Source organism: Brassica napus, chromosome C2 (assembly GCF_020379485.1).
Source record: "Brassica napus cultivar Da-Ae chromosome C2, Da-Ae, whole genome shotgun sequence".
Classification (NCBI taxonomy): domain Eukaryota; kingdom Viridiplantae; phylum Streptophyta; class Magnoliopsida; order Brassicales; family Brassicaceae; genus Brassica; species Brassica napus.
The window spans coordinates 21,499,726-21,571,814 of record NC_063445.1 but is presented as its reverse complement, the minus strand read 5'-3'; the positions used below and the strand labels follow the sequence as shown (position 1 = coordinate 21,571,814).

Genomic DNA, 72,089 nt, shown 5'->3' with positions numbered 1-72,089 from the left:
AATACTCAAGCTTGTAACACAATACACACCTATAATCAGACTATAAATTATAGAACGCACAGAGTCAGATGAAGGTGCATGGTAAATTGGACGACTTGTCTCAGGCATCTAACATCATCTCCAACAATGGAAAATAAAAAAAGACAGCATATTACCTTTTGTAACTGCATGATTCTATCTCTCCCAACCATAAGTGCACTCCTTTACACTTCGATCAAATGAACCAGAGTAGAGCTCCGCAGTTCCGTGTCTGAATCCTAGGGAAGAAATAGTGTTCCTGTGACCTGTAAAGGCCTGTAGACACATAATCATAAAAAGTTGAGACTTGACGGAAGAAACCACAAAACAAAAATTGGACTTTATATGAACATAGACATGTTCTCTGGTATGAACGTCCCATATATGAACATGGCGATCAACTCCTCTAGTCGGCAAGTAACGATCATCAGAGCTAACAGCTAAAGCACCTACAATAATAAACATCAATCATGAATACAAAATGAAAGGATTCATCAGAGACTCCGGACTTCAGAACCAATGAACAATAGTTGTTGCAAGATATATCACAACGCAACTGAACAATCAAAAGACTTGATAAGGTAAGAAAGAGAGAATCACTAGTAAAAATCTGTCGCATAGCCACTGTAGTGCCACGGCAAAACCGTGGCTAAATTAAAAAAGCCACGATTTAACCACGGTTAGCCACGCTTTAAAAAATAGCCACGATTACATAAAAACTGTTGTTAAATTTTGCCACGCTTTAGCCACAAAATCAAACGTGGCTATTATAGCTACGATTTAGCTATGAAAAATTAGTAGCCAAAAACTAGCCACGCTTTTGCCACATCTATTTTAGTGGCTAGAGTGTTAGCCCCGGTGTAGCCACTATTTTTCCATGGCTATGTCGAAAACCCTAATTATATACCCTAAACCCCAAACATATACCCTAAACTTATACCTACAAAACAATATATCTGATTAAAATTTACCTAATTTACCTGGATTTAATATCCAACACTTATTTAAACTTCCCAAATTTATAAATAATTTAACATAAACATCATCACTTTAAAACACCAAATTTTAAACTTATCACCCTATATTATAAACATTCACTCTTCAACTCAATAGTTTCAAACTTCATTCTCAAACTTATATGAAACCCAAATCTTAAATATAAACTAAAAAATTAATCTTTTCAAAAGTTAATGTCAAACCATATACTTAATTCCAAATCTTAACTATAAACGACATACTTCAAAATTAGTCTATATCACAAAACACTAAACTTAAATTTTAAATAACATATAATTCCTATAAGATAAATATATCTCAAACTATATACAACATTTCAAATTTTACAATTACAAAATAAAATAAAATTATGATATCAATTTATTTAAACAAATATAATTTATATAATAACTATAGATAAATCAAAGGGAAAAGACAATTGCATTGGGTTTTTTTTCAGCCATTGATTGATTTTAATCAAAGGCTCACAGTCAATCTTCTCTCTATCTGCGTCCTCCTTTCCTATTGGACAATCCATCAAAATTGGGATTATTATTTCTGGCCATTGATTAATTGTAATCCAGTGGCCAAGAATCAATCTTGTTCATTTCTCTTCCTTTGTACGCTTTCTCTCTCTCTTTCTTCTTTTCAAGCCGACACCATCTCCTTCTTCGATGTCTTCTCTGTTTCTCTATTATGGTTGTTTGAGCTCTAATTGCATCTGTTTGTGTTTATTGCAGAAGAGGACAGACAGAGGAGACAGAGAGAAATATATTAGACGAAGGCGATTGTGTTGAAGTGGAGAAATCAGATTCGGAGCTGAAGTCTCTGAACGGCGAGGATTGGTGTGGAAGAGGCGAAGATTGCGGTGAGATAATGAAGTAGAAGAGGAAGAGGCGAAGGTTGTGGTCGATCTGCACGAGCACCGAACACCTGAGGTGTACATCGGATCTGGAAAGATGACGACGACGGCGCGAGCAGGTCCAAGCTTGGTGAGGAAGAAGCTGGAAGAGAGAGAGAGAGAACTCTGATATTTCTGGAAGACGATGACGATGGAGGCGAGCAGGTCGGATCTCCGGTGAGGAAGCAACGATGACACAGGAAGGAGAAGTGGTGGAGTGGTCGTGCGGCGGTGAGGTGGTGCGACGGAAATATATATATATATATATATATATGTATCATATATTAATATGTATAATATATTAATGTAAATTTATATACAGATTTTGTATTTTATTAATAAAATTTGTTTTGTTTTCATTTCTGTTTTTTTTTTGTTTTTTGGTGTAAAAATAGCCACTGATATGTTTGATTAAACCGTGGCTATACTTAACCATGAAAAAAAACAGTAGCAAAACCGTAGCTAAATTAGCCACGAAAGTGCAGTGGCAAAACCGTGGCCAATAGCCACGAGGCTATAGCCACGGTTTTTTTTTCTATCCATAAGCGTGGCTATCTTTTGTATAGCCACGATTTTAAGTTGTATAGCCACGGTTTTGTAGTGGCTATGCGATAGATTTTTACTAGTGAATGTTAAGTGGAGAATATTACCGTTTAGAGACGCATCTCTCAAGGAAAGTAGATTGCTTTCGAGTGTTTGAAGTGTAGTTCATGTCTGGTAGCTCTTTACTATACAACTTGAGCACTTGCTGATTCGAAGAAAACAATGAGTGCTTATGAGCGAAAAAGATGGGTTTTGGTGAAATCATCTTCGCCCCGAGGATTGAGAAGAAGAAATGATTGTCTCCTTCTCTGCACAAGGAAATAGAGATAGAGACCGTTTGACTAGATGGATCAGTCAGAGCATCCGAAGATTCATTCTAATTGAAAGGTTCGAGCTTTCTCACCGATAGGGTGGAGAGACGACTGCGTCGGCGGCTGCACATAAAGATATAAACTTTAAGGATTTTGTTTTTTCAGATCTGTTGTTTAGGGAAAGTGAATCTGGAGAGAGAGAGAGAGAGAGAGAGAGAGAGAGAGAGAGAGAGAGAGAGAGAGAGAGAGAGAGAGAGAGAGAGAGAGAGAGAAACCTGAGGAGCAAACATGAGAGGAGATTGAACCATGAGCTCAGGTGGTTGGGTTCGGATTCGGCTCTGCAGAGGGGAGAGAGGCGTTCTCAGGAGAAGTACAGATTCTGGAAGAACAAAGTGACGATGAGTAAAGACAGGTGACGATGGCGACGAACTCAGACTCGTGACGATGGCGACCAACTCAGACCGGTGACGATGGCGACGAACTCAGGCCGGTCCCTTCTTCCTCCTCCAGAAATCTCTCATCTCTCTTCTCTCTGTCGTGTTTCAGAAGACAAAAGGAGAGGACAAAACACAATCTCCACCCTTGGATTAAAAACAATTAAGGGTAGAGATTGTAATCCTTGTGTGTTACTTTCAACCAATAGAAAAAAATTATTTTCTTTATATGTAAATATTTAAAGAATAAATGTAATGTTTATGATTTTAGTGTTGGAGATTTTTCGAGGAAAATTAAATAAAGTGAGAGGGAAAATGAAACGAGGGTTAAAAAAAATCAATCATTTTTCACCTCGGTAAAGATAGCGTTTTAACTTGCAATACTATTATATATGCGGTTTTTTATAGCAGTGAGTTAGCAGTGAGAATAGAAAACGCTATCTTAGATTATGAGTTATGTCAAAGATAGCATTCTCGACCAGAACGCTATCTTCCTATGCTATTTTTACCCCCTCTCCTTGTAGTGAGAAACCTGTATTCAGCATTTTGTTGCTATAGGAAAATCGGCGAAGTTACCTAGAACACTGAAGTGACCACTCCAGAAAGGCTGCATTTTGCACATTGATGCTCTAGGAAAAATGTTATGTTTGACCCTCAGTGTTTTTCGAAGTCCGTTAGAGCTATGGTTTTGGGGACACAAGATACCACTATATATATTTTGTGTCTCCTCTAAACCTAGGAAGCATCTATTAAAATAAGAGTACAAAAATGAAATAACCCTGATTTTTCCTATTTATTTACGATCTCATGCAATTGGATTAATATGCTGTCGTTTTACTAATACCTAAACCACCAGCTAAATTTTTTGTCGCCACTTAACATTTAATAACTCTTACCAAACAGAAATTGTAAATTGTCGTTATATTCCCCCAGCATCAACGGGTTATGTAGCTCTGCAAATCAAAACATAATGTATAAATACTTAACCACATATGGTACATATACTTTAATTCGATTCACAATATATAATGCTTTACAATTCTACATTCAAATAAACATTCTTCTCCATGCAGTAGACTTTTTCTCATCTATACCATTTATTTCGTGCATGTATTTTTCTGTTTGCTCTGATCTTTTTATGATCAATTGTAAAGTTTGTAACATCCTGTTTTTATTTTGGTTTTGAATCATGGATAAAATGTTATTTTTAAATAATAAACGTATTTGATTAAATAATAAAATCAGATTTTATAGTTATCTCATTAGATATATAATTTAATATTTTTCAAATTATAATATTCCTACAACGTTTCCTGCTTCCACGCAACAATCATAAATCAAACCATATCAAGCAATACAATTGGTCAACCGTTTCCAAAATCAAAACTTGCTATTGACGTAGGACTAATAAAGTCAATTATTCCTAAACTCAAAAACAGTCCAAATTTTTTCCTATTCTATCGCACTCATCATAACAAAAAAGAAATCATTAACTAACAAGATCAGAATATTCTGAAAGGCAAAACTTGAAAATCACGTTTAGATAATCTTTACAAACCAGATTTTCCTGTTTTAGCTCATTTTAAATCAACAAGGAATGTGTATTTAATAATTCTTTTTTTTTTTTTTTTTTTTGATCAACTGTATTTAATAATTCAAAACCGTATATTCCATTAGAAAAGATTTTCGAGTAACACCTAACAAAATCTTTTCTTAAATACTACAACTACCCTTACATAAGCCACTATATATATACGACTACTCTATTGCGTCAAAATATAAGCAGTGAATCATCCTCAACCTAAACATGTCTTTAAAACAATTTTCAGCTTCTCACAAAGGTCAGACCTTTCAAAAATAACCGGCGAGTTCAAGTTTAATTCGTGGAGGCAAAACACATCTTTTGAAGGAGATTCCTACGAAATGATTTTAGCCGACCAAATGGTATATTTTCTTTCTAAACGTTTGTATACTTCTGTTGCAAACTTCCTTATACTATTATCTAACAATAACCGTGTTCCTATGTAGGGTAACAAGATCCATGCATCTTGCAAAAAGACTCACATGTATCGAGTTCAAAGTGGCCTACCTATAGGCGGATGGGGAGGCAATTGACAAAATGAACATCTCTGGGGCTGGTGGTTCATATCGAACAACAAGGCATCCGTATAAGATGACTATCACAGATGAGTCAGTGATATCACGTTCAGATTTAACTGATGAAAGCCTGTTCCTGTCTCTTGCCAATTATGAAAAGATACAAAATTGTATAAAGACAGACTTCCTTATAGGTATTCAAGTCGATTCTAAATTTTCTATAAATATATTCTTCTTATGTTGGTTTATCTTACTTTTACGTACCCTTTATAATTCTGTGTTTCCTAATTTTTGTATGTCCTGGCAGATATAATAGGGGAAGAGTTCATGAACTAGGAGTTGTTCAAACCGTGCAAGTGTCAGGTCAAGACAGAAAAAGGATTGAATTCCGCTTAGTTGACACAAAGTTAGTTCTCATAACCTCTGTTCTATACAATATTAACATTTGGCCATCAACTTGATTAGTCCCTAACTTATCTATAATTTAATTTTTAGTGCAAATGGTCTTGCATGTTGTCTATGGGGAACTTGTGAGAACGTTTTACTGAGGAAGGAAATGATCAACCTATAGTTTGTTTGATCAGTTTTGCAAAAATTGGCTTCTTCAGAGGTATTTATTTAGCTTCTTCAAATCTTTCTGAATACCTTATACGATTGTTCCTAATGTAAATTATATAATTATTAGGTGAGGTACAAATTAAACAATAACGTACCATATTTTTGTCCACTGACTATAATTTTGAATTGATTATTCTCATATTTATGTCCTACCAAAACTTATGCTTTTGTATACATTACTGCGTCACCTGGTGAATACATCACTAAGTAGAATGGAGATTTTCAGCATCGAATTAAATTTAACTGACCTGCTTCCTCTATTCCACTTATACCACTGATGTATCTCTATTATAAGGTCCTGTAAAAATTAAGAGAATATGTAGGAATCAGATTTGGTTTGACATCAAAAATATGCGATGGGTGATATGGGCTTCTACGTTTTTTCTTTAAGGTTAATGGGAATAAGTTGAATCCTACACTATATGATCGTACAAACTACAAACAGATAGTATCGTAATCTAAAGAACAAACATATGTATACTTTTTTTGGATCATCTGTCCATCTTCCACAATGGTGGTTCTCAAACTCAGCCCATATAATTTGGGGCCTCAAGCCCAAAATTACTGATCGCATCTCTAAAAATATTTCTTGGAACCGATATTTCTAATTTATTACTGCTTTTAAAAAAAAAACATTACAGTGTCACCACTCACCAACTATAGCCGAGAAGAGAAGAATTGAGAGCGAAAGGAACGACGTGAATGTTGCGATTGTTGTATAATATCAAATATAAACCACTTTGTAACTTGACAGGATAATAGAAAAATATTGGGCAGGTGAATTATTAGTATGGGATCCTGATCACCATGGGGTCACAAAAGTTATCATTATAGTGTTTTACAAAAATCGTTCTATTTTTTAACGCTTGCTCTCACTCACTCCTCTACATATAGAGACCAAAGAACTCACAAGACAACTCACTCCTACAAAACTAAACGTTTTCTTTTCTCATAGCAAGCAAAAAATCATGGCAGAAGCGTCTACTTTGGTGGGGAAGCTTGAGACAGATGTGGAGATCAAAGCTTCTGCTGGAAAGTTCCATCACATGTTCGCAGGAAGACCACACCATGTGTCCAAAGCAACTCCGGGCAACATTCAGAACTGTGAGCTACATGAAGGCAACTGGGGCAAAGTCGGTTCAGTCGTCATCTGGAACTACGTTCATGGCAAGCCAACTTTATATATATTTTTTACTTTTATAATACATACAATAAATTTCGTACTAGGAAAAAAAAATTGTTTAGGAAAATCTTAACAAGTCCATGAGTTCTACTACAGAATTACGTTTTGTATACACATATGTTTATGATTTTGAAAATAACATTCATGTTGATTCGTAAAAGACCAAACCTATATAAATAAAGTTTAAATAATTGGTGCAGATGGAGAGGCAAAGGTGGCTAAGGAGAGGGTCGAGGCGGTGGAGCCAGAGAAGAACCTGATCACGTTCAGGGTTGTAGAAGGTGATCTGTTGAAAGAGTACAAAAGCTTTGTGATCACAATCCAGGTGACCCCTAAGCATGGAGGGCCTGGTAGTGTTGTGCACTGGCACCTTGAGTACGAGAAAATTAGCGATGAGGTTGCTCACCCTGAAACCCTCCTCCAGTTCTGTGTTGAAATCTCAAAAGAGATCGATGAACATCTCTTGAACGAAGAATAGAGGATTACTCCTCGTGTGTATGCGTGGCCTCTTTTAAGTATCTGAAACTGAATTAAATAATGTGCCGTGTCCTAGTTTGGGTAGAGATATATGTTGGCGTGTGTGTGCACAATAGTATGGTGGAGATATATTTGAAGTTCTTAATTTGAATCGGCGTATAATAGGGGTAAAGATACAAGACGACATGAAGTTTATGTAGTATATACTCTACATCGGTTAATAATATAATTTCTATGTTTCAAAAAAATTATCCCCTCCTTTGAAACCTAATTTAACGAGGGTTAAATAAGAAGGAATAGCATCGATCGAGAGACAAATGTTATTCTTTTTTAGTATTAACAGGTATCGACATATAATATTACTTGTACTTGACATCCAAGCAATCTTGCAAAGAACATATAACATTAGGCCTGGACGTTCGGTTTTCGGTTCGGTTCTGGTTCGGTTCTTTCGATTTTCAGTTTTTTGGTTTTAGAAATATAGGAACCGTTTGGTTATCTATAAAATTCGGTTCGTGTTCGGTTCGATTCCTTCAAATTTTGGATCAGTTCGGATAACAATTATAAGAACCGATAAAATTTTGGTTCCAATTCGGTAACGGTTTAGTTCCGGTTTTTCGGTTAATTTTGGATAAGTCGTGGTAAAAGACAGAATTTTCGGGATTTTTAGATTAAAAAATCGGGTAATTCGGATAAATTTTAATATTTTGGATAAAAATTATTCAAGTTATTCGGGTTTTAGAATAATTTGGATAATTTTAAATACTTTAGATAAAAAAAATATTTGGGTATTTCAAAAGGTTACGGGTAGTTTGGTGTATAAGTAATATGTTTAGAATATTTGGTATTTTTAATACTAAATATAATTATTATTTTTAGGTATATAAATTGTATTTCAGATATTCAGGTACTCATTCGGTTCTCGGTTTGATTTTGGTTCGGTTTTGGTTCGGTTTCGTTTTTTGGTTATAAAAATATAGGAATCGTTTGGTCATTTTTGAACTTCAGTTCGGATTCGGATTCGGGTTCGGTTTGGTTCCGATTTAGTTTTCGGTTTTTGGTTTTTATGCCCATGCCTATATAACATACTACTTTTTGTTCCAGACATGAGAAAAAGAAATGGAGAAATAGAGAAATAAATCGATGTAATAAAGAAATAATGATGTACTGTGATTCACCAATTCAGCTATATCCACAGGTAAAAAGAAATTTTATTATTAAATATGATATTAAACTGTAAAGTTACGATTACTTCAAACATAAGATATATGTAGTAGTATTTCATATCTTAAAACCTAACCCACAAATTAATAGAGGCTGAAACCAAGTTCTAGCCGGAGATATGATCTAGTGGTCGATAACAATGGAATCCAGCTTGTAAACCTGAAACAAATGCAAATGAGGTGAATATGAATGAAACAAACAATAAACAGAGAATAATGAAGGTGATAAGGTGAGAAGAAATGGTCAGATTGATGGATGCAATGGAGCTAAGCTTGCTGGTTGTATAACACTCACAAGCTTTGACCGGTGGATGAAATGGATCGATGGATAGTGATTGATTCGCTCAATCAATGGACGAACAGGTTGCCTTGAATCTCATAAGACTCTCTGGAACGTTACTTTTTTAGGAATTAGTGAATCACTCAAAGAGAACTAGAGAACTAATAACAAACTAGATTTTGACCCCCGCGCGCGGACATATTTTTCAGAATATGTTGCAATTTATTTTTCATTTCACTATTTAGGATTGGAAAAAAACTCAAATCTGAAGAACCTAACCGATCCTGATCCGAAAAAATAGTACCAAGTCCAACTTGGAATTAATAAAATATCTGAATTATTCAAAATTTTGCTATTTATATGACTGGAACCTAATCCGATTCAAACCAAAATATTTCGGGTATCCGAATGTATATGAAATAGATTTATATACTTATATATATTAATTATTTTTAGATTTAATGTATATAAAAACATCCAAAATATATATGATACTTTTAAATTGTTTTAAATACTTGAATATATATACAAATAGTCAAAAGTAAATATCTAAAATAGTTGAAGTAGATTCAAAACACCAAAAATATTTAAAAGAATTATTGATTATGTATCCAAATATTTAAACCAAACCAATTTACATGTTAAGTTCAGGTACTGTGACATATGTTATTCAAATTTAAATTAAATATATTATTTTGTTTATAGGTTTTGAGAAATTTAAACTATATAGTGAATTTTAGAATTTTAAAATAATTTAAATAGGTTATTAAAATCTAAACCGAACCCGCAAAGATCCGAACCACAAACCAAAATTTAGAAATATCCGAATGTTGAAATCTTTGATCCCGAAACCCAAAGAGACCCGAACTGAACCTGAATGGGTATCTGAACGCCCACCCCTAGTCACAATTATATATCATATATGTGTCATCATATAATTAGTCTTATTTTATATGTACCATCATATAAATAATAGTATTTTATATGTACCATCATATAAATAATTATATTATATTTTAAAATTTTAATGTGAAATATAAAACCAATAATTTAAGTTGGTGTTTGAAATTTGGCTTTGTGTTGTATTTTTCTTATATGTATTGAAAACATTTTTTTATAACTTTTATTGGAAAATATTTTAGTAAAATTCAAATTTTGAATATATGTATATTTTTGAATGAAATTTTGATATAAAACAATTTTAAATTATTATTTTGATTTGAAATATGTATATCAAGTAAAATAATCCCATTAATTTATAATATAATATATTAATGGACTTCCAATTTTTTTTAATAACATAAACCCATTACATTTTTTTCTTAATATACTGCTATACATGTTTCCAAAGAACATTATATTTCTTTTTTTTAATTTTTATTCTTGTTTCCAAACAATTCCTAAAGACACTTCTACTATAATAAGATAGATAATTCACAACTTTCTTATATGAAAAACTGTTTTCTATTACTTTTAAAATGATCAAGGGTAATTTACAATGAAGAAACAACTTGAGCATTGTAGGCTCGATTACTAGGACTCTCTAAAAGTCATAAAATGACATAAGGAAATAAATAAAATTGAAATAAAAAAACTTGGATGAGAAGGCTTTGATGGCTCCTTAAAAACTAGACGTTAACTCGATTTGAGCCTTCAAAAGGGGAAACTTGGATGACCTTGTATCTGGAAAACTTCTGAATGATTCCACGGTTTAGGGGTCTCCCTGATATGATCCTGAAGCGCCTTGATGGATAATATGGCCGTTGATCTTGAGAGATAACTTGAAAAAACTCCTTTAAGGCATTAAGAGTACATGCTGCCAAATATGGAAGGTTGGTGTAAATGAAGATCCGCCTGATCCCTTGGGTGCAGGTGCAGCTAAGGTTGTCTGGGATGTCTTCTGGATGGTTGATATAATCTCCTGGATTCCATCGATAACTCTGGGTCGAACCAAATTGAATTGGTTGGAGACTTTCCATAAACAATGTCGGTTTGGTCGGTTTTGTGAAATTGATTGCATCTTGGTATTTTATTGACCAATTCTTCTGATTTTGGTCTTCCTGTAAAGATAGTAAATCCATCTTGAAGCCATGATTGATTCTGAAGAAGGCTGCTTCATGGTTGGGCTGAAATCCACTTCTAAGGGCTGATACTCGCAACTAGACGGGCTGGAAAACCTCCAGTTTGTAAAATCCATAACTTTCTGTTCTGTGAAGATTTTCTTTAAATTTCAAGCCTCAATGACTCCTTGATGAGTTATCCCTTTTGCAAAATTGTTTTCATAGACAAAATCCTTCTGGTTGCCGAGATAGGCTCCGTGGACTGAACGTATGTTGCTGGTGTCTTCTAGGTGGCCGGTTTGGGAGGTTCGGTGAGACTCTGGTTGAACCACGGATTTCATGACTACATCATATATGAACTTATGGATCTAGGTTCATGATCAGATGTAACATCTATAACAATTTGATGCAACACATTTGACACAAACCGAGTTGGTATATTGTACTTGATGCAACATACATCGCCTAGATGCAATATCCAGATTCAAAGCACATTAATGAATCTCTATTGTAACTTCAATCTTCCCAAAATAGAGGTACAAGATGAATCAAATGCACCTTACAGTGTTAGATGTACCAGATACACTCCTCCTCAACACCAGATGTACTAGATACGCTCACTAGCGCCATATGTACTAGATTCACTCTCTTTGGTTCAGATGTCCTTTCGGACTAGATATTCCAACGGACCAGAAGTACTTTCGGACCAGATGTTCTTTCGGGATAAATTTTCTTTTAGATCAGATATATTTTCGGGTCAGATCCCCTTTAAAACCAGACTAACATGTTGAGATGTTTAACAAGTCTAAACAATACTTAAATTTATTGTGATAAACCGACTTATTGAACATGTCAACATGATTATCTGCAATTTCTACTTTTTTCATTTCAATTTACTTCTCATTTCTCAAAAAGTGATACCTCAATATGCTTGGCTCTCTCGTGATAATTATGATCATTGGCTAAATATATAGTGAACCATCGTAAAACGCAAGAGCCTGATCGTGTGTTGTGTTTTAATAAAGCACTACATGATAACCCACGTGCATGCGCAGAGTGAGTTTTTTGAACTAATATTTATTCATTAAGTGGTTTTAACATTTTGTAGCACTACAATCTTTATCGATTGTAAAATGACGAATACAAATATTGGTCAATTAAGTGTATCATCATTGTTGAAGAGTTAACATATTACAATTCATTTTAATTATTTTTAAGATTTCATATGCACAAAAGGAAATTAAGTTTTGCAACTGACAAAACCAGATAGGTAATATCGATTGTAAAATGACGAAAGCGGATTAGGTTTTCTGATCTCGATTTGTATACTATTGACTCTCTGTAAGTGATTTCATTTTCTACCTCTATAAAACAGTGTTTTCGTTCTTGTTTTTGTTTCATTGATATGAGTTTCATTTCTTTTTTTAATAACTTCTATGAATTCAGTGAATTACATAAGTGTCAATTCAAAAAGATGGACATCTGTAAAAATTAGTTCCACTCAAGATACATATTTAAGATTCAAATTTTTGAAGAAAATCACCGGCAAAATCTATTAACATGTTAGTATTCAAATCTAATATATCAAGTTGTTATAGAATATAAGTGCAGAATCAAAATATAAATGTATGTCTCATATATATTCACCAGTTCGGTCTAAAAATCATTTAATTCTAGAACAACAAAACAAATTACTTATTTTATTAACAAACGCTTTTGAGGTAGAGTTACTTAAGAATATACCGATAAAAAAAATAATATATATATATATATATATATATAGTGCTTACAATATTAAAAATCACTTCGATTTGAAGAAATGTATTTCTGGAATTGTCAAAATCAAATTGTATATTAGAAATCACCTATTTAAAAAATAATTTGTATACATAAAAGTATATACATTAGGGTAAGCACATAAATCAAAAGAAAAATTCTAAAAATACCACATTCATATACCGTTTTTCATGTATATCTTAACCACTTTTACCCTCATTTTAAAAAAGGGAAAAATACATTTATAACCCTAGTGTTAACTAATTTAGACTTAGGGTTTAGAGTGTAGCAGTAGGGCAAGGTTTTTGGAATGTGGAGTTTAGGGTTCTAATAAATATATAAATAAATAGAAAATTGTGTAAGAGATCAAAGAAGATATGCAATAGAAAATGAAATATTGGGGAAGAGAAAAAGAGACATGAGAAAAAGACATAGTTAGAGATAGTTCGGGGAAGGGTAGTAAGAGAGAGAGAGATAAGATAGTTTTGGTAGGGATAATGTTGGGATTTAGAAATGTCAATAGTGTTTAGGATACTTACCAAAATATGAGTTTTTCTAGGTATATGTGGCATAATTTCTCTATAATTAAATTTTAGTGATATTGACATAGATATATGTAGTATATTTTAATGTAAATATTTATTGTTGACACTTTTTACTCATATGATTTTATTAACATTTAAATATTTGTTGTATCAAAAATTTAAACTGTTCATCACAAAACTTTTAATGTGAAATTTTTCAATGCAAATTTCAAAATTAAAATATTAATATCTCAATAATTTTTCACCGCAAATTTTGAAATTAACATTTTTTATTTTTAATATAGTGTATAATTTAATTTAAATTATATTAATATTTTTATATATATATATATAATATGAATATCTATTAATGAGAATTCATATTCATACGATTTATGATCATTTGTATTTTGCTTAAACAAAAAAAGTTAAATCATTGATCACAAAATTTTCCAATGTGGGAGTTTTACCATTTTTAGTAATTTATAGTTGTTTTAAAAATTCAAAATTTAACATATAAGAAAAAAATGTAATTTTTTATTATATGTTTAATGTGATTGTTTAATTTCTTTTATTAATATAAAATTAAACAAAAAAAGATACAAAATTGTTTTCAAATATGTATTATTCATAGTCATTAATTGTCATATATATGTTAATCATATTAGGTAATTCCATAGTTTTTATTTAAAGAAAGAAATAATATTCTTTTGTACACTTCTAATCAATTTGATAGTTAGTTTAATAAAAATTATAATATATATTTATATAGACACACTTATTTTTATAAGGATTCTAAAAATTATTCTAGTGTTAACAAGTGACTGTGACTACGAAAACATGTTGTAATATTGGATGATCATATAATTGGGGATTTGATCTACACAAACTCTTATGATAAGATTTTTCCGTGACCACATATTCGTTGGGCCACAAAACTATGCATGATATTTTTCAAACGAACAAAAGATCTCCACTCTTCTAACACGTGCTCACTTATTCCCAGTGTTCTAAAATACGGTCTAGACGCCCGCGTTTAGGCGCTATACGTTAGCCAACTCCATACTGTTTTTATGTTATATAGTGTTTTATGTAGATTTATATAATTCGGACGAATAATAGTGTTTAGGCGGATATTATGCGGTCTACGCGGACACCTAGACGGATTTTAAGCATTAATATTCAAAAAAGTAAACTATTAATATTATTATTATATTTTATTAATGTTATTATTTATATTGCCTTTACTTATTTTATGTATTTATATGACTGCAGATATTAGTATAATTTGTCGAAAATCATTTTAAATTTATCATCTTTATATATTTAAAATGGTTTTAGTTTTTATAATTTAAAGCTATTTATATATGTTAAACTATATACTTATACATAAAAGTGGGTTTAAAATATATTTATGTTCAGTTTTTTCAAAAGTAATATATATATATATATATATATATTAATCTTATACTTATATTTTGTGTAAAAATATATATCCGTATATACCCCGTTTAGGCATCCGCCTATACGGCTAGGCGCTATACATTCATGAACACTGTTTATTCCTCTATAAGTAGACAAGCTAAAACTCACAAGATAACTCACTCTCCTAAAATCCTAACCATCTATTTTCCCAAGATAAGAAAAAACCATGGCAGAGCCGTCTAGTTTGCTGGGGAAGCTTGAGATAGAAGTGGAGATCAAAGCTTCCGCTGAGAAGTTCCATCACATGTTCGCAGAGAGACCACACCATATCCCGAAAGCAACTCCAGGCCACATTAAGGGATGTGATCTGCACGACGGCGAATGGGGAAAAGTTGGCTCTATCATCGTCTGGAACTACGTTCATGGCAAGTTAAATTTATGCACTATTTGATAAAAACATTTTATTGCTTCAAAACTGAAACTAATTAAGACTCATTTTTAATGAGATATGCAACGATCACTAAAGTGATATTAGACGGTCACCAAACTATACTACCACTGATTACATTTTTCAATAATGAGAGAATTTCAAACAAGAAAACTAATTTTCAAAAAGAAAGAAAAATAAAACTAATTTTCAGAGCAGAAATTAATCTTAATATCCACCAGGGGATGACCACTGTAATACCATCATTTGCATATAATATACATGCTTATGATATGTTTTTAAACTACATTCATGTTGATTCTGAAAAATAAATCTGTGTATATAAATCAAATTTTGAACTAATTGGTACAGATGGAGAGCCAAAGGTGGCGAAGGACATAATAGAAGCTGTGGATCGGGAGAAGAACCTGTTCAAGATGAGGGTTATAGAAGGTGATCTCGTGAAAGAGTACAAGAACTTTGTGTTGACGATCCAGGCGACCCCTAAGCATGACGGGTCCGGAAGTATTGTGCACTGGCTTATTGAGTATGAGAAAATTAGTGAGGAGGTGGCTCACCCTGAGACTCTTGTCCAGCTCCTTACTGAAATGTCTCAAGGGATCGACGAACATCTCTTGACCGAAGAATAGAGGACCCCTCCTCGTATGTGTGTGTGTGTTTGCTCTCGTCTTAAGGATGTTTGCTTCATTACGTATTTGAAATAAATAATGAGCGGTGCCTGAGTTTGTCTAAGAGAATAAGAGATATATGTTGGTGTGACATGCGTGTACGTATGCATATTACAACAGTCGTCAGTTATGTTTGAAGTTCTTAATATGAAACGATGTGTAGTAGGAGTGTAGCTACAAGGCTACTTAAAGTTTATGTATGCTATTACCCTACCCTCCACTTTGGTTATAATATAGTAATTTTTTTTTTTTTTTTTTTTTAATATATTAATATTTTATCTTATTATTTCCACCTTTCTTCAACTTAATTGTTTTTCTTTCCTAAAACCTTTGAGTTTGGGTGGGGGGAGAGGTCAGGGGGCGGGATAATTAAACCTTGCTAAAACCCTTGTGCAACGAGATAACAAGAAATTCCATCGAGAGGAATACAAATGAACCATATATGATGAAATCTATGTAAAATAACTTTTAACCACATAAGTGGTGACCTGGTTATAATATAAAGGGTTTGGTTACTTTGTGTTATGGATTTAATTCCTTTTATAATAAAAGATTATTCTTTAAATCAACATATGTGTTATCCAAATATTATATAAAAAGTCAATTTTCTCAAATACCACAAAATAGTTTTGATCACAACATAGCGTAGGATAGAAAAATATAACAAAATATCTTTCACTCAAATGTAAAAATAGCTAAACTATCTTTAACATATAACAAATTTAATATAAATAAATATTTTCAAAACATTAAAAAAAAACTATTTAAAAATAAAATAAATTTTGTTACCCCCTAATTTTTCATCCTATACCCGGAAATCTAAATCATAAAACTTAAATTTCAAGGAGCCAAAATTTCAATCCCTAAACTCCACCCCTAGAATCTAAAATTCTAATTCATAAGTATTTAACACTAAGATCTGTTTTAAAATAATTTGAAAGATATACAAAAAGTAATTGAAACATAACCAACGGTGTATTGGGCTAGTGGTTTAATGTGTGGAATAGGTTTCATTGCACCCTTAGTTCATCCAGATCAAGGACCACCCGGCCCTAATACCGATAAGGCGGTGTAAAGAAATTGAAACCTAGTTTTGATATATTTTGAGGAGACATGATGATCTGTTTATAAGTGAGAGGAAAAACCATACGTGCTTGTTTCCCTCTAGATCGCAACTGATTTGTTCCGTCATTTTGCGGGTCTACTTTTTCTTCTTTCCAAAAAAATGTCGAAAAATGAGTGTTAGGAAAACGCTCGACGTTAAAAATGCATGATGGAGTCTAGCCGATCCATTGTACGAAACATATTTATTTACTTTTTTTTGAACATCAATTTCATTATATTTTGCTGATAAGTTTATAAAAATATTTGTTTGTTCACTAATATATTTAGGTATGGGTGTTCGGTTTTCGGTTCGCTACCAGTTCGGTTGTAGTTTTGGTTTTCGGTTCAAGATATATATGAACTGTCAATGAGTTATGAATTTGGGTTTGATTTGTCATTAGTTATTTGGTATTTTTGTTTAGTTAAGTTACAACATGTTCAATAGGTCCAAAAAATGTCACAATAAATTTCAAAAATGACTCTAAATTAATACGATAGATTCATTTATTTTTAGATAGGTCTAACAACTTTTTATAATAAATTTTAAAATAATTTTCTTTTAATAGTATAGATTTTAAATGAATTATTAAAGAAGATATAAACAGATTTAGTTAGTATTTTAATTTTAATATAGGTATATTCCATTTACCAAAATTGTGGTATAGATAATATTCTGTGTAACAATAAATATAGTATCTTCATTCAAAATTTTTTTAAATTATAATTTATTATATAATGTTAAATTATTAAAATTATATCATTATATTATCATGAAAAAATATAATGGTATTGGACAATCATATAAATGTTTTGGTCTATGTTATAAATGACTAAATATATAAAACTGCCATTATGAAACTTATTATAAAATTATTGTGGTATATGATTGTCAAATATGTATTCTATGTAACGTCATATATATGTATAATTTATATTTTTATAATATATGATAATTTAGTATGATGAAAGATGGACAAAATATGAATTAATTATATTTTGTTATGTTGCACTTAGTGATTCGAAGAGAAGCAAAGACGTCATCTATATTAATTTGATGTCCCATTAAAGTCAGTGGTTAAGACATGTTATAAGAAGAGTTGTGTATTGTTCTTCTAATAACTGAAGGTTTAGTTTTAGTCTAGTTTCGGGAGATGATATCGGTTTATTTTATTAGGCAATGTTGGTTTAGTTAAGTAGACCAGTTGTATTATTTAAGTAGTGATAGGTCCAAAATTTAAGCAGCGTAGTAACGACTTTTAAAAGGTTCAAAATTTAAATGACAACTTTCAACATTAGATAAAATTAGTACGTTAAATTAATAGATTAGATTCCAACATACGCCTGAACTTTATACGAGGCCCAAACTTTGTAGGAGCATCATTCTGGATAATGCCAATGCTAAACTTATATAAGCTAATAATGGTGAGACCTCTTCTGTTGTAGCTAGTAATATAAGAAGCAAGCAAGCTCCATCACAATTGAGAAATATAATTATCCAATGATAAGGCCTAATTTTGAGTGGAGATTCTTGGTGAATCAATTCTCCACATGAGAGTCTTGTATATGAGTACAACAAAGAAACCATTAAATATATATATATATATATATAAAAACTATTAAATATTGTAAAGTATAATAGAATATGATAAATTATTGTGTTGTGTCTTAATAACCTACAAGAGAGAAGTATATTGTGTTGTGTTGTGTCTTAATACACAAGACTTAGACATATTTCAACTAGTAATAGAACTTATCCAAATCGTATGATATATATCTAAATTATCTAATCCTTATCTCAATAAGATTTATATAATATTCTTCCATTTGGGTTTCATATATTTCATGGGTTTCATTTCATAATCGGACTTCAACGACCCATAACAGTTGGTTCGCAAAATACAAATCTTGCTCTCTAATATATCTCTAATACTCCCCGCATGATAAACATGGGAATGCAACACACAAATCTGCAATCACAAAGTAGACCATGTATGTCGTGGATACTATGTCGAGGATATAAATCAGTAGGTTCTTCCGAATAAAAACTTCGACTTAGACAAGGTGGGATGAATACTTCAGCTATTCTTCGGCCTTCACAATGGGTATAATCGGCGCAACTGCAGCTCCAAAAAATAATCTTCGAGATCCATAACTCAATCTAGACAGCTTAATCTAAAAACTTAGCGTTCCAGTAAAATTCCCCTGCAATGGTTAAATTATAACCACAATATTCCAAACTATCGAATACCAAAACATCTTAAGAAATTCTAAACTATAAAAAATCTTTGATAAAAGATAACCCATGTGAGACCCACTACCTTTAAACACCATTAAATCTCTCGTCATTCCTGCACTCATCACAACCAAACTATAATTCATATATTAAACAAAACCTATTAGTAGTTAAATAGAAGATGAACAGAAAAACCTTCGGAGCTTAACAATAGTGACAGAGAGAGCGAAGAGGAAAATGCCAAAAGGGGAAAATTTCTGTTAGCTTTATTAAATGACATAAAGTGTAATATATACAGTTGGCTCTAACAACTATACCGAAACAGACCGGTTATGTACATTTACTATACCGAGAATCAAATCTTATATAACCAATATTCCCCCTCGAGATGGAGCATATATGTTAATGAACTCCATCTTGCCTAAGATATGTCGAAATGGATTAGGATAAAGAGGTTTGGTGAAAATATCCGCAAGTTGATTCCCAGAACGAACATGGAGCGTTTTGATGAAGCCTTTCTTGACCTTTTCACGCACAATGTGACAATCACGTTCAATATGTTTCGTCCGCTCGTGAAACACTGAATTGTTGGCGATATGAATAGCCGCAGTGTTGTCACAATACAGAGGTGTAGCATCAGAAACATCAACCCAAAGATCTTCAAGGAGGAACCGGAATGACATAATTTCACGAACAGCGTCAGCCACGGCGCGGTATTCTGATTCCGCTGAAGAGTTAGAGACTGTATCTTGCTTATTTGACTTCCAAGCAATGAGAGAAGTACCAACGAACATACAGAAACCTGAAACACTTCTCCTTGTATCAGAACAAGATCCCCAGTCCGCATCAGCGAATGCGGAAAGCTTCATATCATACATGGCAGAGTAAAACAAACCCTAACCAACAGTGCCCTTAAGATAATGAAGAAATTTGTAAGCGGCCTGGAGATGCGGTGCACAAGGAACAGCAGTGAATTGTCAAAGCTTATGAACGGCGTAAGTGATATCAGGCCTTGTAAATGTGAGATAGAGTAGCTTTCCCACAAGACGACGATATAACTCAGCATTAAGAAGTAAATCACCATCTTCTAGAGTGAGCTTGAAGCTAGGATCCATTGGAATGGATGATGGCTTACAACCAAGGAGACCAGTCTCTGTCAATAAGTCGAGAGTGTACTTTCGTTGACATAGAGTGATGCCAGCCGCAGATCGCGCTATTTCAAGACCAAGAAAGTATCGGAGAGTGCCGAGATCACGGAGCTTGAAAGAACACTGTAAGGCTTGTTTGAGGAGATCAGTGGCTTTATCACAACTGCTAGCAATGATAATATCATCAACGTATACTAGCACTGCCATGTAAACATTACCAGAATTCTTAGTAAATAAGGTATGATCACCCGAAGAAGTTGTAAAACCCAACTGATGTAAGGCTGCAGTGAATTTTAAAAACCACTGGCGAGATGCCTGTTTTAGTCCGTACAAAGACTTCTTGAGTTTGCAGACAGCATTAGGAGGAAAAGATTCCCTCTGTCTTGGAGAATATCGGGGAGGAAGAGTCATATAAATCTCTTCTTCTAAATCCCCATTCAAGAACGCATTAGAGATATCAAGTTGAGAGAGTGGCCATCCTTTGGCTGCTGCAACAGCAATCAATAGCTTGACAGTAGCGAGTTTAGCCACCGGTGAGAAAGTCTCAACATAATCTAAACCTTCCTGTTGCGTGTAGCCCTTAGCTACAAGTCTAGCTTTGAATCTCTCCAATGTACCATCCGCATTCAGCTTAACTTTATAAACCCACTTGCATCCTACTGCTCGTTTTCCCTTTGGTAAAGAACATATCAACCATGTATCATTGTCTTCAAGGGCAGTTATCTCAATACCCATTGCATCACACCATTCCTTAAACTGACACGCCTGAGCATAAGTAGATGGTTCAGGAGTAGTGTTGACTGCATTAATGAAGATCATGTAAGGATCAGAGAGAGCAGAATAGGATAACACGTTGGAAATGGGGTGAGCTGTAGAGGAGTTAACAGAATAAAGATGATAATCCTGGAGGTGACTGGGTGTTTTAGAAACCCGTCGTGAGGATGATGAAGGCATGGCCTGAGCTTCAGGAGAAAGGGGAGGATCAGGAACTACTGGTTCAGTAAGACCAACATGAGGAAAGAAATGCTGAACATCATCCGAGAGAGACTCTTGGAGAAAAGGAAATAAATCTTCATAAAACATCACATTGCGTGAGATGAACACAGAGTGACTTTGAAGATCCATCAACTTGTATCCTTTATATCCTGCTGGATAACCAAGAAATACGCAGGCACGAGCACGAGTTTCAAATTTGTTCCTCTGCTTAGGAGAAGTACTAGCATAACATAAACATCCAAACGTCTTCAAATGCTGATACTCAGGAGCTTTATTAGTAAGCTTCTCAAACGGTGTCTTGTTATCCAAAAGAGGTGTAGGTGTTCTGTTGATAAGAAACACAGCAGTAAGAACACAATCCCCCCAGAAAGACAAAGGAACATTGGACTGAAATAGAAGAGATCGAGCAACATTCAAGATGTGTTGATGTTTGCACTCAACCACAGAGTTCTGTTCAGGAGTCTCCGGGCAAGAATGGTAAGAGATGATCCCTTTCTGTTTATATAACTCATCAAATCGCAGCTCTGGTGCATTATCTGAGCGAACAGACTTTACTTGAGCATTAAACTGAGTCTCGATCATAGAAAGAAAATTTGGGAAGACCTTAAGTACATCACTTTTGAGCTTAAGAAGATATATCCAGGTCACACGTGAATAGTCATCGACAATTGTGAGGAAGTAGCGGTGACCATCTTGTGTGGGTTCAGAGAAGGGACCCCAGACATCAATATGTAGAAGTTCAAAGGGAGTAGAACACATATTTTGACGAGTTGGAAAAGGTAATTTCTTCTGTTTAGCTCTCTGGCAAATATCAAAATGTATGAGACCTTTATTCTTATGTTTTGAAATCCCAAGTACATCACTGATAGAGTCTAAACGAGTAAAAGAAGTATGACCGAGTCGCTTGTGCCAAACAGATGCATCAAGGACAGTATTTGCAATAACAGAAGGAGCAACAATGTCTTCAAGCAATGCTGGAGATCCATCCAAAACGTATAGATTTGCAATCCTTCTACCTCTTCCAATCGTCGACCCCTTGGTAAGATCCTGTATGAGACAACATTCAGGATCAAACATAATGCGGGAGCCAAGATCTGTAGTTAGGGAACTGATGCTTATCAAATTCAAACGGAACTCTGGAATATACAGAACATTCCTCAGAGTGATATCATCATTTATAACCACACTGCCCATTCCACTGACGGTAACTGGATGACTAGTAGGAAGATTTACATGAGGTGTGACAGAAGTGTCAAGCTCATGGAACAAACGTCTATCATGAGACACATGATGAGTCGCACCGGAATCAATAATCCAAGTTTTCATGTTTGTCACACATTCAGATACAGTGAGGATTCCAATGAAGTTGAATGTGGGAGATGAAAAGGAAATACCAGATGGATTAGATGATTGACTGGTGGAGGCCATAGAGGAACTGGAGGAATGGGATGTAGAAGAGGGAGCTTGAAGCTGAGAGCTGAAGTAAGCAATGAAGTTCTGGATTTGATCTTTAGACAAATTGCCAACGAGACCGTCTAAGCCACCAGAGGAGGCTTTCTCTGCAACAGAAACCTGAGCAGTAACTGCAGGTGATGACTGAGAAGTCTGTGGAGGTTTTCCATGAAATGGTTTACCTTTCTTCCAACCAACAGGGAAGCCATGTAGTTTGTAGCAACGATCAATTATATGACCAACATAACCACAGTGCGAACAAGTAGGACGATTATCCTTCTTCTGAAAAGCATTCAACATACCATTAGGAGTGGCAAGCAGATAGTCAGTAGAGGGAACACTCTGAGTGCCGTTTAATGGATATGTTGGAGCTGTTGAGTTGATATGATAAGCCGCAGGAACAACAGGAGTGTTGAATAGACGCTGACTATCATCCTTGTAACACCACCGAACCGTCTTAGACATCGGTCAGTCAGCCGGGCAACATCCAAACAAGAACATGCCCGAACGACCTTCCTCTGCCAAGTCCGAAAGTGTTACGACGGGTTGAGAATAGACTTTCCAAGTCACAAACATAATTCTGTAACCCAGAATATCCATTCAAACTCGTTTCCTCTAATCTTCAGCCTAAGGCTTTGCAACCTGTACCAAATCATAGAGTTGTGTTAGGTTGGACTAACCTAATATCAGATTCAACACGTCACGAATATAAAACATACTTTATTCCATATATATATAACATGAAGTTCACTAGCCCAAAATATTATACATATGGTCTATGGACGCAGTCGAAAGTAAAACACACATTTATATATCTTGAAAACGAGTCTTTAGCAAAAGATGTCCAATCTACACCAGCTCCTACAGTTCCGCGAGCGCTATGGTCCTTTCTACTGGTCACCTGCAAAAGGATGTGAGGAGTGGGTGAACTAGTTTCACTCAGTGAGCCAGGGTTCCCTATCTAGCATATACAACTACCCGTCATTCTAAACCTAACCCCAAACACAAGAAAGACGGGTAGTTCAACAAGCAACATTCAAGATCATAAAGCAAGACCGATTTAAGCAATAAACCATTAAACCATATTAAATCAAAACACTCTTTATGAGTGTCGCATCAATCAAACAACATATATATATATACTCTTAGGGCCCAACAGAATCATTCTTCCTCCACATAAGGGACGCTGGCAATCCCTTCACTATTACACCACACAAATGTAGACGCTTGGGAATCGCCCGGTCACGGTCCTCAATCGGAATCGCCGTGCCCCGGTCCTCTATCGGACTCACCGGGGGCTGTCACATCCACGTGTGACACTCGGCCTTGGTGATCAAGCCAAGTTCAACCGAGCCCACCACTTTCCGGACCACAACCGGCTTAGTGGTACCATTTGAGGAAGCAATGACCTGCAAACTAGTACTAGAACCACCACGAGGTTCTCACACAACAGTACCAACACGAGGTACACACTATAACAACATATAATAATCACATAATCACAATAATCCGGGTGCTTAGACTAGTCTTGCTATCCATTTAGCCCAGACATTATCTCAAGCCTCGGATCCACAAACTGACACCTAGACCGGTCTGGCTATCCTAGCTCGGAAACCGTCTCCGATGTCAGGAACCTGCATTAAAAACACGTTAACAAACAATAACCGTGACTCACAGTGATTAAGCGATGTGGCTCGACTCTTTGATTCCGGATGTTGACCAAACCCTTTTTCTCCCCTCCAAATCTTCGTCTTGGTACCGTGATGCTAAATCCCAAAATCCAACGTCGATGTCTTGAATGGACTGGTCTGGACTGATCAGAACTCGGAAAGAACCTTCTTTCACTTCTGGACAGTCTTCGGAACTTCCTGGCAGTATTTCGGTCCTCAGAAATTCTCTAAAATTCTCGTAACAGCTCGGAATCTCCTGCTTTCTTTTTCTACTTTTGTTTCTCTCTCTAACCCAAGTCTTTAAGTACTTTTGGATGAATGAAAACGACCAGGGGAGCTGAGTACATATAGAAGACACCAGCCAATAAGAATGAGCCACCCGATCGCATGTGTGTCGTCCTGCGTGCTTCCGGTCGCATGTGTGGCGACACATGGGCGTCCACATGCCCTGTTGCATGCTCTCTAGCCATGCCAGAAGACACTTTCACGTCCACTTGCCCTTCATCATGTCTGGTGTTCATGCATCGCTACACACGGCCCTCTACATGTCGGTTCGCATGTACTGCGACACCTCGTGCTTCTGTGTGTCAAGCTGCATGGAACTGCTTCATGCACGTCTACACCTCCTTCTTGTGTTGATACTCAGCAGATTTAATGGTTGACACCACGTCCTGATCCCTTAGATCAAGCCACCTCGAGCTTCTCAGTCGATTTGCGCGATTTCGGCCCTTCTGGTGAATTTCCGTCCCGCGATCAATCCCAAATATTTTTCCGCTCCCGTTCTGATGAGCTAAATATGTTTAATAGACTCCAGACTAACCTTAATCTTGAGGATACAAATTTCCCGAGCCTTCGGCTTCCCCGAAAAATTCCATAAAACCGAAATTAGGTTTTTTTTTTTTTTAAGGCGGGGTATTACAATCCTGATCCAAAATATTGCCTATCTCAGCAAGATCTGGAAGAGGTTTCTTCATGATGATCTGACCAAGAATAATAGAATACTTCTCATTCAGACCCGCAAGGAACTTGATTGTTCGACCATGATCCACCTTGGCTTGAGCCTGACGTTGACCCGCACAATGGAAGGTGTTACAACAAGCACAAGGTTCTGAGATTTCAGAACTGTCAATATTATCCCATAGAGTCTTCAGAGTAGTATAATAAACTGACAAATCCATAGATCCTTGACGTAGATCCTGGATTTGTTGAACAAGCTGAAAGGTTCTAGGCAAGTTTGTCTTATGGAAACGATTATGGAGATCCATCCAGATCTGATCATCGTTAAAGGAGAGGATGCTACCGTAGATTTGTTTAGAAACCGTGTTCAATATCCATGATTTGACCATGCTATTACACCTAGACCAGATGTGGAAAAGAGGGTTACCTTCTTCGGGACGAGGAAGAGAATCATCAATGACAGCGATTTTGTTCTTCGCATCCAAAGCTATCTTCATCGCAGAGCTCCACTGACCATAGTTCGATCCATCCAGAGAAACAGAGACGAGTGACAATCCTGGATGATCGGCGTGATGGAGAAACAGTGGTGAACGAACGCTATCCGGATCCCATAACGGAGACTGAACGATCGGTGCATCAGGAACAGTTGAGGAGCTTCCAGCACGTGTAGATCGAGCAGATCGGCGATTGGTACGGCTAATGTTAGCGATAACCATCGTTGATGAAGAAGAAAGCGAGAGAAAACAAAATCACGTCGAGAAGATAACAAAATCAAGAGCGTACGAGCTAAGCGTATTGCTATGATACCATATTAGTTAAATAGAAGATGAACAGAAAGACCTTCGGAACTCAACAATAGTGACAGAGAGAGCGAAGAGAAAATGCCAAAAGGAAAAAATTTCTGTTAGCTTTATTAAATGACATAAAGTGTAATATATACAGTTGGCTCTAACAACTATACCGAAATAGATCGGTTATGTACATTTACTATACTGAGAATCAAATCTTATATAACCAATACCTATGAAAGCTATTAAGCAAACACCCACTAAAACTAAACTATAAACTAGGAATAAAAACTAAAATCCATAACTTTAAACTAAAAAACACATGACACGTTGGTTGCATGATCACGCATCATCATCCTCAAGACACAACCATAACCACGCTTTTATGAAACGTGATATAGTAACGTGACTTCGAACTACATGATCTTCTGGATCGTCAGCGTCACCACTTTCTTTGCCATGTCAACACCACCGATGATTAGTATCTTTCAAGCTTAAAATCAAGAACTTATAAACATTAACTGCAGGTCTGAGATAAGTATAGTGTGAAGTTGTGTTAAGCGTTTTAATTGATTTCATCTAATTTATATTGTTTATTTTATTTAGAGGATTCGACCGTTCTAATGAAAAAATTGCATTTTTCAAAATTGACTTGAAAATTCGTCACTTAAATTTAGCCATATGACGTCTGTTTTACCAAAGGCTTTCAGTTTAGCCTTGTCGTGTCCTTTATCTTTCACTTATATTATTTATAAGGTTATAATTACTTTTTGTTTCTTGATTTATATGCTAACAAATAGCTAAGAACTAGAAAAAGATCAATCAATTAGCATTAGAAAATTATTGTCTGCGTGACACTCTTTTGTTTCCTTGCTTTCTTTGAAAAATCTGTTTTTTTTTCTAATCCAAATTGGTTAGCAGTGTTTTTGGAATCTCACGTTTTCTGAAATGTGAAATATACGTTATAAAAGTAAAGGAAAAGTCTATCTTTATTCATAACATAGAGGTTCATTATATAGGAGATTACATCGTCGTAGATAAATGGAAATAGTACAAATCATAATCCAACTAGGAAAAAGGAAAACATAAAGATATACGGAAAAAGAAAAGTTGGCCAACTCTCTCTCTTTCTTGGGCCGCTGATGGTATAATCTCTTGGTTATGAGTCATCTACAATCTGGTTCATAACACTCCCCTTTGTATGCCATAACCATTTAGAGCTTGTAATGTGTTTTAATGTTGCCTCATTAAAACCTTACCAGGAAAACCCAATTGGGACAAAACCATGGTGAAGGAAAAAAAGTACAACACACATTACTTCCCCTGATTTGGACATTACTGAAGGTCACTTGTACCTCTCCAATTTTCTGCAATCCGTGGGTGATGAAGATTTTGGTCAGAATATGCTTCGTCCTCGAACATGATAGTTGGTTCTTCTTTACCATCGGCCATGCCACAATCTGATCGAACATATTGAGTCATCGACCTCAAATACACACACACGAAATCTTGGATGATGTTGCTGTGATATGCGTGTACCACCATGTGTAAAACATAACATGTCTGAAAAACAAATCAACAAAACCAAATAACCCATATTTGAGCTGGTTAGTATAAAATAAACTAAAATCAAAGGCTTTTTCATCGTCCTTTTTATGAACCAAACAGATCAGTATCTAAAACAAGACTTATGCATCGTCCATCTCAGGACTAAATGGACTTCTTTATTGTCCACCCTTGGACTGAATGGATCAGTGTCCAAAACAAGTGATCTCACGCCCATGTACTAGATAATGGGTGAGACTGCTAATTCATATTAAATATCTTGAGTACCCTTTTCTGTATATACTATTTGATGCACAAGGATTTCATTGTTAATGTACTCAAGCTGTAATCCCAAACAAAACTTGGTTTTCCAAGATCTTTCATCTCAAACTCTTTCTTGAGATATTCAACTGTTTGGAAAATTGTATGCAGAGGTTCCTAGGATATTCAGATCATATACTTTGATGATTATCAATATTGTTCTCGAGAACTTGCTGTTCTTTCAGCTCAATACCCTCTAGTACTTTCATTATCCAGTGGACCATATAAATATGCAGTCACTACATCAATTTGCTGCAAGTCTAATTTTTTCTCTTATATAGCCAGACTTATGAGAAATCTAAAAGTAGTTGCATCCACCACATAGGAGTATGTCTCCTCATAATCTATTACTGGTCTTTGTGAGAATCCTTGTGCAACATCAACTTTATATCTCACGATTTCTATTCCTCAGAAGACCCATTTATATCCACTGGTTTTAACATCATATGGGGTCTTAATCATATGGCCAAATACGCATTTCTTCTTTAAACTATTTAACCCCACGTTTCCATTCAATCTAATCTGTTCTACGAGTGCACACTCTTATATTGACGTGGGTTCATGATCCTCGCTTATATTCATAAATTCAAGTGCTACCTTGTATGCAAATAAATCATCTTATGTCGACATTCCTTATTGGTTCCATTATGTTCCAGATGATATAATCGATTGAGATTCATTATTATCAGGACCTTTAATACTTTGCAGCTTGGCGTCCTAAGCTACATTTTTTGGTACCTGTACCTTAGAGCCGGCCGGCCTTATCTCCATGTCTGGGATGGTTTCCTTAGTAACCTCGGATTTGAATTTGATTATCATTCTCTGCACCTTTCTTTTGTTTCCGAGGATTCTTATCTTTTGGAACCTATTTGGTCTACCACGTTTCATACGTTGTCTAGACTCTGTAGCAACTTGACTGTGTCTCTTCTTGGACATCAATTTCGTTGGTGCTTTACAAGCTGGTTTATATATGACTTAGTCATTCTTTTTCGGGCCAGCAAATGTGTCTGACATTTGATTAGCTAGCTTTGTAAATGTATAATCTTTGGACATCTATTTTACATTCTTTAGTCCGAGGATCTTGCCAAGACATTGATGGTTGATTTCATTCTATTTCTTTTACCATTATTTTACCAGCTTTATTATTTATTTTTCCTCCTAGTCTTAAAATAATCCGTGTACCTGGCCTCAAATATAATCACTCATAGTTGGCTCAAAGTACTTTATTATTGTGGGAGAATCATATCCAACATATATCCCCATCCTCCTTTTGAGGTCCCATCTTAGTTCTCTGTGGTGGAGCAATTAGTACATAGACAACACATCCAAATGTCTTATGATGGGGTATGTCTGGCTCTTGACCCGTTAATAATTGTGATAGGGGATATCTATGCTCACAAAATAGCCTGATGCGTATTAACTTAGGTGCATGTAAATTTCGTGTGGCCTAAGCTGTGAATGGGAGTTTTGACCTCATAAGTTATGGTATATCAATCAGCTATTTGCGTTTTAAAAGATTTCGGCCAATCCGTTCTTGGTATGGACATGTATCACAAAATTGTCCACACTTACCCCCATGGACATACCATAATCATTTAAACGCTTGGGACATGTATTCACCAGTATTATCTAGACATATAGTCTTTATTTATGAAAAAGGGGCTCGTAGCCGTTTTACTGGTGATGGCCTAATGAGTTTCCCTTGTGTACATGCTACACATGTGAGATTCTTTGGGATAACTCTTCTTATCTTTTAATGTGTGTCTTTTGAATATCAATTTTCGCATCATGTATGGACCAGGATGGCCAATCCGGTTGTGCCATAAAGTGTATATTTTCGCAGGCTTTTAGCCTCTATCATACTGATCTATGCATAGTCTAGGTCAGTAGAGAATGCATGTATAGTCTTTAGGACTTATTATGGCCTTGGGTGATTTTATACATATATCTGAAGGAACTCTTTGTTTCCTTCGCACATTGTTTCAATATGGAAACCATTCATTCTTATATCTTTAAAACTCAATAGGCTGCTCTTGCTCTTAGAGCTGGGTGAATATAAGGCATCAATGATTTTTAGATGCATACCCTTAGGCAATAATATATTAGCCTAGCCATAGTCTTCTTTCAGACTGGCGATACCTGCTTTAGTACTTATATTGGCGTTTTTCTTTCAATGTACTCATATAGAAAAATCATTCATTCATTTAATCTAAGCAGACAATGTAATAGAAATAAATTCAAGGAGATAAAAATCAGAGAAAGCATACAAGCAAAGCAATCACACAAGTTTGATGTCGAAATCAGATTATCAACTTGATTCTTTTAGGCAATCATAAGTCTCATATTCCATAAGATCATCTTGATCATGTTCGAAATTATTTTCACCATCTTTATAGACCAAGTGGGTTTCAGGATTCTTCCCTTTCAGACTCTCTTTGATAGAGGTCACAAAAATGTTTGGGAGTCCTTCATATCTTAGCCCAATGGTTCCCCATTCCACATCTATGGTACACTGATTTGGTCGAGCTTTGTGGTTTAAAGGATATACCACGGCCACTGCCTTGACCATGGCTCAAATTGGGTTGATACCCACGGTCTCTGCCATGGTGATTCCCACGGCCAAATGTGTTATAGTGGCCATGGCCACGTCCATTCCACCCTCCACGGCCATGACCGTGTGGTCTATCATTCTAGACGTGGTTACCTTTTTTTTTTTTTTTTCTTCTACGGCCTTATTGGTATCAGGTAATGGGGTTAATCCAGGAAGTATCAATTTACTGTTTCTCATCAGTAATCCATTGTTTTGCCCATCTAGCAATAGACTCATCCACAGACTTATAATCCTGGATTCTAGGATTTTTCCAATCAAATAGGGCATTTGGTAATAACACCGTTCTTTGGTGATCATATCTCGATTTTTTAACTCTGTCCAAAGGTCTAAAGGATTCTCTATAGTCATACTGATCTTTGAGACTCTTAATAAGATGATGGCTAATAATTAATCTTTGTCATGTATCAATCTTTCTCATTGGCATTATTGCCTTCTATGATACATTCACCAAGTCTTTTTGACTTTAGGATAATCTTTGTATCCAATGCCCACCGTAAATAATTATCTCCAGAGAGATTTAGGGCAGCAAAATCCAGGTTGATTTTCGACATCTCAAATCATATATCACTCAATATTTAGGTAAAATTTTCATGCGGCCTTACTCTTAAAAACAATCAATTCGGATTTCAATCTTGTGAGGACAATGAGACTATCAATCTTAAAGGCATTTAATCAATCAGTCAATTTCTAGCAAGTCTCAGTAATACTATTTCTATGTGCTCATAATATTATTGTTTATCAAGACTAGCAAAAACGGATTCAATTAATCATGCAATTAGGGTTTAGCAATCAATGGGTTTTAGCAAGACTAGTAAAAAGATTTATTAATCACTCAATCAGTTTCAAGGCTGATTTTAGCAATACTAGAATATAGATTTCAAGCATGAATTTCAATGAATCAGTTTCAAGGCTGATTTTACCAATAATAGAATATAGATTTCAAGCATGAATTTTAATGAATCAATTTCAAGGCTGATTGGTATTTAGCATAAACCATGTGTAAATAATTTATCTAGTATCCGAATTTATCAAACCTCAAAAACATATAATTAGATCAATCAATTTAATCGAACTTAGCATACAATCTTAAACCTCAAGACATTAGATTTTATCATGAATCTATCAACCTAGCATACAGATTCTCAATTCTCAAAGATATCCAAATCATATCAATATAACCTATCATACAGATTATTTAGGATTTCTATTTAAAACAGATCAGATTACAAAACAATCAATCCTAGCAGATGATATTAAACCTCAAGAATCATGCAATCAGATCATTCAGATTTTAAACAAGTAAACCTCAATCAATCTTAGCAGATGATATTAAACCTCAAGAATCATGCAATCAGATCATTCAGATTTTAAACAAGTAAACCTCAATCAATCTATCGATAGATTATATAAGCAAAGCAAGCTAGCAACCTATCGGATTCAATCAATGTTTTAACAGGCTGGTCGGTTTAAACAATTTTAAATCAGATGAACAATTAACCAAGCAAGATGAGAAAATAAATCTATCAATTTAACGGTCAAAAATAATTCTAGCAACATAGCATCAGATTCAATCAGATTTAAAACCTCAATGATCAAAACCAAAAACAGTTTTGATTTCAAAATATTCGATTAGGGTTTTAATACGTGATTTGATAATTATAGTATAATTAATTCTGATACTTATATTATTTAGGGTTTATAGATATAGGGTTAGGGTTTATTGGATTTTAACTTGTAAAAACCGATTTGGGGTTTTAATTATGTAGGAACATGATTTAGGGTTTGGGATATCGAACTTTTAGAGCTTCGATTTACTCAATTAGGATTTTTGATCTATTACTCTATGGTTTTGATTCATAAAGATTAGGGTTTTAGGGTTTCATTCTTTATCAATCAATCCATGTTCGATTATGGGTTGTTAGGTTTTGAATAACCTTTTAACCTTAGATGATTGTTGAATCGGACCACCAAAGAAGTTGAGCCGCGAGCTGGACACGAATGGGACGCGAGCTGGAATGGATCGAGTCGCTTTTATCGGGTCGCGGACGTCCTTTGTTGCTTGATCGGGAACGCCTTGATCGTCGGACGCAAGCTGTCTGATGCTGTCGCGAACGAGGAAGAGGTCGCATGCTGGAACTGCTCTCGGGTCCCGAACGTCTGAGCTAGGATCAGGAACGCCTTGGGCTGAAGCTGATCGGGGATGCGAGCTGGAACAGATGCGGGAACAAGAGACGCGATCGGGGTTTCGGGTTCGTCGGATCGCCGGCTAGGGTTAGGGTTTTTAGGGTTTTTCGATTTGGGTATTAGCTTAGGGATTTAAAGTTTCGTGTTGATAACGTGTTATAAAAATAATGGAAAAGTCTATCTTTATTCATAACATAAAAGTTCCTTATATAGGAGATTACACCGTCATAGATAAATGGAAATAGTACAAATCATAATCCAACTAGGAAAAAGGAAAACATAAAGACATAAGGAAAAGAAAAAGGTGGTCAACTCTCTCTTTCTTGGGTTGCTAATGGTATAATCTCTTGATTATGAGCTATCCACGATCTGGTTCATAACAATATATGTTTTTTGTAGAAAATGTGTGAAATACAGGTTTTGAAGTAGATAAATATTTTTATTCTTGAAAAATCGATAAATATTTTCTTATGGCCAGTTTATGTTGTTTTTCAAACAAATTGTTTCTGAGGGTATTTTCTAGCAAAACGTTATGAAGAAAATACTTAATTAACGACAGAGAAATCCTAGTATGGCCTTTTATTATGTCAAAATCTGAAATAATTTTAATTTATTTATTTTTCTATTTTGAAACTAAGGTGTCTTCATTGATTAACAATGGCCGTGATCTCTTACGGATCATTCGAAATTATTTAACAAAGCAACCTGCTGCCAATAATTATGTTAATAACTATATATTTATGCATAAATATCTGAGCAGAGACTTTTAACAACTGCGAAAACGAAATAAGCGACGGCCATCGTGTGATTGATGAATAGATGACTGTATAAATAAAACAAAATAATCTACTAAATCATAATAACGGGGATGAGGTTCACATGGAATACAACAAATAATGAGATTAGTTTAATGATCAAACGCTGTCATCTTCAACAGATACTCAACCATTTTCTCTACAAATAGGGCTAAAGAGGTCACAGGGGAACTCACTCCTCTCTCAAACCCCTATTTTCTCGAGATAAGCATTAATTATCAGAGGTAGAAAGAATGGCTGAGGCGGCACCAACTGAGGCGTCTAGTTTAGTCGGAAAGCTTGAGACAGAAGTGGAGATCAAAGCTTCGGCTGGAAAGTTTCATCACATGTTTGCAGGAAGACCGCATCACGTCTCCAAAGCATCTCCAGGTAACATTCAAGGTTGTGACCTGCATGAAGGGGACTGGGGCAAAGTCGGCTCTATCGTCTACTGGAACTACATTCATGGCAAGTCAACTTCATACACTTTTTTTCTTATTATCATTGGATTCTTATTAAACCGCAATTTCTTAAGTCTAATTTACCACGTATGCGGTATGCCACTGTCTATATCATGTAGTGCAATATATAAAGCGTTCTGTCTAGCGTAAATTGATTTTGAACTCCCATTAAACTACTATCACTTACTTTATAATAATAGGAGGAATTTAAGAAATCCCTTTTTTAGTAATATTACCGCTATATGTGGATCTCATATACCCACGAGGCGATGACCAATATATGTATATATATACTTAATAATACTATCACTTGAATACATGTACATATAATAAGATTTTGAACTAACATTCAAGGTATTCTCAAAGTCAAACAAATGAAAAGTATTAAATAATTGGTGCAGACGGGGAGGCCAAGGTGGCAAAGGAGAGGATCGAGGCAGTGGAGCCGGAGAAGAACTTGATCACGTTCAGGGTTATAGAAGGTGATCTGATGAAAGAGTACAAAAGCTTCTTGCTCACGATCCAGGTGACCCCTAAGCATGGAGGGCCGGGGAGTATTGTGCACTGGCACCTTGAGTACGAGAAGATTAGCGAGGAGGTTGCTCATCCCGAGACTCTCCTCCAGTTCTGTGTTGAAGTCTCCAAAGAGATCGACGAACATCTCTTGTCTGAGGAATAGAGGAGAGTACCCCTCGTTTAAAAATCCTATCAGTACTTGTATGTGCGGTTGAGCATTTCGATTTCAGTCTTTGAAAATTTAATAATTAAAAAAAAAGGTTTAATAATTAATGATATAAATATATATATATATATATATTTTTTGTCAACAAACGGCTATTCTATTACTCAAACATGAGGTGGTCTGGGTAGCCAGACCGGAATAGAACAACCAATAAAACATAGAGATCTATGAAAAGATCGAGCATTCCTAGCTAAAGAATCAGCAATTTCATTATGTGTTCTTGGTACGTAGGTGATCTTGAAGTCCGAATAACACATGAGGATGATTTGAATGGCTTCCAGCTCCGTTGAAAACTTTGGTCAGGCTTGGGGTTCCTTTATCATAGCTATCAGGTCCTTGCAATCTGTACCAAAGTGTTGGCAGTTTGAATGTTGAAGCTTGTTTTCCAATGCCCATTTCAATGCTTCCAATTCCGAGTGTAGTGTTGTCTCCCGCCTCCTTAAATTCCGTGTTCCCATAAGTTGGATCTTTCCCGTGTTATCCTTCCATACCCAACCAATTCCACTGAATAGATCTGTGGATGTCCAAGAGCCATCCACCATGCACATATTATTCAAGCTTAAGGCTTGTACCACTTCAGTGTTTGGTGCCTGAAGAGGATTAGGCACCAAGCCTGACATTCACTCTCTGCATACCTGACCAGTTCCAGAGGGTCCCTGTCAATCCCCCTGAATAGCTTATCATTCCTCGCCTTCCATATGTACCAGATTATCCAGGGATAAGGGTCTCTATCATCTTCTGGCCTTCTAATTGTATTTTTCCTCCAGAAAAGGTAGTCCATATTGGCGTACATACTCGATATGGGGAAAGTTTGGGGGTTTGACGGCGTAGATGATAGTTCTCATGCTTGTAACGCTAGGGGACATTCAAAGATCGCATGGGTTACATTTTCCTCTGGCTCTCCACATCTTGGGCAGTAATCATCACACCGCAGATTACGACGTATTAAGTTCCTTGTTACTGCTACATGTCCCGAAATTAATTGCCATATAAGATGGCGAATTTTCTGAGGTGCGTTCACTTTCCAAGCAAAGGCTTGAAGTTCAGTGATGCTAGGTTGTGTGACTTCAGCTTCCTCCTCCGCATCCAATATATTTGTAGCAACCCAATACCCAGACTTAACCGTGTATTGGCCGTTTTTAGTGTAGCTCCAGCAGAAAGAATCTCTGCGATGTGTTGGGCTTATGGCCAAACTCATAATCAGCTGTATATCCTCTTGCTCAACATATATATGTGTATATATATATATATATATATGATGAATTCTGCTATTCGATCTTTATTTTTTATTTTATATTTGGAGATTAATATTTTAAAAGAATATATTAGAGCATTGCTATTTCAAAAAAAAATATTGAAACATATATCATCTCTATTATAGAGTTTCTGTATTTTAAATGTGAAAATAGCAAAATACATTGAAAATAGTGTAAATAACACGTAAATATACGTGGATTTGAATATAGGTTGACATTACGATCCTAACACACACAAATTAATCAAGCGAGCATATGAAGACAATGATAAACGTACAAGAAAGTATTAATAGTAGTCAAATGGTTCAAAATCAAATAATAGTCCAGTAGACCCGTTGACCGAAGATAATGCGAATGTGATAATTGTTTGCACTGAGATTGTATCTCATTTATGGTACCTGCATCTATATACTTAGAGCATGTTTATTGGGACAACCCCTAAATGGGTTCTCAGTGAACATTTAAGGATTAAAATTATGTTAAGAACTTTTGTTAAGAAACACTGAATTTTAGTGCTCCAATGCAAGTTTTTTAACTAAGGGTTCTTAGAAAAAAAATTTAAGATATGATTGTTTGGATGCTTTGTTTTACATACATCGTGTCTCTAAAATGCATACGCATTAAGCACCTTCAATGATGATTAAAGAGAGTTAAAACCAAAATCATTAATCAGTCAACAAGAGAGCCTTTTTGTGTTGACTCACCTTTGTATAATCGCAAGCTTGACACCCACAAAGATAGCCTGATCCTTTGATGGGAAAAACGGATTCGGAGTACCTCCTCCTCCATAATAAGCCTTAAGAGAAAAGATAATACGATTATGTGTTTGTCCAGAAAGAAGACACTACTACACTAAAAGTTAACCTGCATAGAGTTTGACCAGTCTGGATACGGTGTGGGGGGGAATGTCCTGCAAAACAAGTGGTAGTAGATACATGAAAAGTCAGTGTTACTTAATAAAAAAAAAAGATACATGAAAAGTCAAACACACATGTAGATTCAAATATAAAACGAACGGAGAAGGAGAGGAGAATAATCAACCTGTGTTGAGGATGCTGGTTTTTCTTCGCTTGTTCCCATTGTTTTAAAAGCTACAAAACAAAGGAGCAAGAACCTGTCAATACAAAAGACTTCTCGAACAGAGGATTTAGTCATCCCAAAAAAAAAAAACTCAAAAAGACAAAGCTTTGTGTTCTCTACCCGACATATTTAACAAAAACAGAGACTTTACTACAGAACACAAAATGAGCTCGTTTGTTCCCAAAGTTGTGTTTCTCATTCGTCCAGCCACCACATTCATCTCGCAGAAACAGTTTTACAAAACAAAAACGATATTGATGAGTATTAATCATCCTGCCGGTGAAACTCAAGATGAAAACTTGTCAATAAAACTAAACCATTACAACCCAACAATCAGGTGTCCTCATACAGATTGATAAGCCTGAGCCAAAGCATTGCAACCACTGAACACAAACTCCAATTGCTCAAAACAGTTTAAAAGATATGACTTTTCGATTTGGTAAATGCTTATGAATAAGTAGTTAAAGATCCCAACATCAGCATCAAAATCAAAAGATATGACTTTTCGATTTGGTAAATCGATTAGAACAAACAATAAACCAGAAACTCTATCTCTTACGTCTCAAAGGCTCTGAGATTCAGCCGCCGCCTCCACCGCGTCGCGATCCATCTCGATAGAAACACTATTCACCTTCTACTCATTCTCCATCGGTGCTGCTCTCCGATGCACTCTCAACACAAAAGAACAAAACAAATTTCATCTCTTGAGATAGAACGCCGAGGAGAGGAGAGGAGAGGAGAGAAACCTAGAGAGAGAGAAACAAAAGAAGAAATGAGACGGAAACCTCTCCTCTACCCAATAGTTTTGTGACAGCTGTCTCCTAACAACCGTCCTTTTGCTCTCTTGATCAAGAGACGCATCTTGGGTTAATGTCTTTTTTTTTTTTTTTCTAATCCTAACTAACGTGAGCAACCCTATCAAAGAGTCAGCAAGGAGACTGTTTCGCTTTGATAACCGTTTGTGTCAGAAGGAGGGGTTTAAAGAGACAATATCAAGAGGCTGGAAAGGATCCGGGCAATCAGAACTGATGAACCTCCCTCTTGCTCAACGTCTGATTAAATGTCGATCTCAGATTTCTACATGGAAAAGATTAAACCGTGTTAATGCAGAAGAACGTATACAGTTGCTTCGGGGTAAACTAGATAGAGCAGTCTGCTCGGCAGCTACAACTGCACAGGAGAAAAACGTCATTATGGAAGACCTCAACCAAGCATATGTAGAAGAAGAAATGTATTGGAAACAAAAGAGCAGAGTTATGTGGTTAAGAGCTGGTGACCGCAACACGTCCTACTTTCAGTCAATTACAAAAGCCAGGCGAAACAGAATGAATCTCACCTTTATACAAGATGATCATGGAGTTATACAGAGAGGCCACAAAAACATAGCTAAAGTGGCGGAAGACTATTTCCAGAGACTTTATTCATCAACAGCGGATCCTTCAACACACTTTTCTAAAGTGTTTCAAGGTTTCCAGGCAAGAGTAACAGATGAAGTAAATACAGAACTAATTGCTAGAGTGACAGAGGAAGAGATCCAAGCTGCTATCTTTGACATTGGAGGGCATAGAGCCCCAGGGCCTGATGGTTTTTCTGCTATTTTCTACCATAACTATTGGGAGGAGATTAAGCCGAACGTAATTTCCGAGATTATTCAGTTTTTTGATAATGGCAATCTTGATAGTCGACTGAATCACACACATCTTTGCTTAATTCCAAAAGTATATCCTCCGACTGGTATGACTGAGTTTAGGCCTATTGCATTATGTAATGTGGCCTATAAAATCATTTCTAAGGTCCTGGTGAATAGGTTGAAGAAGCATCTTCCTGGCCTTATTGCAGAGAATCAAGCCGCTTTCATTCCGGGAAGAATGATTACTGATAATATCATTCTTGCTCATGAGGTGTTCCACAGTCTAAAGGTCAGAAAGAGACAATCTAAATCATATATGGCTGTGAAAACAGATATTACTAAAGCTTATGATAGGCTTGAATGGAATTTCCTTGAAGAAAAAATGAGGCGAATGGGATTTCATGATAAGTGGATTACCTGGATTATGAAGTGTATAAGTTCAGTTACTTTTTCTGTGCTCATCAATGGATCACCAGAGGGTTTTATCACACCGCAAAGGGGCATACGACAAGGAGATCCTCTATCACCGTATCTGTTTATTTTGTGTGCTGAAGTTTTATCACACCTAATGAATCAGGCTCAGTTCAGTCGGAGACTCCTAGGCGTAAAAATATCAAATCAAGCGCCAGCCATCAACCACCTGCTCTTTGCAGATGATTCTTTGTTATTCTCTTTTGCTAATGCAAGATCAGGGACGCAACTTAAAAAGATATTAGAGTTATATGAACAAGTATCTGGTCAGGCTATTAACCTTACGAAGTCATCTATTACTTTTGGGAGTAAGGTTTCACAAGGTGTCAAGACGCAAATGAGAAACATCCTAGGGATACACAATGATGGTGGAATGGGCAAGTATCTTGGACTACCTGAGCAATTTGGTAGAAAAAAAAGTGAAATGTTTGCATACATTATAGAAAAAGTCAAGAAAGTAACACAAGGATGGCATCAGATATATCTATCACATGGAGGAAAAGAAGTTTTACTTAAAGCAATTGCTCTAGCTATGCCTATCTATTCCATGAATGTCTTTAGATTGACTAAAGAAATTTGTGAGGAAATTAATGGAATATTAGCTCGCTTCTGGTGGAGTTCAGGAGATAAGAAGAGCATTCACTGGTTCTCCTGGGATCAGATTTGTCTACCAAAGAAAGAAGGGGGGATGGGCTTTCGCGATTTAGCAAATTTCAATCAAGCTTTACTGGGAAAGCAAGTTTGGAGGATCATGCAGCATCCTGAGTGTTTAATGGCTAGAGTGTTGAAGGCTCGGTATTTTCCAGACGGAAACATACTTACTGCGGTACTCAAAAAGAAGGCATCGTATGCTTGGAAATCATTTTTACATGGAAGAGATTTAGTCAAGCAAGGGTTGCGGGTTATTATTGGTAATGGATCAACGGTCAGCACTTGGATTGACCCTTGGATACCATGTCATCCACCACGACCCCTGAGATCTAATGGAAATGGTTTTGGATTCTCCACAATGGATCAACTTTTGACAACAGATGGAAGTCGATGGGATGAAAACAGGCTTCGTATGGTCATCGTTGATGAAGATGTTCAAAAGATTCTAAATCTCAAGGTCAGTTCCAGAGCAAATTTAGACTTGTTGGGATGGCAATACAATGGAGATGGATTATACTCGGTGAAATCTGGATATTGGCTTAGTACACACTTACCAACTAATCCGATAATTCAGCTAATACCTGGAAATACACTACTCAAACAGAAGATATGGAAGACAAGGATCCCGTCCAAGCTACAACACTTTCTATGGAAAATGACTTCACAAAGTTTAGCTACAAGCTATAATCTCAAAAGGCGACATATAATCAATGATGCACAATGCAAAAGATGCTGTCAGGGAGAAGAAACAGAACAACACATTTTCTTTGATTGCACCTATGCGAAAGCCATGTGGAGAGCCTCAGGAGTGTCAAATTTAATAATCAATAGCTCCACGACTTCGTTTGAGGAGAAGATCGAAGAATGTATCAGATGTAGTGCATCTACAACTTTGACTCACCTACACGATTTACCCATTTGGATTCTGTGGAGACTATGGAAGAGTAGAAATCTCCTTATATTTCAGACAAAACACGTACCGTGGAGAGTTCTGCTGCAGCAAGCAAAAAAAGATGCAAAAGAATGGCGAGATAACAATGTCCATACTCAAGAATTGACTCCGGGACAACAGAGCAATGTGAATCATTCTCGCAGGAAAATATGGAAGAGACCCAGGGCAGGATGGATAAAATGTAATACTGATGGCTCTTTCGTCAATAATCTAATTGAAAGTAAAGCTGGTTGGATTTTTAGAGATCATCGAGGTCAATACTGTGGCGCAGGCCAAGCCACTGGGAATAGAGTTAACAACGCTCTTGAGAGTGAACTACAAGGTATTTTAATTGCAATGCAGCACGCGTGGACAAGAGGAGTGAAGCTTTTGATAATAGAAGGAGATTGCAAGAAGGCAATTGATATTTTAAATTAAAAAACTATGCAGTTTGATACCTATAACTGGATGCGTGATATCAACTGGTGGAAAAACCAGTTTGAGGAAGTCAGATTTGTATGGACTCACCGAGATGCTAACCAAGTGGCTGACTTGTTGGCCAAGCAATCGCTACCAGGAAATGATAGATTTTATTATTACAATTATGTTCCTTCTTGTGTAACTCATTACTTACACAGAGACTTTGTAAGTTCGGAACAAGTTCATTAATAATAATCAGGTGTTATAAAAAAAAACGTGCTTTAACATTCATGTTTTTTGCTATTCAGTTGTTTCATTACTCTTTTAAGTTTAACTAGTTCCAGTGTCCGCGCTACGCGCGGATTATGTATTTTAATTTATTCTTTATATATTTAAATTACTTAGCAAAGATTGAAAGACAGAAATTAAGTTTTACATTTTATATAAAAATAGAGATTAAAAAAAACAATGACAAAATTGTTTAAAATGTAAATAAATCTAGGCATCAAGTCATGTGGGAAAGAGAATAATAATCCGAATGATGCATAAGTTAAAGTCACTCTTTGATGCATGCTTTTACATGATTTTTTATTCGCCCTTTGAAATGCTTTATGTAATCAATTGATTTGTTGAAGTAGAAATTTATTGCTGGTGATGAACTAAGCAGAAATAATATCATGTGTATTGATAAAATTGTGTGAGTTTTGATTTCTTTACAAAAATTAGTTATAAATGTAGTTGATGTGTTTATACAATTAATTGGCTAACCACTATCACCATCCATCTTTATCATTTTTTTTGGATAAATTAGAGTGAAATGATTCTGGAAAATTATAAACTTTTTGTTAGGAATATCATTAGTTTTTATTTTATATGTAAACATAGTTTAAGTTTCTATTAAGATTGTAGCGATCATGTTAAAAGATTTATTAAAAATTCAAATACTTTATTTATGAAAATAGTAATAGTTTTCTATTATTTTATTATATCATTTTTTTTTTTTTGTTCATCATGTGTTTGCAAAAATTTTATTTAATTTGGAGCTATAATCTATTTGGTAATTATTATTTTGTAGATATTTATTTAATAAAAAGATGTGAAACTTTTAAGAAATTCAATATGAATGATTCCATGTTTATATATTACGTAAGGATACTTTGGGTAGATTGCATTACACATATGCAGATGTATTAGTCATTTCTATTGTGTAGAAATATTACAACTTTGTAGTATTGTTTAGTATCATATTTCCATTGTTCTTAAGTTAATTATTAAACAGCTTAAAATGGAGATGGAATAGAGAAAAGCATGAAAATTTGATAACATTTGTAAAGACTTATATAATGGATCGATAGGTGATTCTCTAACCTAAATTGGGTGATCCTCCAATTTATAAACAAAATATGATAATACAATGAATGATAATACACATAAAATACTGCAAAGACAATGTCTGAAAGTGAAAAAAAACAAAGCAAAGTCTAGAAGTGAATTATAACCTAAATCGATAGGTGATCATCCAAATTATAACCAAAAGATAATAATACCAAAATAGATAAAATACTGCAAAGACAAAGTCTGAAAGTGAAACAAAACAAAGCAAAGTCTGAAAGTGAATAAAATAAAGAAACGTCTGAAAGTGATATGGAATAAAGCATAGTCTATTAGCAAACCAATTCAGCCTTTAAAACTTGCTAGCCACATTTGGCACGCTTAGCTTCTTCTGACTCATCCCCATCAAAACTCCTTTTCACCGCTGCATCTGTGGATCCCTCATGCTCACTGGAAGAACCATCCACACGCTTGCCCATCTGTAAGGTCTCCTCGACAGCAGAAACAATCACATTTTCTTCTAAGTTGCCATCAGCTGCTGCAGCTTCAAGAGGGAGCACCTTTGTAACAGTCAAAGATCGGGTCTTGCCATCCAAATTGTGTTTTGAAACCTTCACAATGAAAGTGTGAGTTTGCCCAATGGTATCAATTAGAGCCTGTGGCACCGGGACCATGTGATCATCTCCTACGCTTTCATTGGCCTATCATTAATAAAAAACCTTATGAGAATGCATTTCGTAAGCTGTATGGAAGACATGTTTACAATCACCTCAAAATATCTCTCAACCAATTCTGATGCTGGCTTCCCAGTCAACTCACGCCCAGCGTCACCGAGAAGCACAAAAAACCCATGGTCATTTTTATCATAGACAGAGAGCTTCGTAAGATACCTGTGACAGAGGAACAATGACAATGAGTGCCAGAACATGTGAGTTTACAAAACTATAACTCTTACTCTGCAACACCGGTAACTTCAGCTTTCCCACATTTTTTACACATGAGCGTAGTATGCCCCTTTGTCGCCTTCGTCTTGCACCCACCGCATGAAATATAATACCATGCAGAACCATGCACAACATCATCAATAGTGGCTGTGCACTCAAACCAAGCAACCTTGCGTAATAGTAATATAAAATAGTATAAACAACTAAGACCAGTTCAAGAATGTGATAAAGTATGAATTATTGTACCTTTGATCCTTCATGCTTGATGTAAGAGAACAGATCCCCTATTGTAACCGTCTCTGCCTTGGTCACAATGTCGGGATTAACCCTGTTGGCAACATCTGTGTTTGAGTCCAACCTGAAAATGATCAGCAAAAAATTAAAATAATGTCAGATAAAGCTATAATGCTTGTTCAACACAGGAGTGCTTACCAAGTCAGGTAATCTCTGGTTGGTTGAACGTCCAAGTCGAGAAACACACGGGAGGATGATAGGGAGGAGAGAGTTAGAGCGCCTGCATAACAACAAATGTTAGCATAACATACAAAAATAAACTACTACATCATAAAGTTTTTTAAAAAACTGATTACTCAACACATAATGCGTCTAATTCAAGTTACTCAAGCATCCTAATTACATCTCTAAACCATATAAGCAGAATTCTGGTAATACTAACCTCCAAACCATTTCGGGTTTACAGTAGTCACTAGAATAACACTCGGAGTGTTTCTATGCGCTTTAAACTTCTCACAGAAGTCTGTAGCAGCCTTGTCCCATAGGTATAGCTTCACCATAGGACCACTGCAACAAACCGAAACACATGTGATAAGCGAAACGATATATGCATAGATTGAAAACTCTGGGTATAACTTACTCATGTGTCTGGAGATGAACCATAAGACGCCGTGAGGAAGCTATCTCGACTTCATCAAGCACAAGACCGGCAGTCAGAGCCTGCTCACCCACCAGTTTGATGTGACCAACGTAATCTGCAATAAGAAAATAATAGAGCTTAAGCCAGTCTAAACAGATAAGACTAAAACATAACATTATACGAACCAAAACCAATGACAAACAATACAAACCATAAATTCCAGTCTAAACAGATAAAACCGAAGCTTAATATCAGCCAAATCAAACCAATGTCAACCCATAAATTCAAGTCTATACAAATAAGACTAAAACATAACACTATTCAAACCAAAACCTGTGACAAACAACAAAACAGTTGATAGCTTACCATAAAGATCCCCTCCGAGGTCACAGCCTGCTTCAAACTCTTCATACCCATTGAACCGGAACCGGACCTCAGGAAAATGAACCGAACTGTCCTCAAAAACAGAGAGGACAGAGGTCCATGAGAAAGTAATAGTCACAATTGGTTCAGCAACCCGGTACACAGTCTTGCTCCTAGACCCATAAAAATTAGTGAGTCTGTAAATGGAACCGGCGATCATGTGTGGCAAATAGGTGTCAATCCTTCCTGGGGGGATGAACCCTTGGATCACAGTACCCTGGTGTTAAGAAAGCAACGTCTATGAGTAAACTTATCGACCAAGCATAACTAAAAAAAAAAGCGAACAGAGATGTCGGAATACACCTGTTCATCAATAAGTAGCATCTCTATACCAATAAGCACCTTCTTAATTGGGTTCCGAGCTTCCCAAAAATGGATCAGACGAAACCTTAGCTCGCCTTCTTGTGGACCAAATCTGACATCTTTGAAGAACATCACTTCATGGGTTTTGGCGGAGGAAACACTGTTTCCGCCGGTATGTCTCATCGGCACATCAGAGCACAGAACAGCCTTGCCGTTTGACTTTTTCGACATGGAAACGACAGAGACAGCCTTGGCGGAAGAGTCACGGGGTTGGTCGGTACGGTTGATCGGCTCAGCGGAAGAGACACTTCCTTTGCCGTTTCGTTTCTTGGAGATAAGGTCGCCGGAAACAGAGGTGTTGCTGCTGGATTTCATCGCTTGAGAGAATTGTTTTAATTTGTGATAAAATCGAGCTGAGAAGATCGCTATAAAAGAACTCAGATGAAGAAAGGATCTCAGATGAAGGAAGTCGAAAGGAATCCATAAATGTGATTCTCGGAGGATTGATTGCACAGAGATTTAATTTCGTGTCAATTGAACGACGATTAGTGGAGAAGCGGTAACGACGAAGCGTGGGTCGTCGAAGGGAGAAGACTCAACATATGATTAGGGTTCGAGCTGTTTCACCGATATGATTCAGCGGCTCCGATTCTCAAGCGGTTTGGGCTTATGAGGCCATTGTATGACAAAGACAATAACGAACCCCAAATTGAATGTGACGCGGCTCTAATACTCAATTGGTTTGGACTTATAGGCCCATCATATCACAAACTAAAAAACGAAACCCAGACTGATTGTGACGTGGACAAATAATCTTACCTCATTGGCTGATTAAATTAGAGGATGTGGACCCTCTGTCTGATGCTAATATTTGGCTTTTACTTATTGTATGATTATTAGGTAAAATTTTCAGTATAAATGATGATTATTCCTTTTTTAATTCTTTTGGTTTTGTTACACTCTTTAACTCTTTGAAGATTTTATACGAGTAGTTGGTATTTGCAATATTTACATTGACCATATTTGAAATAGACAGATCTAAGAAGCCTAAAGATAACTATTTAATGACAAACAAAAATTTATCATCGAGGGAGAGATGAGGAATTCAATATAAGTGAGTGTATAATATTCAGTATCCTTCATCATACATCATTATCACAAAACATCAACTTATCATTTCAGCAAGCACACATACTCATCACACAAATTCCATTCCTATATAAAGCATCAACCTGATTTCTGATAGCTAACGAATATGATAGAGTTTTTGCAACTTTACGCCAGCTTCTTAAAATTCATGACGCACATACTTAAAATAAAAGTGTTTAGTGAAGAAGCAAAGACGATCTAAAATTTATGTGTCGTGTACGTAGTTCTATATGCATATCGCTCTTGGTCTTGTTCGTGTTTGAACACAGAAAAATGTGGCTTCTCACATGTAACGGCTTTGCCGTAATCAAATAGATTCACATAAGACATTAAAAGAGTCAATATACAAAAAAAGAGAGAGGTAAACCAACCTTTCGGGAACATAATTGTTAGATATCAATTTTACTTTGACTTAATTAGTTAGTGCCATGAAACTAACTAAAGAGAGTAGGCCTGGGCAGTGATAGGTTGTTGTTTGTGCTCTCGATCCAGTCTGCCGGGTTTGCGAATGGCGAGGAGGCCTGAGCAGTGATAGGTTATCCCGGTGCTAAGCGAGCGTGTTGTTCATCTTAGCCGACTTATCTCCCTCTCTTTGCAGGAACTAAAAGGTTTTGAGGCTGGAATTGTCTCCCCTGCTGCCCGTCCTTTCTCTGGTGGTTGTGCAGTCTATGCAGTCCCGACTCATGACGGTCATATCCTCGGTCTTTCCAGCGGTTTAGCGAGGACCTGTCGGCTTCCCTCACAGTTTGCTTCCTTATCTCTCTTGTACCGGTGTACAGATTAAGCGTCAGTTAATATTACGAGCTTCAAGAGATCATTGAATACCAGCTACTCCGGCGATGTCATGAGAAGTCCGACAACTGAGGCATCGAGGTAAACTCCACCTTCAATTGATTAACATCAACGGCTGAGAACAGTGTATGATATTCTACGGATTCCGGATCGGTGTAGCGGATGGCGTCGTTTAGTGGGTGTGCGAAGTTAGTCCCGCCACTACAAGAAAACACGCCGAATTCCGACGGAGGTTCCGACGGACTTCAATGTCGTCGGACATTTGTTACGGATTTCCGACCAATTTCCGACGAAAACCAAAAATTTGAAGTCGTCGGAATTTCGTCGGCCATTTCCAACGGAATTCCGACGAAACATGGCTCGTCGGAATTTTTCGACGACTTTTCGATGACATTCCGATAAAACATATAACCGTTGTAGTCGTCGTAAATTCGTCGGAATATACCGACGAACTTCCGACGACATTCCGATTAACAGATATAACCGTTACCATCGTCGGTATTCCGTCGGAATTTTCCGACGAATTTCCGACGAACCATGTGACCGTTGCCGACAAATATATATGACCGTTTTATAGCCGTTTGAGATTGGAAAATACCGACGGTATTCCGACGGACTGCTTTACATCCGTCGAAATTTCGTCGGAAAGTCGTCGGATGGTTGTAAGCAATTTCCTATAAATGCAACCCCTCCTCATTCAACTCATTCACACTTCATTCTCTCTTCATTCTCTTTAGTCATAACAATTCCGTGAAAATCATGTCTTCAGGAGCTTATTATCGTTCGTGGATGGATAAACCTCATTTGGATCCCAACACCAATTTGCTTACGAAAGAATACGTTCAAGGGATTGGAGAATTCATGAGGCTTGTTCAACAGCAACCGGATGTAAAAAGTGGTATGTTAATATGTCTCTGCTCTACTTGCAATAATAATAAAGTTATAAAAGAATTTGATGTTTGGACTCATTTGTATATGAAAGGGTTTTCACGTAATTATAAAGTTTGGAACCTTCATGGGGAAACTGGTTATGAATATGGTAGTACTAGCGAACCTCAGCATGTTAGTGAACTTCAGCCGGATATTAGGTCAGAAGAATCTAGAACGGATATAGATTATGGTGTAGGTACTGAGCAGATGGTACATGATCATTATAGAGGGGAAGAAACAAATCCCGAATCTAGGAGATTTTTTGACATGTTGGATGCAGGAAAACATCATTTGTATCAAAATTGTAGAGATGGTCATTCAGTCTTATCATCTGCAGCTAGATTAATGGGTATTAAGACAGACTATAATTTGGCTGAAGAATGTATGAATGCGATTACTGATTTTGTCAAAGGTATGCCTGAGGATAACCTTGCACCGGGTTCATACTACGAGGTTCAGAAACTTGTTGCCGGTCTTCAACTACCGTATGAAGTGATAGATGTATGTATTGACAACTGCATGATCTACTGGAGAGCGGATGAGACACGGTATGTATGCAAATTTTGTGGGAAACCTCGTTATCAGGAGATGAGGGGAAGAGTTTCGATCCCGTTCAAAAGAATGTGGTATTTGCCTTTGACGGAAAGATTTAAGAGGTTGTATCAGTGTGAGCGCACAGCAAAAGCAATGAGATGGCATGCAGAGCATTCCACAAATTGTGAGATTAGACATCCTTCAGATCCGAAGGCTTGGAAACATTTCCAGTCAACATATCCAGAATTTGCGGAAGAGAGAAGAAATGTTTATCTTGGACTATCTACTGATTGTTTCAGCCCATTTGGAAAGCATGGAAGACAGTATTCTCTATGGCCAGTTATTGTGACACCGTACAACTTACGGCCGAGCTTGTGCATGCGACGAGAGTTTTTGTTTCTCTCAATTCTCGTCCCCGGGCCAGATCATCCTAAAAGATCACTAGATGTGTTTCTTCAACCACTGATATATGAGTTGCAACAACTATGGGCGCATGGTTTTGAGACATACGATGTTTCGTGCAAAGAAAACTTTCAGATGCGGGTAGTACTTATGTGGACAATAAGTGACTTTCCAGCATATGGTATGTTATATGGATGGACAACACATGGGAGGCTATCATGTCCATATTGTCAAGATGACACAGATGCTTTCCAACTAAAGAACGGAAGGAAAACGTGTTGGTTTGACTGTCACAGACGATTTCTACCTCCTGATCATCCATACCGCAGGATTAAGACTTCGTTTACGAAGAACAAGCAGGTGTTTGATGGTCCACCTGAGGAAGTTAGTGGGAAAGATTTGTTGAAGCAGTTTAGGTATTTTGATGCAGAAAGGACGCCAGATGTAGGTGGACATGAAAACATTCGAGTCAGTGCGGTTGGAGAGCTACATAACTGGCACAAAAAGAGTATTTTCTGGGATCTGCCATATTGGGAGAGTCATCTATTGCGGCATAATTTAGATGTCATGCATATTGAGAAGAACTTCTTCGACAATCTGATGAACACAGTCCTTAACATCCAAGGTAAAATGAAGGATAATTTGAAGTCAAGGTTGGATTTAGTCGATATCTGTGATCGTTCTGAACTTCACGTTGATGAGAACGGTACGGCCCCTTTTCCCATTTATCGGCTGGATGGTGCTAGAAAAGAAGAGTTATTTGATTGGATTACAGATAAAGTGAAATTTTCTGACGGATATGCTTCAAATTTGGGGAACTGCGTTGATAGAAGCGAAGGAAAGTTTACTGACTTGAAGGGTCATGATTGTCATGTAATTATGCAGCGCTTACTTCCGTTTTCTTTTTCAGCATTATTGCCACGTAATGTTCATGAAGTAATTGCAGGTATCTTATATTTTTACAATTAATTTATTTTTATATTTAACAATTATGCTTATATAAACTTAATACTTATGAAAATTATGTCTTTTATCTATGTAGGGATAAGTTTTTTCTTCCGCGACTTATGCAGCAGAGTAGTGGCTGAAGAGGGTATTAATAATTTGAAGACAAACGCACCAGTTAGCATGTGCAACCTTGAGAAGATATTTCCTCCATCATTCTTTGATGTAATGGAACATCTTGCTATTCATCTCGCAAGAGAATTGTAACTTGGTGGTCATGTGCCGTACAGATGGATGTATATTTGTGAGTGTTATATGCATCATCTGAAGAAGATGGTCAAACATCAAAGCAGGGTGGAAGGATCTATAGTAGCACAGGTGATCAATGAAGAAACTGTAATCTTTACTGAAAATTATTTTCCACCAGAAGTGCATACAAAACACCGAAGACCTGCTCGGCATGATGGCAGAGTGGAGAGAGCAACATATCATGTTACCGTCCCAAGCATGTTCAAGGAAATAGGACGACTTAGTGAAAAATTCACGAAGCGGAGACTTACGGACACTGAGCACGCTCATTTGCAAACATATTTGCTCACCAACTGTGAAGATGTTCTACAATATGAGAGGTAAAAATATTTATTCATTTATTGTTAGATTAATATTCAATAAATTTATTTCATATTGATAATATTTTTGTATATAGTGTATATATGGCGGAGTTGCGTATGACTCACAGGCATGCAACAGAAGATGAGCTTCAACAACTTAGAGATAACGGATTTGCTGCGTGGCTTCGTAGTTATGTGAGTCATATATCATATTACCCTATGCAAATGAGTAGTTTAAATTTAATATAAACTAATTAACTTTTCAATCATATATGTTTTTAATTTATAGGTGAATGATGGTTTGGCCAGAGGTTTTGTGTTTGATGATTGGATACGCGAATTTGTGCAGGAACCAAACTATGTGGTCAAATCATATCCAAAATTTTGTACGCGAGGATATGCATTCACAAGGAAAGGTCATTCTAAGACAACATATGATGATGGTGTTTCATCTTCTTCCGTTGACGATGTCTACTACGGCAACATAAAATAAATATTGGAAATCCAATTTCCTGGAATGGTTGGATTGCGTTGTATAGTATTCTATTGTGATTGGTATGACACCACCCCAGATAGAGGAGTGAAGATTGATGCGTTTGGTGTTACATCAGTTCATTCGCGGCGGAAACTTCAATATTATGATCTCTTCATTCTTGGTTCGTAAGCTGATCAGGTATGTCAATCTATTCATAATTTTTTACCAATATAATTAATTAATGTTATATATTTTACTAATACTTGTATAATTGATATGTATAGGTGTGCTACATCATTTACCCTCGGGTGACGTACAGAGACGATCCATGTGTTACTGTAACGCAAAACAACCCAAGAGGACGAGTGGATGGAACTTCAGATGATGATGAACCATTGCAATCAGAGTCTACCAGCAACACCCAGGCAGTTGAAGATTTGGCAAATGTTGAACTCGTTGAGAATTTGATTGTGTTTGGACTTGATGCTGTTGTACATTCGGAGCCAGAAGCTGAGGTTGGGGAGTTTGATGAAGATTCAGAAGATTCTGATTAGTTTTTTTTTTTTAATTGGTCCGTCGGAAATCCCTCGCAAAATACCGACGACATAGCGATGACCAAGGGTTTCATTGAAGTTTGGAAATGTCCTCGGTAATTCGTCGGAATATACCGACGACATTCCGACGAACTTGTCTAGTGTTTAGTATAGTATTAGATCGCAACCGTTCAAATATAAAAACTCATTAAAATATTTATGTATGCATATCATTGTTTTCATAACATCTCATCTTAACACTCATATACTTATACAATCATATTCATCTAATCTTACACTACAAAAAATGTTGTTGTGTAAAATCGTGTTATAAAAATATTTTTATTGTTAAATCTTTATGCAAATACTATATATATTATCAAAGATTTGGATTTTGCATTTTGAAACTTGTAATCAACACCCTAAACACTAAGTCGTCGGAATTCCGTCGGAAAAGATCGTCAGTATTCCGTCGGAATATACTGACGGACACCAATTCCGTCGGAATTTCAATTTACCCGGGAAAACCAAACCGCGTGAAAATTTTCGCGAATCGCCAATTGGTATATATATTTAATTATCCCGACGGAATACTGACAAACCCGTGTCCGTCGGAAACATTAAATATAATTACCCTTCTTCTTCCTTCTTCGTTATTTCCGCCTCTCTCTCAATCCTCTCCGCGATTTCTCTCCCTCTCACGGCGATTCCGGCCATTCTCGAGTTCCCATCACCGGCGAATCCTCTTCTCACCCTCATATCTCTTCCCCAAACCCCAAATCATGTAAGAATCATCACAACCTTGTTTTATCTCAATTGTTTAGGGTTTTGGAAGTTAGATCTCAGATTTTAGGTTGTTTGATTGAAAATTTTAGGATTGAATGGATAGTTTAGGATATATAAGTTAGGATTGTTGTTTGGATTGTTGTTTTAGTTTGTTTTTGGAATTATTTTGTGTTTTTGTTAAAATTCAAAACGTTTTACTATTTTTAAAACGTTTTTTGATTTTTTAAAACGTTTTTCAAGTTTCCAGTAATAAACTATGTATAATAAAACGTTTTTAAAAATATTTAACAACATTTTTCTATATTTATAATTTTTTTATAATTTTGTATACATATATATATAAATCATGTATAATAAAATTTTTTAAATTTTTTATATTTTTTTATAAGTTTCCAGTAATAAACTATGTATAATAAAAAGTTTAATAGTTTTTTTTAAAACGTTTATAAAACTTTTTGTAAATATATAAATGAAAACATTAAAAATAGAAATGATTTGAAAAGATTTTTGATGTATTAATTTTTTTTTAGGTCCGAGGATGAACCCCGCCGCGAAGCCCGTCTTCGACGTAGTTCGGTGAGCAGTTCCCGTGCATCGGGATCGTCTCACGAACAAAACTCGGTTCCCGCATATATTCCCGCTCCAGCTCCCGCTGCCCCTCCCGCTGCTGCTCAACAGGATCCGGGGGTCATGCCAGTTGAACTATTGGTTCAACAACCATGTCGAGAGCATCTCATGGTTCTCCAACCCAACCCACGACGAGGACATAGCACTTGGTTAGTATTTTTTTTATTTGTAGCATTATGTTTTTTTCCATTAATTAACTTGCTAACTTATATTTTTTTTAAAGGTTCACCAAGTCGAGAAATGGCATTAGCAGGAGCATCAACCAGATGATGTACTCGATGCTCCGTTTTGGATATTCAAAGTGGAGTGTGATCCCTTCCGACGAACGAGAGTTGTGGTTTCGTCAGTTTGCGGTAGTAACTCTTCATTTTTTTTTTAATATATTTACTTATTAAATTATGTTTGTTTTGTAGCAAGAGTTCAACTGACACTCCGATTTCACGGAAACAGTCCGTAAGAAATTCAACGAAAAGGCCATGGACTCTTATACGAAGCAGATGAACGCGTGGAAGACATTTTGGCAGAAGAACAAGAGGCCACGGTTCATCAACGAGACGGTGTGGGAGCAGTTGATAGCTCATTGGGAGAAGGAAGAAACTGCAGAGACGTCTTCTATGAACTCTAAGTACCGGAAGAGCGATCGTGGAGGGAAAGGTATGTATGTGCACAACCTCGGCGTTTGCTCTATGTCTACTAAGGAGGATGAACTTGTAAGTTTTTTATTATTATTTATCTTTATATTTTTTAAATAAATATTTTATATATTCTTTGGCTAATAATGGCGGTTTTTTAGATCGAAGCAAATGACGGTAATCCCGTTGATCGTCTCCAACTCATTACGGTGGCTCACACTAACAAGAAGACGGGTCAAATTCAGGACCTCGTGATCAAAGGTGTCGTTGATTTGGTGGAAGCTGAAATAGCATCTCAATCTCAGCCTCTCTCTGATGACGGCGATTCTACGGGAGCTTCAACCAACTTGTCCCTATTGCAAATAAATGAGATGGTTGAAAAGGTAATTTTTTTTATAATGTCGATTACTAACTTGTCCCTATTTACTAACTTTAAATATTTTTGTAGGCTGTTCCTAAAAGGAAAGGAGGCCGTTTAGTTGGGTTGGTCCACCGTGCTTCTTCGTATCCGGCATCTTCTTCGCAAGCTTCGTATGTCAATCCCATGATTCTCGAGGAGCTACATGACAAAGATGAACGGATTGGGGCTTTGGAGGAGCAGAACACCACTATCGTTTCTGAGAATGCCACTATCCGTTCGGAGAATGCCACTATCCTTGCTGAGTTGGCATCCCAGAAGAAGTTCAACGCCGAGATAATGCAGAAGCTAGATCGTTTGATGTCTTCGAGTTCTTAGTTTTTTCTGCTTCTTAAAACTTTCTGAATGTTTTTTTTCTATTTCGGTTTGTATGAATTTTAAAATTTCTGAATGTTTTTTTCTATTTCGGTTTGTATGAATTTAAATTCTATAATATTATTAGTTTTAATTTCAGATTTTATTTATTTATTAATTAATTTTTAACATAAAAATATATATAAATGCAAAATTAATTCGTTTTTAAAATTGATATATTCCGACGAATTGAGGGCGTCGGACTATACCGACGGACTATGGTTCGTCGGAAAATACCGACGGAGAGGGTTCCTCGAAAAATTCCGACGAACCATTGTTCGTCGGTATCTTCCGACGAACCATAGTCCGTCGGTATTTTCCGAGGACTACGTTCGTCGGTATAGTCCGAGGAACGTTTTCCGTCGGTATATAGTTTTTCCGATGAACTCTGGTCTCGTGTGTCCGCATCGTAATATCGTCGGAAGTTCGTCAGAATGACGTTTCTCGGTATTCGTCAGAAAGTCGTCGGAAGGTCTGACGAAATTCCGACGAATACTTTTTTCCGACAAAATGATACTGACGAATTGGTTCGTCAGAAATTCGTCGGAATCGATTCCGACGAATTTCTAACGATTTCGGCCATCAGAATCCCCTGTTTTTTTTGTAGTGCGCTATGTTTGATTTAGGACACTTTGGTTGAATGAAGCTTGTAATTTGACATTGTTATTCCCGTGTTTCGGATCGATAATAAAGTAAATATTAAAAAAAGAAATACTAAAGAGAGTAAATGAGAAGTCTGAATGATGATTTGTAAGTGACATTAAATTTGTTTTGTTTCTACTGGTTACTTAACTTTTTCATTTATTGACGAGTCATCTCTAAACAGTTCAAAAATGTTGAGGTGTCTTTCTTTGGAGATGCACTGGTGGTATTATAGTGCTGATTTAGTTGAGTCATTTATTTGATTAATGTTATCGTTTCATGACTTAGCTAGTCTACTGTTGATATTTGGTTTTTTCATGATTCAGATAATCTACTATTCTTATGTAGTAATTAAAGAGACACGTCAAACTAATTTTAGAAGGGAGAATTGCCAAGTGTGACTTAAAACTTGGAGTCAAACCAAAACAATATCCCAACTTGGGTCAAAGGCAAAAGTAACCTAAAAGGCTATTGAAATTACAACTATCCCCTTGTGACCAAACAAAAAAACGGATTTTTTTTTACGTTTCTACCCCTCGCAAGTCGTCTGTTTAGACGACTTGAAAATAAGTCGTCCAGACGACTTAACTGAAAGTCGTCTGGACAGTTAGTCTTAAACATAATTTAAAAATTTTGTAAAAAATATTTTGATAAGTGAAAAATGGGAATTATGTAATTAACATATGTCTTAGGAGGTATAAATTAAGATATAACAAATTTCAATTGTTTTCAGCATAGATGAGTGAAAGTAGTGAGTCATGATATTCTTTAGTTTATGTTTCATCAACATATGTTGTAGTATTGTATGTGTTCTTAGGGTTAGATTTTGGAAAGCATTAAAACCGTTTTTGAAAATTTTTAAAATTACTTATGCGTGTTCATTTCTGTGTATAGTAAACACTATTTAAGTATAATTTGATTTTATAACGTGGTTAGTTAGTTAATCTAGTCATTTTAGTTTAGGGGTTCATTTTAGGGTCTAGGACGACTTAATATTTTGTCGTCTGAAAACAGACGACTAAATATTAAGTCGTCTGTTGTACATTATCAGCCAGAATAAGTCGTCTAAACCGGACCAAACCTTAAAGTTTACCAATGTACTTTTAAAGCTAACCGGATTATTTACCCAATATATAAGGTGATTTTTATTTTTTTTGTTTCATTTTTCACGAAATTCAGAAACCCTAACAGTTCTCTCTCAAAGGCGATTTCGAATTCCCACGATTTCCGAACAAACCATCGTTCTCAACGTCAGCTATCTATCTCACTTCATTCTCACCGTTGTCGCCGCAGCTTCTTCTAACCCTAGCGCCGCCGATTCCTCTAAACCCTAGCGCCGCCGATTCCTCTAAACCCTAGCGCCGCCGCTTCCACTATTTCCGAACAAACCGTCGCCCTCGCCACCGTGGTCACCAACGTTCTCACCGCCGCTTCCTCTAAACACTAGCGCCGCCGCTTCTTCTAAACCCTAGCGCCGCCGCTTCTTCTCTGTAAACCTTAGCGCCGTTTCTCTGTAAACCCTAACGCCGCTAAGTCATCAATCTCGAGGAAAAGATGAACATAAAACGTTGTCTCTATCAATTTACTCATTCTCACCGTTTCACGTTTATTTTTTCAGATCTATAACCGCAATGACGAGTACTCCAACTCCTTCTGCGACTGGAAGACTTGTAAGTAATTTAAGTCGTCTGGAAAGTCTTCCAACTGGACGACTTAGTAGATGACTTAAATATAAGTCGTCCATTTGGAAGACTTTCCAGACGACTTAAATTTAAGTCGTCTACTAAGTCGTCTGGACTTATATTGTTGTCTTTGATTATTTTGCAGACAAAAAGGATGGATATTCCAGAACTCCCCCGTAGGTTATACACATCAGGGGAAGAGCCAGAAGCCCACAATAGCATTTCGTATCATACGGATAACAGCAAGTTGCATACTGCTCTTAGGAAAGCTCTTACTGATGACGAATTTGAAGAGCTCAAGGAGTCGAGTTTGGGAGTTTTCATCAAGTTCAAGGAGCAGGGATTTGGTTGGGCTTCAAGGCTGGTTCACTACATGCTCAGTTTCAAGCTGGACATTAAGAAGAAGTATGAGATGTGGTCTCTCGTTGGTCCAGAACCTTTGAGGTTTTCACTGTTAGAGTTTGAAAACCTCACTGGTCTAAACTGCGAGTACATCGAGGACCTTGAGACACCAAAATGTGACGTTACCCCAGAGATGGTTTCTTTCTGGGGGATGCTGGGAGTTCATCTGGAAGCTGGGCCAACTACTGATCAGATAATAGCAGCACTGAAGAGATGCGGGGATTGGTCCAGGGAAGATCGCAAGCGGCTCGCGTACCTCTCCATCTTCACTGGATTCATTGAAGGGAGAAAGTTTTCAACCGCTACACGATCTACTCTGGCAAGGCTAGTGATGGATTTAGAACGGTTTGAGAATTATCCATGGGGGAGAGTCGCGTTTAAGGTGCTGATGGACTCTTTGTGGAACAAAGAAATTGCTGGCTGTTACACCGTGGATGGGTTTATACAAGTTCTTCAAGTCTGGACGTACACAGCTATGCCGGAATTGGGTGCTAGTATTGGTGGTCCCAGAGCAGACAGTCCGTCTCCACCGATACTGGCTTACGAGGGCAGCAGAGGCCGCAGATCAATGAAAGCTGCTATCTTGAGTCAGGTATTTACTTCAATCCAAAAGACTGCGCAGACGACTTATTATAAGTCGTCTGGAAGGTCGTCCAGCTTGACGACTTATCGGACGACTTATAATAAGTCGTCTGGAAAGTCTTCCCAGCTGGACGACTTATTAGACGACTTATTATAAGTCGTCTGGAAAGTCTTCCATCTGGACGACTTATTTGACGACTTATTATAAGTCGTCTGGAAGGTCTTCCATCTGGACGACTTATTAGACGACTTATAATAAGGCGTCTGGAAAGTCTTCCCAGCTGGACGACTTATCGGACGACTTAATTAAGTCGTCTGGAAAGTCTTCCATCTGGACGACTTATTAGACGACTTATTATAAGTCGTCTGGAAGGTCTTCCAGCTGGACGACTTAGTAGACGACTTATAATTAAGTCGTCTATTTAGTATTTTTTTTCAAATATCTAACTCGATTCTTCTATTTACTGCAGACCCGCGTGATCAACTTTGTTGAGAAGGACATTAGTGAAATGTGGCCAAAATGGGACTCTGAGGTTGAGGACCTGCCCGCGGAGAACATCATTAAAGTCATGTATGAGCGGAGACCGTGGAAGTGGACCATGGATTGCTGGGAAGTCACTGGTACTAAGGTCAATACAAAACCTAAGGTTGTGACTCCATCGAAGAAGGCCAAAGAGATGGTTGTGTTGGAGGAGGAGGAGGAGGAGGAAGACAATCCAAGACCTCGGAAGAAAGCTCGTAAAGAGGCTCCTGAAGAGGCTAGAGAAGAGGCTAGAGAAGAGGCTAGAGGGGTGACCAGAGAGGAGTTGGAAATTATGTTCAAGGGCGTAGCTGAGGCTATGAAAAAAGGGTTTAATAAGTGCATGAGGGAGTTTAGGAAGTTGTCTGATAGATTGGAAGCTGTGGAGAAGAAGGTTGGTGTCACCAATCAGGCTACCCCTCCACCTCTAACCAATCAGGCTACCCCTCAAGATAAACAGCCTACCCCTCTTGCCAAAGAAACCGGGGGTAGAAACAAACAGGCTACCCCTCATGCCAATGAAACCGTGGTTAGTAACCAGCCTCCTCCTCATCAAACCAAACAGCAGCCTCCTCCTCCTCAAAAGAAACAGCAGCAGCCTCCTCCTCTTCAAAAGAAACAGCCTCCTCCTCAAAAGAAACAGCCTCCTCAAATCAAATATGTTAGTATCAAATCCAGGGTTAACTAGTTGTCCAGACGACTGTAAAAGTTGTCTGGACGACTAGTTGACCCTGGACGACTTAAACGTAAGTTGTCTGGACGACTAGTTGACCACGGAAGACTTAATTTTAAGTCGTCCAGGGTCAACTAGTCGTCCAGACAACTTTTATTTAAGTCGTCCAGGGTCAACTAGTCGTCCAGACAACTTTTATTTAAGTCGTCCAGGGTTAACTTGTGTGCAACTTTTATTGCAGAGATGGTTGCCGGAGGATACAGCAACCGAGGCGAACTCGGTAAATAAAGCAGATGGTGTCACCTCCAAAGAGATTGTTGCTGTCACTTCCACCGATCACCAACCGAGCCTCGCTTCCACAGATCAACAACCGAGCCTCGCTTCCACCGAGCCAAGCGATCCAGTTTCACAACCGAGCCTGGTTGTATTGGACAAGCGTGCAAAGAGTAAACGAGCGAAGAAACCTGCTCCTACTGTGAGATCTCCTTATATGGCAGAGAAAAAAAAAGATAAAGTGGCAGCCTATAATCCATTTCCGCCAGTAAACAAAGAAAAGTTGAAGGAACTCGCTGATTGGTTGAAAACTGATCCGTAAGTGATTGCTTTACCCATAATAGCTTGATTTAGTCGTCCAAAACTGATTGCTTTTTTGTTTGCAGTCATTATTTAACTAAGATCGAGGACAAACCACGTACATCACCAACAAGGTGGTACCACTTCCTCCGGACAGCCAGAGGATGGCTGGAAGACTGCGTAAGTCTTCTGCACACGATTTAAGTCGTCTACAAAGTCGTCCAAGTAGACTACTTTCCAGACGACTTAAAGATAAATCGTCTGGAAAGTCGTCTACTTGGACGACCACGTAGACGACTTATAATTAAGTCGTCTTCGTCTGGTAACTTCTAACTTGTTATATTTAATATGCAGCATATAGATGCTTGGATTAATGTGCTAAGGCAGAGGTATCAGGAGAACCCACAAGCTTTCAGGAGCGAGCGAATGTGCTTCCTGGATCACAACTTTTCTCAGTCTTGGAGAGAGCAGTATCAGCTCTTCAAAACATCGGAACCTGATCACAAAGGTTTAGGAAGAGTTCTACCTGGTGGGGCGTCGTATTTTTATGACGGATCAATACCTTCATTTTGCCAATCAAACAAGAAGTGGGGGGAGGACATTGATGATATCTATGCGCCAGTGAACTTGGACGACAAGCATTGGGTTGCTATTTGGATATCGATCCCTAAGAGGCACATAGTCGTCTGGGACAGCATACCTTCATCTAGTGTACCAGACGCATGGGATGCGATAATGGAGCCTTTTCTCCAGATGGTCCCTTATCTGCTTGTTGAGTGCGCAGCCACCGACGAAATGCGGGTCAAATACGGGTTGGAGCCATACACATATGAGAGACCGCTGAAAGGTGTACCCACGGCCAACAATGGTGATTGTGGCGTGTACACTGTAAAGTACATTGAATGTCATGCGCTCGGGGGCTCCTTTGACCCTAAAGACTTTGCTAGGTGCAACGCGAAGAAAATGAGGGATAATATGGCGGTGGATATATGGAAGGAGCTTGTTGATCAGCATCTGAAAGAAAATGTGGATGGTGATAAGTTCGTGGGCATGTATGATTAGATTTGTATTTGAACATGATTTTTTAACATGATTTTTGTATTTGAACATGATTTTTTAACATGATTTTTGTATTTGAACATGATTTTTGAACATGATTTTTGTATTTGAACATGATTTTTTAACATGATTTTTGTATTTGAACATGATATAAGTTGTCTGGAAGAAATAAGTCGTCTGGAAGGTTTTCCAACTGGACGACTTACAAATAAGTCGTCTGGAAGGTTTTCCAACTGGACGACTTACAAATAAGTCGTCTAGAAGGTTTGGACGACTTATTATAAGTCGTCTGGAAGGTTTTCCAACTGGACGACTTACAAATAAGTCGTCTAGAAGGTTTGGACGACTTATTATAAGTCGTCTGGAAGGTTTTCCAACTGGACGACTTACAAATAAGTCGTCTAGAAGGTTTGGACGACTTATTATAAGTCGTCTGGAAGGTTTTCCAACTGGACGACTTACAAATAAGTCGTCTAGAAGGTTTGGACGACTTGAAGGGATAGTAGAAGGTAGTCTAAAAATAAAATACACTTGAAGGGATAGTAGAAGGTCGTCTAAAAATAAAATACACTGGACGACTTAGTAGAAGGTCGTCTAAAAATAAAATACACTTGAAGGGATAGTAGAAGGTCGTCTAAAAATAAAATACACTGGACGACTTAGTAGAAGGTCGTCTAAAAATAAAATACACTGGACGACTAAATATTTAGTCGTCTGGACGGGTAATCAAGACGGGACGACTTAAATTTAGGTCGTCTGGACAACTAGTCAACTGGTTGTGTACATTGTGGTTTCGTATGGCCAGTTTCCTTGCAGTTTGAGCATCTCCGTGCCCTGTGTTTCTTCCTGGGTTTGTGTCCTCTCATCCTAGATAGCTCCAACCAAGATTGCCATCTTGATTTCTTCGGTCTCCCCCGACCACGCTTTAGTTCTGGAGGAAAGCATTCTCGTTCCTCAATATGTTGTGACACGATAGGATATATATTCTCTGAGTATCCTGCATACAGATAATTCTTTGAGTACAGTGGACATACAAGTGTGGAGATATGCAAACCAGCATGTATTCCAGCAGCTATAGCATGAGAGCAAGGTATTTTCTCCACTCCATAGACACCACAATCACACTTTGCATGTTCCAAATCAACCACACAGTCCATTTTGCCACCTTTGACAAAGAAATGCCATCCATCAATTGGTTCGACCGTCATCATACCCGCTATCTCTTCTCGAACAGCAAGCAAGTATTCAACAGCCCGGCTATGTTCAGTTGTGAGACTCAAAGCATCTTGTCTCCTTTTCCAATACCATTTTCCTAACTTCTGCCTTATGAACTCCAGCAGGAACGTAATCGGAAATCCTCTTGCTCGCTTCAGTGCGGAATTAATAGATTCAGCAATGTTGCTTGTTTTTATGTTGAACCTGTTCCCCTTACAATAAACCCTTGACCATAGCCTGACGTCGGCTTTCTCCAAATACGTTGCAAGTTCCGGGTTTGCACTCCGTATCTCAGCCATGTACCGGTCAAAATCGTAAACCGTGTGAGCATAAGCAGCCCCTTTCACCAAGTACATGAGATGTTTCCCTTTAAACTTTTTGACAATGTTATCTTGAAGGTGATAATAACATATTCCTCGGGTTGCCCAAGGAAACACCTTATCACACGCACTTTTAATGGCCTTGTGCCGGTCGGAGACTATCACCAGAGGCTTGTCATGAGATATACAACTAGCCAATTTTGTGAAAAACCATTCCCAAGAAGGTATATCTTCCTCATCCACGATCCCAAAAGCCAATGGGAATATCTGAAAATTGCCATCTTGTGCGGCTGCAACTAACATAGTTCCTCCATACTTTCCACTTAGGTGAGTTCCATCCACCACAATGACCCTTCTCTGATACTTAAAACCTTTGATAGAAGCTCCAAAAGAGAGAAATAGATACTTAAATCTTTTCATAGAATCAAGTTCTATCGCCGTGATAGAATCAGGATTTGCAATGGAGATTTGCTCGAGATATGATGCCAGACGCGAATACCCTTCTTCTGCTGATCCTCTCACCAATCTTTGTGCATATAACAGTGCTCTGTATGAAGTGGTGTAATCAAGCGCCATGCCAAACATGTTCCTCATTGCATCAGTGATATGCTGCGGAGTTATCCCATCAATGATTCCAACACGATCAATGAAAAGACTACCTACATACTTCGGAGTACAGTGTCTCCGCTGAGCGATTCGGTCTCCCGCTGAGCATAAATGTTTTTCCACATACTTTGTTACCCAAAACGTGTTTGTCCCATGTTTGACACTCGCTCTGACCTTCCATCCACAATAGCTAACCGGACATGTTGCCACAACGAGAGTTTTCGTTGATTTGTATAATCTGAAAGAAAACTTACCCCTCACTGCTGCCAACCGCAGCTCTGAAAGCAGTGCACCCTTGCTAACAAAACTCTGGTTGACATAGATGGTACCATTCGATTTTCCTCCTTCAATAGCATTTGTCTTAGCATATGCCTTTTGGATTTCTTCAAAACAAATATTATCATCATCTTCCTCGTCCTCATCTGGAACCTTTCCATAAAGACTGTAATCCCCACCATTCTGATCCGTTTCACCAACAATAGAATTATCAGCATCCTCCTCCCCATTTTCCTCCTCCCCATCTTGATTTTCATCTTCAACAAACTCATTATCACCAACATCTTCATCATCACCACCAACATCTTCTTCCCATTCACCAGCTTCATCATTATCACCAACATCTTTTTCCCATTCACCAGCTTCATCAATATCCTTTTCTCTGAAACCGTTTCGACCTTGCTGCGGCTTGATACACAAAGACATACTCTATGGGTTTTGAGTATCTCCAGCAAGTTTCGAACTTGTCTATCACTTGTAACATGAATGGGAAGACTGCCTGGAGCCATCATCATTTCTGCTGGTAATGAGTAGCTAATCTCCACACTCACTGTTCTCATGTCCAGGTTATAATCTTCTTGAGCCATTGCAACAAGTTCAGCATGTGTTGAATCTTCATTCAATAAAAACAATCTTGCTCCTTTGAGATCATCAACCACAAAATCCCAACGGAAATCTCTCAACAACCATTCTCCATACACTGCATGTAACTGAAAAATCATCTGCAAATATTCAAAATAAAACACATTAGTAAACATAGAGAAAATGAAGAAGTTCAATAAACATTGCCGCAGACGACTTAGCATTAAGTCGTCCAGAAGACTTAAAGGTAAGTCGTCTAAAGAGGTCACTTTTGCAATTGAAAATTAAAAGGGACGACTTAATTCTAAGTCGTCCGGCTTTGTTTGTTAAAAAAAAAACTTCAGACGACTTATATATAAGTCGTCTACGAGAAACGGGCTAGTTTTGCATTTGACCGAATCGTGTCAGATCTTTGACTATTTCTGGACGACTTATAATTCAGTCGTCTCTGGGAAAGTTAAAATTTCAATATTTTATGAAAACTTGACGACTTACGTGTAAGTCGTCCTAAGGTTAGTTTTGTAATTGAAAAATAAAACTTGAAATTTAACTTTCTCCAGACGACTTAGATGAAAGTCGTCCAGCTAAACGACTTAATTTAAGGTCGTCCGGGATAAGCAAGGTTTGACCAGAAAATTGGGAAAAATTCTGGACGACTTTGCTTTCCCCGGACGACTTTAAATTAAGTCTTCTGGAGGGACGACTTTATATTAAGTCGTCTGGTTAAAGTTAAATTATGAAGTTTTATTTTTCAATTACAAAACTAACCTAGGACGACTTACACGTAAGTCGTCAAGTTTTCATAAAATATTAAAATTTTAACTTTCCCAGAGACGACTGAATTATAAGTCGTCCAGAAATAGTCAAAGATCTGACACGATTCGGTCAAATGCAAAACTAGCCCGTTTCTCGTAGACGACGTATATATAAGTCGTCTGGAGTGTTTTTTTTAACAAACAAAGCTGGACGACTTAATTTAAGTCGTCCGTTTGACCAGAAGACTCATCAGTAAGTCTTCTACATACAGATGACTTACTAGTAAGTCTTCTACGCGAACAGATCTTGAAAAAAAATTCAAATTCGTACCTTAAACTAGGTGAGATGACTTCGTTTGCACACAGGGTCTTCTCCAACCACCCAGAACCTCAAACGAAAGCAACCGTAAGTAAAAACGAAAGAAATATGGCTCTGTCAACCATAGCCCATATTTTGAATCAAAAGCTTGAGTTTTTTGGATGAATATAGAGAGAAAGTGAAAGAAATGTTGTTTTTAGTTCATAACAATTGAAACAGAGAGAGTGTAAAGAGATTTACGTGCATTAAAGGGCATTAAAAGCTCCAAACAGTTCGTACAAGGTTGTTGCCACTATTCATTGCAGTGGCAATATTGTAAATACTTGAAGAAGATGAGGTTGAGACAGTAAAGAAGCCATTTTCGAAAAAAAAAAAACAAAATGTTAATGGCATTTTCGTAGATAAAATGCAGGTGTGGGGTTAAAATCTCAAAAAAAAAAGGAGTCAAAAGAAAAGGTTAGTTTTCTGTTTGACTTCAAGTTTTGAGTTACTTTTGCAAAAAGCCCATTTTAGAATCAAGCACCTGCCTAAAAATGTTTGAATCATGATTTAGATAACCATTAGACGTTGTTAATATAAAAAATTAAATCAGAATTACCTATAGATTGAAGATATTAATGTTTTGAAATAGTTGTGTGGAGCAATTCTCTTTCTCGGAAGACAACTGATATTTTTACGTTTGAAACGTTTTATATTTGGTAGAAACGCTAGGTTTCATTACTGAGTGAACGTATCTAACGAACAACTCAGAAATCAAGAGTATTGCTAACTTTGAAAATTTCAACACGTTTAGGGCTCAAGATCTCTTTGGTCATGGACAGTCTAAGTGCCTATGACTGAATTATTTCTACCCTACTAGAGTACAACTAGTACTCCCTTACGTCATTTTCACTAGGAGATGGCCCTCACAGCAAAGTACATAACCAAAATCAGGCTAAATACAATAAGTAGATACATAGAAGGTGATTGGTAGTTGTCATAGGTGCTATCCACATCCCTATTTATTTCTACAACACCAAATTCAAAGCAATCAAGCTTTAAATTCTTTTTTGAAACCAAAGCTTTTGAAATAACCTACAGCTGTACAAGTGCTCTGCAGAGCCAAATATCCAAAGTAATTTTTTAGTGCTTTCCATAAAATTCTACAGCACTAAAATCTAAAACCACAGCCAAAAGTCTACAGATTTTTTTCTACAGCGAAATTTTTAAAGCTACACCCATTACCAATCGGACTCATAATTTCGAAGTAACCCGCTCAATATATATGGTCTTTATCTAGATAGGGTGCTTATTTTTGGGATTACTTTCAATTTTGAAGCACTTGGTCGTTGCTTCTTACCCTAGAAATAGTAAGTTGAAAAGCAATGTCAAGTGATACTAAAGTCGAACCAACCACCAATTCTTCCATATCCAATATTTTGCTTTTGATGAAACTGCGTAAGTGAAATTGACCGCTTTCTTTTGCATGTTATTTTTCCTTTTGTCGGCTTAATGCTTGTTTTGTTCAATTTCATGTTTAGAGTGAAACATGTTGATGATTCTATGCTCTCTTTTGTTCTGCAATAACAGAGTAAAACTATAATATCACAATCTTCTAATTATCAGTATCACAATTTTCTGATTATCAATATTATGGTGCTCTGTTTATATTATATGAGAGGAAAACAGAGTATTACTGAAAATTTAACTTTACTAACTTATTGTGGTTCACACATGAAATTTTACAGATCATGTTTGATCTTTATATAGAAATCAAACGTTGTGTTGAAGTAATCTAAGAGACGTAACTTTATGTTTAGAAAGACATGACTTTTCTCTAAACAATTTGACTGTTGATGTGTAACTAACTTAATACAAAACAACATTACTAATCTAACTAACTATACAAAAGCTTATGGAATTAGAAACTCAATTATATTCAACACTCCTCCTTCATTGCGTTTCTCTTTGACTCCAAGCTTGTATCATAACTCTTAACGGCTTCCTCAATTTTTTGAAGATCTTCACTCATTGTTTGACGAACTTTATGTGCTTGAGCCATCTCCTATGTTTGTTGCATAATCTCATTCAGAGATTGGAATTTTCTTGGCCTATAGAAAGAGTCTTCTTCATTTTCATCTTCAAATTGAGTATCTATGAGAACTCTTGGCTCTTGATCTTGTTGATCCTCTTGAAACTCAGTTTCATTTGATGAAAGAAGAACCTTATTTACTTCTTTCTTTTCCCAATCCCATCTCTTTTTCATGTGCAAGTAATACATTAGTCTGCGATTTAATCCATCTAAATGGAAAACTCTTGTGCTTAATCTTGATATTCAATATCCATCTTCCTTGAGGATCATCTATTAAACATCGATTGGCTTTAAACAAGACTCAATACTCATTTGATACCATTTGCGATACACTTAACATATTCTTTTTCTAAGTTCGGTACTAGAAACGCCTCTTTGATAATCTTCTCTCATTGGCTTGTAATCACTTGGTTATTCTCTTTCCCTACTCGTTGATCATTCCCCACTTTGATTGGTATTTTTATACTCTTATCAATAGTGATGAAGTATGAGACTTCCTTGGTCATGTGGTTAGTACATCCTCTGTCAACTAACCATGTTTCATCATCCACTGTTGATGATGTTTCTTCTTCAACTGCACTAAATAAGATGTGACCTTCATCTTCTGAGTCATCTTATGTTTCTTCACTGCTTAGATTCGCACTCTCGGTCTTTCTAAGTTTGCAGTTCTTTGCTAGATGTCCCGGTTTGTTACACACGAAACACTTTCTCTCATTGTTTACAATATTTTGTGAAGAGGCACCTTGGCTCTTTGTTTTCTTTGACCAGCATTCACTTTCATTGTGATTGTTTTGTTCGCAAACACCACACCATTTAACAGTGTTCTTGTGATGTTTATCTTCACTTTTGTTTCTTCCTTTTAAAATAAGTTTCTCTCCATAGAACACTCCTTCTATGGACTGTTCTTCTCGCAATTCTACACGCTTCTCGTGTGCTTTTAATGTGCCTATTAACTCTGCAATTGATAGTACAGTTAGATCTTTAGTTTGTTTGAGTACGGTCACAATACTATCAAACCTCTCTGGAAGTGAAATAAGAATCTTTTGCAATATCTGATAATTCGACTTCTCTTCTCAATGAATTAGAAGTTGATTTCCTATACCAATTAACTTTGTAGTGAAAGTATTGATGCTGCCACTTTCACTCATCTTCAAATTCTCATACTCTCTTCTAAGAGATTGAAGATTAATCATTTTCACTTGAGAACTCCCTTGAAACTCCATCTCTAATGTGTTCCATGCATCCTTTGAACTTGTTGCGGGAGCAATCCTTAGAAAAATAACATGGGAGACACCTGTTTGGAGTATTTACAGTGCCATCATATCTTTCATAACTTGATCATCTCTCTCTGGTTAATGCTGGTGTGTTTTCAGAAGACGAACTCAACGTAGCTCCATTTGCTATAACATCCAAAAGCTTTTTCGTCTTTAGGATTGTCTTCATTTTTATCTTCCAAAAACTGTATGATTTTCCTCTTTTCCAATGAAGATCAGAATTATTTGTTGTGTTGTTGTCTCCATATTTTTGTCTTTGAATTTGCCCTAAAATCAGTAAGGCTCTAATATCATGTTGATGATTCTATGCTCTGTTTTGTTATGTAATAATATCAATATCACAATTTTTGATTATCAATATCACAATTTTCTGATTATCAATATTACGGTGCTCTGTTTATTTATTTGAAGAAAACATAGCATTACTGAAATTTTAACTTTATAACTTATTGTTGTTCACACGCATAAAGTTTTACAGATCATGGTTGATTTTTATATAGAGATCAAACGTTGTGTTGAAGAGATATGAATTTTACTGTAAGAGACGTAAACTTTATGTTTAGAAAGACATTACTCTTCTCTAAACAATTGTGAGTGTTGATGTGTAACTAACTTAATACAAAAAAAACATTACTACTAACTAACTATACGAAAGTTTATGGAATTAGAAACTCAATTATATTCAATAAAACAATCATATTGGTTGTAAACCTATATTATATATTTTACGTGATAAAAAAGAGGGATCAACTGGGCTTAGAAGCCCATAGTTGTAAATAACTGTAACATTCATTTGTTGCGCATAGACCTCGTAGGGCGGCTCAGGTGATGTAGTCAAGCGTGAATATTTATACGGCATGTAAAATCGTCTCTAATATTTCTCATAATTGTAATAGCATAATTATCCAGCGTTAAAAAAAAAGAGTAAAGAAATACAAAAACGTATATTTTCAATGTATGTAATAATGGCAAAGTGTAAATTTCAAAGACATTAATTTTATTTACTGAATTTTTATTGGTTAAAAACCATAGGAAATATATAAATACAGAAAACAATGCATTTCTTGTCAAAATTTTACGTGTTTTCTTAATAAGTGTGAAAACTCTAGAATATATATTATTTTGAAACGGATGGAGTATATAATAAATGAATGTTTGTATTGATGTATATGTCCTTCTTTTATATAACATATAATTTTCATTTTTTTGTGAACAGAATATTTAAAAGCACAGTAAAATACAGAATTTATGTTTTCACATTGCAAATTCGAGATCCTCAACAACATTTATGAAGATCATTGTGACCCGTTCCGGAATAGGCTGGTCTCTCTTGCTCAGCCTTGCAATTACACAGTTTTCATTGACAACTTGACACACTTAGATCTGGTTTAGCGTGTATTTTTTCATCAGAATCAGAGGGAAAATCGATTCCTTCGAAACCTTCTGTCTCCTGAAAAGAGAGCTTAAAAGCCTAAGTTTGTACTAGGATTTTTGTCTCTGTAATTTGTTTTAGATGAGTTAAGTAAAAAAAAAAAATAAATAAGCGATTATTGTTATGAACAAGATTGTGATTTATAATCTTTCCACTTATCAATGACGGTGTAATCTCCTATATAAGGAACCTTTATGTTATGAATAAAGATAGACTTTTCATTACTTTCACAACACGTTATCAGCATGATTGATCTCTAAAACCCTAAGCTAAAATATCGACCATAAACCCTAAATCTCTCTCCATTGCTAAAACCCTAATTTCTATCGATCACCTCTCTTTGATCATGACCTTGGTCTTATTCGACCACTGATCTCAACAAGATCGATCTGTGGACTGATATCTGCAAGTTTCAGTACGCCTCAACTATTCCAGATTGTACGATCAGCCTGTTCTAGTCTGTGATCAAACTGTTCCAGATCTACGAGTTCTTTGACTGCAAGTACCAGCTCACGTACCAACGATCCCGATCAGCTCAACCTAAGCTAACTCGCGGACTGCAAGGAAACAGTTTGGACCAGTCCGCGTAAGGTTCCAGTTTGTACCAGTCCACGTAAGCTCATTCTCTTGGTGGTCCATTCAACCCATCAAAGGTTTAAGGTATACCTAAACTCTAAGAACCCAGAATCGAATGAACTAATGTTCAAAGTGAAACCCTAAAATCTGTAAACCCTACATTACGTGTGCATGGATTATTTTATTTGATTGATTGAATATTTCTTTGAGGTTTAAATCTGTGTGAGTTAGGATTGATAGTTTTTATAACCTGATTGAATGATTTGAGGTTTAATATTGCATGTTAGAATTTGTTATAATATAAACCCTAATTCGAATTGATAAACCCTAAAATAGAATCTATGTATTGCATAATCCGAATTGAATGTTTTGAGGTTTTATATTATACTAGGCTGATAGTTTCATGATATAATCAACTGTTCTGAGGTTTAAGATTATTTGCTAAAAGCTGATTGATTGATAAAACCCTAATTTCAAATTGAAACCCTAAACACTAATTTGTGTATTCCTAAAATCAGATTGTTTGATTCCATCTTGCTAATATCAGCCTTGAAACTGATAAATATCAGCCTTGAAAATGATTAATAAAATTGATGGAATCAGCCTTGAAACTGATTGTTTTGGTTTTTCATGATTGAAACCCTATTTTTGGATCGAAACCCTAAATTGTGTAATGCTTGAATCCGTTTGATTATTTTTGATTATTGATCCAATTGCTAGTCTTGATAAAACCTAATTGAATCTGATTGTTAGTCTAGCTAAATCTCATACCTGAAACTGATTGATTAATTGTTAAACCTTGATTGAATGTTTTAATATTACCCTTGCACATATAAAATCCGATTGCTAAAAATGAGTGCATCATATCTACTTGGCCGTGTGGCGAGTTTGCATCATATATCATCCTGACCAACATGTTTATGTTATGCGCATGATCTGATTATTATCACCTTTGCATGATCTGATTGTTTTAAATTGAGGTTCCATAATTCCACTCCTGTACATATAAAATCAGTATGCTAGGTTTGCATTATAACCATATGGCCGCATGAAAACATATAGAAATTGTTTGTTTGGTAGATACCCTTGCTTGATAAATCTGTGTGACTTATTATGCATCATATATCACTTTGGCCGTGTGGCCTTATTGCATTATATCACCTTTGGTTGTGTGGCTTGTTTGCTTATTAGAAATGTATTGACTTGATAGCATGTCTTGTTTATGACCGTATGTTAAATATTTTATGAGATCTAAAATTGATTGATATATGATTTGAGATGTCGAAAATCAACTTGGATTTTGCTGCCCTAAATCTCTCAGGAGATAATTATTTGAAATGGGCACTGGATACTGAGTTTATCCTAAAGTCAAAGGACTTGGTGAATGAATCACAAAAGGCGATAATGCCAAATGAGAAAGATTGATATAGGGCAATATTAATTATTCGTCATCATCTTATTAAGAGTCTCAAAGATCAGTATCTGACTATAGAGAATCCTCTAGACCTTTGGACAGAGTTAAAAAAAATTGAGATATGATCACCAAAGAACGGTGTTATTACAAAAGGCCCTATTTGATTGAAGGAATCCCAGAATCCATGACTATAAGTCCGTGGATGAGTCTACTGCTAGCTGGGCAAAATAATGCATTACTGATGAGAAATAGTGAATTGAGACCTCCTGGATTAACCCCATTACCTGATACCAATAAGGCCGCAGAAGAAAAAAAAGGTAACCACGTCAAGAATGATAGACCACACGGTCATAGCCTTGGAGGGTGGAAGGGACGTGGCCATGGCCACTATAACACATTTGGCCATGAGAATCACTATGGCAGAGGCCGTGGGTATCAAACCAATTTGAGCCATGGTCAAGGCAGTTGCCGTGGTATATCCTTTAAACCACAAAGCTCGACCAAATCAGTGTGCCATAGATGTGGAATGGGGAACCATTGGGCTAAGATATGAAGGACTCCCAAACATTTTTGTGACCTCTATCAAAGAGAGTCTGAAAGGGAAGAATCCTGAAACCCACTTGGT

The 72,089-nt window shown here is 36.6% G+C and overlaps 5 protein-coding genes across 9 annotated transcripts; 3 read left to right on the top strand and 2 right to left on the bottom strand.

Annotated features, from left to right (window-relative positions):
* Positions 1-6,789: 6,789 nt before the first annotated feature.
* Positions 6,790-7,729, top strand: LOC106362198 (MLP-like protein 31). The gene is made up of 2 exons (XM_048748414.1): positions 6,790-7,085; positions 7,302-7,729. Exons 1-2 carry the CDS (start codon positions 6,887-6,889, stop codon positions 7,577-7,579), a joined length of 477 nt encoding a protein of 158 aa, XP_048604371.1. The 5' UTR covers positions 6,790-6,886; the 3' UTR covers positions 7,580-7,729.
* A 7,294-nt stretch (positions 7,730-15,023) lies between these two features.
* LOC106362197 (MLP-like protein 31) lies at positions 15,024-16,232 on the top strand. Its single transcript, XM_013802038.3, has 2 exons — positions 15,024-15,291; positions 15,666-16,232. The coding sequence occupies exons 1-2, from the start codon at positions 15,093-15,095 to the stop codon at positions 15,941-15,943; spliced, it is 477 nt and encodes a 158-aa protein (XP_013657492.1). The 5' UTR covers positions 15,024-15,092; the 3' UTR covers positions 15,944-16,232.
* A 17,587-nt stretch (positions 16,233-33,819) lies between these two features.
* Positions 33,820-38,118, bottom strand: LOC106362200. 5 transcript variants are annotated; one of them, XM_048748415.1, is made up of 5 exons: positions 37,445-38,118; positions 37,286-37,335; positions 37,109-37,154; positions 36,949-37,040; positions 33,820-34,993 (listed from the first exon to the last, which is right to left on the bottom strand). In XM_048748415.1, exons 1-5 carry the CDS (start codon positions 37,542-37,544, stop codon positions 34,955-34,957), a joined length of 327 nt encoding a protein of 108 aa, XP_048604372.1. In that variant the 5' UTR covers positions 37,545-38,118; the 3' UTR covers positions 33,820-34,954. The 5 variants fall into 5 exon arrangements, with proteins under 5 accessions (XP_048604372.1, XP_013657498.1, XP_013657496.1 ...); XM_013802044.2 differs by having other exon boundaries at positions 33,820-34,242; XM_013802042.2 differs by having other exon boundaries at positions 33,820-34,209.
* Positions 33,994-35,068, top strand: LOC125582033 (MLP-like protein 34). The gene is made up of 2 exons (XM_048748413.1): positions 33,994-34,253; positions 34,648-35,068. Exons 1-2 carry the CDS (start codon positions 34,040-34,042, stop codon positions 34,923-34,925), a joined length of 492 nt encoding a protein of 163 aa, XP_048604370.1. The 5' UTR covers positions 33,994-34,039; the 3' UTR covers positions 34,926-35,068.
* A 5,003-nt stretch (positions 38,119-43,121) lies between the features above and the next one.
* LOC125582241 lies at positions 43,122-45,678 on the bottom strand. The gene is made up of 9 exons (XM_048748835.1): positions 45,304-45,678; positions 44,944-45,217; positions 44,578-44,692; positions 44,380-44,504; positions 44,136-44,217; positions 43,950-44,061; positions 43,715-43,872; positions 43,529-43,649; positions 43,122-43,460 (listed from the first exon to the last, which is right to left on the bottom strand). The coding sequence occupies exons 1-9, from the start codon at positions 45,676-45,678 to the stop codon at positions 43,122-43,124; spliced, it is 1,701 nt and encodes a 566-aa protein (XP_048604792.1).
* Positions 45,679-72,089: the final 26,411 nt, after the last annotated feature.

Coding starts and splice junctions, on each gene's coding strand:
- LOC106362198 (XM_048748414.1), top strand. CDS start 6,887: ATGGCAGAAGCGTCTACTTTGGTGGGGAAGCTTGAGACAGATGTGGAG. Junction 7,086..7,301: donor CATCTGGAACTACGTTCATG/GCAAGCCAACTT, acceptor TAATTGGTGCAG/ATGGAGAGGCAAAGGTGGCT.
- LOC106362197 (XM_013802038.3), top strand. CDS start 15,093: ATGGCAGAGCCGTCTAGTTTGCTGGGGAAGCTTGAGATAGAAGTGGAG. Junction 15,292..15,665: donor CGTCTGGAACTACGTTCATG/GCAAGTTAAATT, acceptor TAATTGGTACAG/ATGGAGAGCCAAAGGTGGCG.
- LOC125582033 (XM_048748413.1), top strand. CDS start 34,040: ATGGCTGAGGCGGCACCAACTGAGGCGTCTAGTTTAGTCGGAAAGCTT. Junction 34,254..34,647: donor CTACTGGAACTACATTCATG/GCAAGTCAACTT, acceptor TAATTGGTGCAG/ACGGGGAGGCCAAGGTGGCA.
- LOC106362200 (XM_013802041.2), bottom strand. CDS start 37,544: ATGAATGTGGTGGCTGGACGAATGAGAAACACAACTTTGGGAACAAAC. Junction 37,041..37,108: donor ACTGGTCAAACTCTATGCAG/GTTAACTTTTAG, acceptor TTTTCTCTTAAG/GCTTATTATGGAGGAGGAGG. Junction 36,170..36,948: donor AAGCTTGCGATTATACAAAG/GTGAGTCAACAC, acceptor TTTGGCCATAAG/CCCAACACATCGCAGAGATT.
- LOC125582241 (XM_048748835.1), bottom strand. CDS start 45,678: ATGAAATCCAGCAGCAACACCTCTGTTTCCGGCGACCTTATCTCCAAG. Junction 45,218..45,303: donor TGCTACTTATTGATGAACAG/GTGTATTCCGAC, acceptor TCTTAACACCAG/GGTACTGTGATCCAAGGGTT. Junction 43,461..43,528: donor TGGTTGAGAGATATTTTGAG/GTGATTGTAAAC, acceptor TATTAATGATAG/GCCAATGAAAGCGTAGGAGA.